This window comes from Dermacentor silvarum, chromosome 3 (assembly GCF_013339745.2).
Source record: "Dermacentor silvarum isolate Dsil-2018 chromosome 3, BIME_Dsil_1.4, whole genome shotgun sequence".
Lineage (NCBI taxonomy): Eukaryota > Metazoa > Arthropoda > Arachnida > Ixodida > Ixodidae > Dermacentor > Dermacentor silvarum.
Window position 1 is genome coordinate 126937412 of NC_051156.1, and position 72089 is coordinate 127009500.

At 46.4% G+C, this 72089-nt stretch overlaps 1 protein-coding gene across 1 annotated transcript; it reads right to left on the bottom strand.

Annotated features, from left to right (window-relative positions):
* Window positions 1-12305: 12305 nt before the first annotated feature.
* Window positions 12306-51544, bottom strand: LOC119444757 (signal peptide peptidase-like 2A). The gene is made up of 15 exons (XM_049665030.1): window positions 51442-51544; window positions 48853-48981; window positions 45835-46014; window positions 44308-44388; window positions 42807-42955; window positions 41465-41551; window positions 39826-39995; window positions 33481-33577; window positions 31725-31923; window positions 31040-31114; window positions 29897-30053; window positions 29336-29413; window positions 28468-28622; window positions 22762-22957; window positions 12306-12672 (listed from the first exon to the last, which is right to left on the bottom strand). Exons 1-15 carry the CDS (start codon window positions 51502-51504, stop codon window positions 12377-12379), a joined length of 2112 nt encoding a protein of 703 aa, XP_049520987.1. The 5' UTR covers window positions 51505-51544; the 3' UTR covers window positions 12306-12376.
* Between the last annotated feature and the right edge of the window lie 20545 nt (window positions 51545-72089).

Below are 72089 nucleotides of genomic sequence, written 5' to 3' on the forward strand. Positions count from 1 at the left end.
TTTAGGAAAACAACAACAATGCAATACATTTCCACAGAGAGCAACGCAGACAAAACACACACCATTTAATAAATTTATTGCTCTTAGCGAGAACCTAAAAAAAAATCCCAAGAAATTCACAAAAATCAACAATATTTCAATCAACCGGGTACAGCGGATGAATCCGAAAGTAAAGAAATCTTACATTGTGGGAGATGTTTCCGTTTTGGCAAATATTAGCCGACTGCTTCTGCTTCGCCCGTTTTAAGACTGTTTGCTTCGGCTTCCTTCACGCTTCGTGCTCCTGCAGTGTACGTCTCATATTCTCACCATAATATTTGAGTACGAAAGTGTCATCTGTTATTCAATTCTTGCAGCTGCTGTCCTTGCTCTTGACGCTCCTGCTGATCTATGACGTCTTCTTCGTCTTCATTACGCCGTTCTTGCGCGCGGTAAGACAAACTGTCAAGTGCACTGTAATGTTTTCATTAGATGTGTCTGCTATTAGTTATAACACACGCCTGTGTTAAATGGCGCTGAGCCGTGCCCCCACGATGGTTGCCAAAGATAGCACTGACCTTTTCATTTTCCTCACGAACTACCTGTTACCCTTCATAACAGGAAATATTTTCGCATGGTGCGATGGCTAATGTCGCCCGTGTATTCGCGAACACGACTTCTAATTGTGAGGCGTAAAAAGCCAATGATTATGCGCGACTAACTACTTCCTGAGAGTGCGTAAATTATGGTTCTGTTTTTAAATGAGTACGTGCTTGCTTGTATGACTTCGGAAAAAGTTTGTCCGTGTGCGTGGTGAAGCAAATTATGGAAACGCGAGCTTCCTTCGTATCGTACCTTAATATATCTGTGTGGTTTAGTAAAATCTTAAGAAATCTGACATTGTATCGAATACGGAATCTGCGTGATGAGTGACGCCAATGGATAAAAAAAGGTGTAGGTATATATGAGCGTATCTTGACTTAAAGCTGGTTCATTTGCCAGATAAATTCTGAAAGCTGTGACTCTTAGATTCGGCGATCACTTTAGTGTTACTCCAAGTTGATATTGCATACACGGCAGTGATGCCAGAGTAAATTGTACAGTAGCACGTTGCTTACATATTTCGGCAGTGGAAGGCAAAATGCAGCGCACGACCCTTATTTTCTGTGTTACCTGCTTGGATCCAAGCAGGTATAGTCGTTAGGCACCCTGGAAGCAGCCTTTTATTTAGAAAAATAATGCTCGCGCAGTGTATATCTTTAATGTTCTAGTACGGACTTCAACAAAAGTGGCCCAATCACTAATTTTAGTGCTCGGTATCACTCCGTACTGTGCAGCTGTTTACGGGCACGAATCGATTTTGGGTGACTGACACTTCATTGCTTCAAGAATGGGTTCAATTACAATTTAACAGCGTCATTTTAACCTGACAGCCAATGAAGATGTGAAGCAATAGAACATAATGAAAACAGGCAGACGAAGACATTTCAACAAGATCTAAAATCACAGTAGTTTACACGTTCCGAATGATCGCATTCGCAGAACCGCGAGAGCGTGATGGTCGAAGTGGCCAAGGGTTCCGGTGTCAAGGAGGTGCTGCCAATGGTCATCAAGTTCCCGAGGATTTACCGAAGCATCTACTCGAAATGCTTCCAGATGAAGTTCTCCATCTTGGGCCTCGGGGACATACTGGCACCAGGCAAGCAAACTGGGCGTGATGATAACGTATTCGAGCGCTTTGGCGACGGGTGTCAGAAGTCTAACGCATAAAAAGCAATTTCTGATCGCAGGCTATTTGCTTTCGTGTGCTCGTATTCACAGATGTTTATGTAGTTTGTATATATACATGCTCATAAATCACGGTGATTCACTTCTCACAATTAGTGAGCAATCATTGGCGAAAAGTCCGCCTGTGTTCGCCGCTTTAGAAATCCGATACTGAAGAATAGCATCAGTGTGCTGTCAGTAGATTTCTGGGCAAGATTGCGTTCTGAAATCTTTTCCCCACTATTTAAATCTCAGGTTGCTTCGATATTTCACTGCCTCCCGCAGGTATGCTGGTATCCTACTGCCACACATTCGACCTATTCGCGCTGGGCAGAAGATTTTACTTCTATATAGCGTGTGTTTGTAAGTACCACTTCGACCAGTAGGCAACTTTTCGCTGCTATCTGTTTGCGTAGCAGAAGCTGTTTTCGAGTTAGTCGGTTCATACAGCAGTGCTCGTAGCGTTAACACGACGGACACAAGGAAGATGACAGGACAAACGCTTCCTGCCGTTCGTACTGTCACCTTCCTCGAGTCTGGTGCATTCATGTCGCGGTGGATGCTTCAAATCTGATTGCATATGGGTGCTGAGGCAAGATAACTTAAGGCGTGCAACTTAAACGATGGTTTATTCTCGGAAAGGTAAACAGGGACATTGTACTGTTGTCACTTGCATGGCATGTGACCTTAGGAGGTGATAATCAAATCCAGTTGCGCTGCTTAACGTACTATACAGAAGGTGGCCAATAGGTCGCGAGGGACTCGGTAATGGAGGGCTGATGATTCGTTTTAGCCTCCCTGTGTTCCTTAACGTCCGCACAAGGCACGGAACACGAGCGTTCTTGAATTCCATCTCCATCGCAATGCCGCCGTCACACGGCTAGGGTAATTGAACCCGCGACCTCGTGCTCAGCAGCAAAACGCCATAACCTCTGAGCAATCGCAACTGTTGTCTTACACCTTTGCCTCCGGCGCTGAATCGAAAGTATTCCAGCACGGCTGCATGTCTCCGATACTTGCAATTGTCATCTGCATCAATGTCATGCTTCCATCTTGTATCGAGTCTCGTTTGCTATTAGGGAGGCAAGGAAGCCTTACCACCACTTAAACGGAGGAGGCAGTGGGAATTTATCATTTTGAGTGAGGAAGTCAGGTGTAGTGCTGTAGAGGACAGTTTGAGATAAACGTAGTCGTCTTCGGTGAATAGATGAAAATATGAGAATATATGAGAACACTTGAAGCGCTGATATGAGAACACTTGAAGAGGTAGTCATGTTCAACGCGTGCTGTTGCTGCAGCTTACGGCATGGGCATGGTGACCACGTTCATAGCGCTGGAACTGATGCGCAACGCTCAGCCGGCGCTGCTCTACCTAGTACCCTTCACGATCATTCCGACGGTGACCACGGCCTGGTTCAAGGGTCACCTCTCCGCAATCTGGAACGGAATCAAGGTGCGCGCGCCGCCTTTGATTGCCAGCGCTTTTAACATGTTCTTGATTAGGTTGTGCGAATGACTGTCGTTCAAAGCGCCTCCGACAAGCTGATAGCGACTTAAAATCGTGGCTAGTGAGAACAAAGGGCTACTTCGTGACATCAAAACTCAACTCTGAAGTGAAACGTTGCAGGAGGTAGGTTACACTGAGAAAAAAAAAGAAAATCGGCGGATATCTCGTTTATGTGGTAACTTGTGTTAAAGGGGCCCTGAACCACTTTTTATCGAAGTCGAGAAATGCATTTCAAGGTAAAGTAGACTATTTCAGGATTACTTTGCCGCAAAAAGCAATTCAGCGCGTTCGGAAGAAGCGGTATCATTGGCAATCAAATGTCCCCTACGCGGTGCTTCCGATCCTTGTTTAATGACTTGCTCTGCGAAGGCTACGGCGGAGTGGGGCCGGCCCACAACGCTCCGTCTACTGGATGTCACCGTGGCGCGCTGTTCAAGTTTGATTTTGAGTGTTCACGTGGGCGCCACAACTTCCGATTTTGGCGCCTACGACTCGCGAAACGGGGTTGTCCTCAGCGAGCCACAGTGTGTTCAGTCAGTGGATTCCTCGCGGTTTCTGAGCTACGTGGGAGACCACAGCGAGACCCGATGGCTACGACACCGGTAAGCAGGGTGGCCAAAGTTTAATTCCCGCGTGGGCTGCTGCGGTCGAGCGTGAGCAGACAGTAGTTGGCTTCTTCCGGAAGTACGCAACTATTATCGAAATACGAAAGCAGATTTTCGCTTACTTCAGCCTGTTTAAGAAACTGCGCCAATAAATATACACAGTAACAGTAGGAAGAAGCGCACTAATCCAAGCACTCTTCTTGACTGATGTCAGCTATTGGCCAATAGAAGCCACGTACGGGAATATGCTAAATTACGAAATGAAGCGTCCAGAAAAGAGTGAGGAACAGGCTTCTATTGAAAAGAGCGCGCGATACTTTTCACTTGGGCATGTGTTCAAATGCGTTTGAATTGGGCAGAGTCAATTTTCAGGGTAGGCCACGCAAATTTTTGGGGTTGGTCAAGTCAATTTTGGGAGTGGGTCACGTCGGTTTTGAACGTGGCTCAACTCAATTTTCGAACTGGGCAAAGTCAACTTTGAGGGTGGGGAAGTTAATTTTCGGAGCGGGCCAGGTCGGTTTTGAACGTGCGTCAACTTAATTTTCAAATTGGGCAAAGTAAAGTTTTTGGGTGTGGGCGACAGCGTCCGTCCGACACCGTGGCTGTTCAACCGTGAGATTTCGCAGTGCGAGCCTCAGCAGGTCTAGTGCCGGGACCGTGACATCATCACTTGGTAACGTTTGTTTTGGTACCATCGGATGTTAACGCCTGACGCTCGCCGGATTTCTCCTTTCATGGGCCTATAATGCTTTCGCATAAAAAAAAAGAAAAAAAAAGGAAAAAGTGGAAGTTATTACATGAAGCGAGGAACCCTGCATAGAGAGCTAATGTGAGTGGAGAAGCGCAGCTTCTACTGCCTGAAGTCCACGTACAATGGAATTAATCGCTCATAACGGCAGGACGGCTGTCTACAGTCATGGAGAATTGGAATGCGAACAAGTTTGGGGTAACAAGAACACGCTGTTTTGCGGCTGCTTTCTTCGCCAATATGTGTAACATCAGCATTATTTCGGCTTGCGCCCGCTTAGCATGAGGCCTATACCAACTTTTTTTTTTGGCGATCATGCCCAGGAATTAGTAATATGTTGAGTCCTCCACTATGAGGTGGCACCCGTGAGGTTTAATATTCGAAATTCCCATGATGACACAATGTAGTGACGAACATCACCATTTGCAGTCGTTCACAAAGCTGAGCAAAGCTGAACGAAAAAAAAAATAGTTGGAAGGCAAGTTGAAGTCGATGAAAGACAGTCTTCCTGGGCGAGTTGAGAGTGAGGATGGAGATAATGAAGGCTCGATGTGTACCATTTTTTGCTGGCTGCCGCATTGCCGCTCATCGAGCCGGTTTCAGGTGAAGATAGCGATAAGGTGAGGTCGTGAGGTGGCTTGTTCCGGAAGCATGGCGTATTCTGCGCTTACCAGTACGCGTGGTCGCTCAATATTACGGCCGTAACACTTTTTCTTCGTGTTTTTCCGTATTTTAGAGGGTGTCGCTACCTCTTTAAATCTGGCCAGGGCTTTTACTATAATCTGAACCAGTATAGAATATTTTTTCTTACATAAAGCGTTTTCTCAATCGCCAGTGTTCTCAGCGCCAGTGTTTTCTGCGCAGCGATGGCCATTTCTTGATGTCTACTCACAAGAATTATCTGGTTTACTTGGGTAGCTTACGACGCAACAGACAGATAATTTATGGGAAGTAAAAAAAATGAAGAGTTTCCATGCAGGGGAAGTGTTGCTGCATAGTAGCAAAGCGCCAACTTCCGGTAAAACGCAGCTTACTTCCGGTGGATTCAGTTGAGGCGCTGACGCGCTATCGAGCCATTTAAAGTATATATAGCGTTGATGTTGATTGATTTGATTTATTTCTCACAAACAAGCACACCGTATGTATGAACCCTATGATTTATTACGTGAGTTTTACTGGAGTGGCGTTTGATCACCGTCAGCTAGAGGCCCAATCGCCTTCCAACTTTGTGATCAGCTAGCACCATCATAATAATTATCATCATCATCAGCGCCATTACCATCATCATCACATACCCAATGAGCCCAGCGGCACTGCACTATCTCCGGGATTGCCCCATGAAACAGGCTAGAAACGGACGTAAGAAACAACATACCTGATGCGAAAAAGTGGTGGTAACTCGCCAAGGAAGAAATTGTCTTCAAAAATTTACCTCTTTCCGGCATCAAACATACGCACGCACGTTCATTTTAACGCGATAGCGTTAAGGGCCCCGTGTCGCCGAAAATCCGGCGTCGGCGTTAAACATCGGCGTCTGGTGGAAATAATCATGCCGAACATCATCCCGCACCACTCCCACCACACAGCCCCTCCGCGTGGCGCAAGGCGTTAGTGACGAAAAATTGAATTTCTCAAAGTAAAATCTGTCAGAAAAATCGTAAAGTACGACTTAACCACAGCCTACAGGCGTGATAGCCTCGGCTTGTAAATTGAATATACGAGAAAAAAGCCTGTTAAGCAACCAGGGATCTTTGATTGGTATCGCGTTCCACTCTTAAAGGCGAAGCTTAAGCGTCCTCCAATTCTGATGGTGTTTCGCTGTACTTTGCTTCTAGGCAACATTGAGGGGAATGTTGAAAACCGAGCCTTTCTATATTTTGGACATGCGCACGCCTCGGGGCAACAGCAAACAGTTAATCAAATAATAAATAAAGGTCCTAGGGCTTTCACATTTTGTTATAAGACGGCGTATGTCTTCCCAGCAATGCATTTGTGTTTAAAAGTGAAGCCTACCTTAAGGGGATCAGTGTAAGCTTGGTCTTTGTAAGCTGACTTTCCCATGTTGTGTGTTGCAGTGAAGCCTACTCATAAAGAAAAATGTGATGCGAACGGAGCCCGATAACGCTATCGCGTTCGAAGCTTAAGCGTCCTCGAATTTTTTTAAAATCTGAAGCATTTCTTGGCCAACATTTGCCACTTTGACATCTATCTATCTATCTATCTATCTATCTATCTATCTATCTATCTATCTATCTATCTATCTATCTATCTATCTATCTATCTATCTATCTATCTATCTATCTATCTATCTATCTATCCGCCAACATCTTGGTGCTCTCATGGTCGTATCGTTAACTTGGTATTTACCAAAATTGGCATACTGTGACGAAAGTGTATGAAGAACATAAATGATAGGTCGTGACATGAATATCTTGACAAGTGTGTCATGTAGGCGATGAAACAGCTGCCTACGTCTTGGTGCTCTCATAGTCGTTTCGTTAACTTGGTAGGTACCAAAATTCGCATAGTCATAGTCATGAGCATGACTCACCAAAAATGACAATGACTCCAGAAAAAAAGATTAACACTCAAAAACCAATGGAATCGGCTCGGATGTGGTACTAAGTGAAGGAAAAGGCTAAGGGTCAATGAATGGTTCAAGTCATGGTCATTAGCATGGCTAAGGCTTTCGCCTTAAGGTCTCCTAGGCGTTGCTAAAGGGACTCCTGAGGACTCATGACGTGAATGTCATGACATGCGTGTCATGTAAGATCCGCCTACGTCTTGGTGCTCTCATGGTCGTTTCGTTAACTTGGTAGGCTCCCCGCACACTGCTTCGCATAACTTCGATTCCAACAGGGCGTTGGATCTGCCGGATTTTTTTTTCTAATGGGTAGAGATGTTCCCCCAGCCTGGTGCTCGGTTCTCGTAGGGATTCACATCTCGAAAGAGGGCCCAATAGAGATTTCATGAGTTGTCTCTGGGCGCCTCATGTCCAACCATAGACGGCCTTGTTGAAGAGCATCCGCCGGGGCTGTGGGAGGCAAGTGCTTCCGCCGGGCACCTACCGGTAAAATAGGTGCAAGCGCGCTCCCGGCCTGGTGCTCGGCCATTATGGGACCTCAGAGCTTGGGAAGAGGTGCTTGTCCTCAACCCGAAGGCGTCCTCACCTCAATAGGTGCACTTGGGGCGCCACATGGAAAATGGCCGTCAGGGGAGCGGCCCAAACATCACTTTGTTTTTTGTGCTCACGAGGGGTTCGACGGGAATTCAGGGCGCAGGCTCCTTTCCCATGCGTATCACCCCTGAAGGAAGTCGAACGCCAGGCCGGGGTACGCTTGTGCCCACTTGAACCAGTGGGTGCCCGGCGGCGGTGAGAATCGAACCCACAACCTCCCGCAGCCGAGGCGGGCGCTCTACCACTAGGCCACGGTAGGGTGCTGTCGATCGACAATGCTCAACCTAATGAAAGTGAAAGTTGGGATCCACCTGTATTTAATAACGAAGCTGCATAGGAAACGCATGCGGGTTCCTCTGAAAGAATTTGAGCTTCGTACTTATAGAAAATTTAAGATTGTCCAAAGATCGAAACCACCATATTGTACTTTGTGAGGCAGTCAGTTATCGTCAGAGTGCATTACGCATAAAGTTGCCTACTAACTTGCCTTCGCCCTGACCTCTGCTTCTTATGCTGCTCGGTAAGAGGTTGTACAGTTGACTGGTCATTGGTGGCGGCAAAGTGAGAGAAATAAGCGTAAAAGATCTGTCACATGCCACCATTTATTGAGCCACAATTTACTAATATGCAAGCATACCAGCTATTACTGAAACGCATGGGAATCACTAAAACTGAAACGAGAAGGATAATACTCTCGATAGAATTATTTCCATGACCATAAGATGACATGCTGTGCGACGTCTCTTTGAATTGCTATGGCAATCCGCCAGTTACACTGAATGTGCCGTTAGTTTCGTCACAGCCTCTTATGGTCGATCCATTGATCGGCGTGCACTGGACGTCATATCGGCGAAAGTGAACCAGGGATCAGCCTCGCCATTAGGGATATCGACTGAGGCCTCAGAACAGGGTCTGGTAAAAAAAAAGATTGAGAAAGGAACCTTGGACAGTTTGCGAGAATAACGAAACACGTTTGGCAGCGTGAGGAACGAGAAACCAGATGAAAGCCCCACACATTACCCACAGCGCATTAGTGCTGGCTACGTCTTTTCTCTGTGCCGCTGGCACAATTGCTAACGTTAAGAAAGTGGCGTTTCGCTTACGGACAATCGATGTCAGCAGCAGTTCAAAGGATGTGGTGGCAAGATCAGCACAGCAATGTTAAGTCGTATATTCTTCCATGATGATATAAGCCTTTCCCAAAAGTTTGTGGTCCTTTATGTCGATAACTTAGTTCTAGGACTGGTCGCTGCTGTACGATTCCATTGGGGCAATCGTGATTGATCTGCCTGTATTATCCCTCATTCTTTCACTCGGGTAACAGTTGCGCGAAAACGGTCGGAAGGACGGGGGCGACAATGATACGGAGATACCGACGCCGCCGCCCGGTCCTGGTGGACGCCAAGCCACCGGCGGAAATTCAGCAGCTGACTTCACTACGGATAAAGCTGAGGGCGCCAACACAGGCACCAGGGGGCGGCAGAGGCATAGACCGAAGAGCAAAAATCCCGAGGATCAAGGTAATGGAGGACTCTAAAGGAGTACGGTGACATAACGCTGTTAAATTATTATTATTATTATTATTATTATTATTATTATTATTATTATTATTATTATTGTTATTGTTATTATTATTATTAATTGCGTCAAGTGAAGGTGCTCGACCTCGAAACATCATCACCTTGCGAGCTTCAGAACTTCATAAATAATTTACTCTACCAGCTGTCCTTGTAAACCAGTTTAATTCCCGTTTCCTAGGAAGTCTACGAGAAACGAAACCGAAGCTGCTTCGTAGAAGGCTATTACGCTAAATTATCCAGGGCAGTAATTTAAGGTAGCTACATAAAATTCAGGTTGCTATAAAATTCTCCCTCGGTTCTCTTACAACTATGAACCAGTAAGTCAACCATTCTAACGTAACGGTTTACATTTAATTCTTCCTCCCACGTCATTTTTTCTCACAGTGACTGGGCATCTCACCCAGTTACTGTCTTCTAGCGCACCCATTGCTCTGTGTGTGTTTGCTCTATAGTGGATGCATTTCCGCGTCCGCAGAGCACCAACGTCTCGGAAACAAAAATGGAAGGAATGTATGCCAGACAGCCTCTGTCAGTCACTCACTTATCCCTTCTGACTTCCGTTCCCTGAGCGCTCGTCTTAAGTGTTCATTTACTCGTTCCTGGTGCCGTTTCCTTACAAAAATAGTCATTCCTCTCTCCAGGGGACGAACCGGGCTCTTCCAAGGGCAGCAACCTGCCGGTTCACGAAGGCAGCTCGATCAATGGCGGCGACGGTCACGGAGCCACCGATAACGACGAGCTCGCGGCGTCCCCGCAAGGCACCGCGAGTCCTAGCTGCGCCGCGGGCGAAGCTGAGCGCGTGCGAGCCGGTGCGCACTCCACCGCCGTCTTCGCGTGCGACGTGTGCCCGGCCACAGACGTGGTGCCGGCTTCGCACAAGCGCGTCCCGATGCACCTGGGCTACAACACGTGGGAGGATCGCCTCTCTCGCTTCGTGCTCAGCCACCAGAGGAAGAACGGGCTGCGCCGAGACACCGCGAACACGCACGCGACCAGCCCGTCGACCGCCTAGGCGCCAGAACGGCGGGCTCTCCACGCGGGTTGGTTTAGTAGTAAAGGACGCATTTGGGGGAAAAAAAAAGCGCTCTGTTCATCATGACCGGTATTCGTACATGTAGCGAAAAAAATGTTTTAGAAAATTTAGTGCGTGCCGAAACCGCTCAAATACGCGTAAGTACTGTGAAATCTGTGACGTGACAATGACGTAACGATGGCTCAGTTGGCAAGCGCAATTCAAAAACTACTTTTGGTGAGCATACTTACACTGCCTTCTGAGTCGTATTGGCAGCGCAGTGGAATCTTCCTCGTATTTTTTTCTTGTTTTTGTGCGTGTGTGTGCTTGTTTGAAAAATTGGACGATGACTTAGAATACCAAATTGTAAAGAAATGCTATGGCGGAGTTGTACCCAAAGCGCCGCCATTAGCAATTACAGAAAATCACGGTGCTATAGATGTTAACAGTTTGGATTGTTTCTGTTGCGTATAGGACGTCTTCATCAACTGTATGTTGCATTTAGATGTATGCTTGAGTTCTTCATATATAGTAATAATTCTTAGCCGTTTTTTATCTTACACGTCATTCCTCTGTATACTTTCTTGTGGGCCAGAGAGTTATCTAGGTTAAATGAATTAAAATTTGCTTCGATTCGTGTTGACGGGGTTCAGTTTCATTTCGGAGAAGTGAACAAGAATTATTTCGCATATCCAACGCAAATGTTTGCGTTGCAAATGTGCAACGCAAACTTGTACACCGGAGTGTACAAGTTATGCCGGCAGGAAGATGACAGGGACGACGACAGCCTGACGGCGATGGCTCGCCAACTGATTTGTCGCACTCCGGCGAATAAATTTTACAAGCTGCTCCTTTACGGCTTCGTCCAACAACCAAGACTGTAAAATGCCACACAGCGTCTACGTGGCGCTGGCACACATCTTTCTGAAAAATGTGGTTATGGGACGGAGGAAAAGGTCGAGAAAACCGACAACCAAGTACATCATCACTGGTAACGGAGCCTGAAAACCGGCTGAGATGAAGAAAAACGGTCTGTAGGATGTAAAGGGTACAAACAAAAATTGTCCACGGAGTTTTGCTATGAAGGCAACCAAGAAAAGAATTATGCAGGTCCAATGTACATGTTGAGATATGTCTAAACCAATGCAGTAGTGAAGGTTTGACTCCGGCGGCGGCGGCTGCGTAAGGTGGGGGGCCGCGCGGGCCCTTTCTTCAAAGTGATCTGCGCTGGGGACAAAAGTGCGCAGAGTGCTGTTAGCTTCGTGTGGTGGTCTCGCCGCTTAGTTCGCGTTGAAGAGAGCGGCAGCACGAAGGTTCATTCGCTCGCTGGCGCTCTCGCGCTTCCTCACGACAGCGAGTGTGCGTGGCCATCCAGTGAGATGTGTTCATGTTTGCTTGTGCGCACGTGACACCATGCTTGTTAATTTAGTTAGTAAGCGAATGTTTACAAGTTTGCACGGCCTATAAAAGTACCATCTACCCACCTTAACAGTTTTCATAGAGCCGCTAGAGGCCTAGTCAGGCGAGCCTTAACGTCGCCTTTAGTGTCCTGCATCACGAGAATCATGTATTATCAAACAAATAAATAAAATAAAGGACGAACAGCGTCCTCTCACCACAGTTTATGTAGCTTAGAACTTAATAAACACAGATTTTTCCAGGATGTCGAAACCGTTCAAAGCATTGCGAACTCTCGAGTGCATTTCAGTTTGTAATCACGAATAAAAGCAGTTTTTTAGGCCAGCGTGTGGTCCTTATGTTTCTGATCACGGGTGTAGTACATGTAAGAGAAATACCACTAAAAAGAAAAAGACAAAAAATCGGTTTTCAATTGGCACCTAAATTGAGTGAAGCCTGCACAGATTTGCAATGCGTAGAACCGTCGCTATTTAGCAGTTACACGAGATGAACTGGAAAGTTAGCATAAAATTCTATATTTTCCGGGAGCTTCCGAGCATAATGGACGACCGTCTCCCGGGAGCCGGTTGCGTAGTCGTCCGCTAGGCGGGCGGGAACGGACTGGCGGTGGCCTTCGGTGGCAGGTCGGCCACTGGGACCAACTTGCCGCCCTGCGCGCAGAAGAATGGCTCCTCCCAGTGAAGCGTGGCGGCGGAGGAGCGCTTGCGCACGCCGGCGACGTCTTCGACGCCATTTGGCGGGCTGGTGGGGAGCGCGCTGGGCGATGGCATGATGAGGCGCTCGACTGCGACGAGCAGCTCGGCATCGTGGGTCGTTTCGTCGCCTTCGGCGGCCACTACTTCCTTCGCGCTCCCGCCAGCAGGGCTCTTCGTTGCACCTGCGTTGCACACCACAATTCTTAAAGGGTACCTGAAATGGTTTCGGCAATATTTGTAGACGCGGAGGGTACAGCTACAGTAAAACATTCGCACCACAATTTAAGTCAAACGTCTGATATTAAGAGAGGGACGGGTGAATAAAAGTCACCCTCTTCCCTAGCCATGATTTTTCTCCTGAGCTCGTCCACTTAGCGCTCGGGGCTAAGTTCCGCTTTCACTGGCTCTGCATCATGATGTAACGTCGTGTCGTCTACTTCCGGTGCCTCGAAGCTAGAGCGTGATGTCTCTCCGATCTCTCCGCTAGCCGCCTCGCCGCCAATCACCAGCGAAAGCTATGCAAGCAGCGTTGCGAGCATTCTGCAGTAGCTACACGAGTACGGTATTGTGGTAGTAATCCTCCTGCGGGAAGTGACGGCCGCCAACGCGGAGATCTTGGCGCCGATCGGATACCGACAGCCCGATGCGCTGCAGCTACTCGGCTCGCCTGTTGAGTGTAGTGATAAATTATTGTTGTATATTCTCTTTCTGTTACTGCTTCTATAGAAACAAGTTAACCAACTATTACGGACGCCATTTTTTCACCAGAATGTTGGAAGAATTACCGACGGCGCAGCGTTGGTAGCCAATTCAGGGAAACGATGCCGCTGTGATAGGTAACGACGTACATTTTTAAAACCTTATAATAAATTATTATGTTTTAGGCGGAGCGCTTAATGTGTCACTTAATGATCAGAAGGACCTAACCTAACGACTCGCTATGTTTGTACAAAATCTTCAAAATCGTTTCAATGTCCTTTAAGATTATGGGACAGTTATTCAAACACATTCCGCGCTTCCCATCCACTCCACCTGCTCGCTATCTCTCTCTCACACACGCACGCACACACGCACACACGCACACACGCACGCACGCACGCACGCACGCACGCACGCACTCACTCACTCAACTCACTCACTCACTCACTCACTCACTCACTCACTCACTCACCCACACACACACACACACACCACACACACACACACACACACACACACACACACACACACCCACAAACACCCACACACAACCACACACACACACACACACACACACACAACACACACACACACACACACACACACACACACACACACAACCACACACACACACACACACACACACACACACACACACACACAACACACACACACACACACACACACACACACACACACACACCGCGCGCGCGCGGGCCGCGCTCTGCTGATTATGGGACAGTTACTCAAACACATTTTCGCGCCTCCCATCCACCCACCTGCTCGCTATCTCTCTCTCTCTCTCACACACACAACACACACACACACACACACCCACACACACACACACCACGAACACACTCACACCTCACTCAGTCAACTCAGTCAATCACTCAATCACTCAATCACTCAATCACTCAATCACTTAGTGAGGATTAATTTGTGCTCAATGGTGCGTACTTGGGGGAAGAAAGAAACAGTGCTTTAGAGCAGGGCATACAGTGGACGACAACTTGATGTTTTATGTGCTGTGGTTGATGCGCGGATTGAAGAGCTGTTTATTCCGTATTTCAGCCTATAATGTTCGCGGCTATGGCATGAACGCAACATAACGTGATTGCGCAAAACACTGAACGGGCGCGCCGACCAGTGGTGCAAGCTTTCTATAGTACGTACACCTACCCGTTTATTGCATCCCTTTGTTAAATATACGGCTGGTCTAATGGTGATTATTCCGAGTCGGGCAGAATAACAGAATCTTGCAGGGAAACGACCTTCGAGTATTGACAACAAACATTTGTTATATTTCTAAACAAAGTGAAATATAAACGTTACGTGGAGACCACTAGGTAAGCAAGAAGGCTTATTTAATTAACGTTCTTGCTGGCGGGTATGACTGTGCCAATGATGATGTTTAGAAGACACAACAACAAAATTCAGCGCCCTTCCCCTGTCGAGAAAATGTGGGCAAGCGAAGCTTGTGCCAAGATGACGCTGTCGCAGGCGGCGTTCCGCTGCGTTTGCCCTAAACTCAGGATCAGCGGCTCTTCGCTGACGTTTGGCCTCAACATCGCACTCCCGCAACTCGGGGTCCGCGGCTCTTCGCTGACGTTTCGCCTGGGCTTCGGAAGCCCTCACGCTAGAATCGGCACGCTAGAAACGGACGACAAGCTTCGCTTAGCCCCATTTTCTCGACAGGGGAAGGGCTGGCGATTTTGTTTCTTTGGGTCCCACGAGTGACAAGGATAGTTCAAGGGTGCGTTACAGGTCCCCGAGCCCACAGGGCTCACACCCACAGTGCCACACCCACAGTGCCATTGAGCTTAGACCCTTTCTGCACTATCACCAGGATTGGCCCACTCTTCAGCGTGACACCACCACCACCAACACCACCGCCGAATCTTGTGAGCCTATAAAGCTTCGCTTAAAAAAAAATCCCCAGCCTATCCCCTGTCGAGAAAATGGGAGTAAGCGAACCTTGCCGTGTGTGTATCTGACCTTCGTGATGATTTTCTTTCTTTCTCTGTCTCTTTGTTTCTCTGTCTCTCTCTTTTTCTTTCTTTTTGTCCTTCTCTTTCTTCCTCTTTCTCTCTTTCTTTTTTGTCCCTGGTATGTGCCATTGAGCTTGGACCTTTTCTATCGCCAGGATTGGCCCACGTTTCAGCGTGACACCGCCGCCACCACCGCCGACACTTGTGGGCCTATAAAGCTTTGTTTAAAAATATCGGATACGACAATAATGCTGCAATGGGGCGGGGCCTGAATGGTAATATATAGCTAGACGCGCTTTCTTATGCCGTAACAATGGACAGCACAGGTTTGAGACGACAAGAAGACAGACGAGGTGAAGCGCAATTCACTTTGCTTTAAAAGGGTAGCGGTTTGGGCTCGTTGGTATGTCATTATTAGCGAGTTTTCCGTTCGTGTACTTATTTCCGGGCGCTGGCACACTAGAGCTCAGCTGGAAGTTTAGCGCTTGTCTTCGTCTGTCACGTTCTGTACTCGTCCTTTGCTTAGCGCTATAGCCCTCGCTAATTATCACTTCGTCTGTCTTCTTGTCGCTCCTAACCTGTCCTGTCCTTTTTTTTATGCCTTGAGCAGCACGTCAAGCCTAGATATCGGAAACATCTAATGCCGTTCACAACGGGATTTCCGGTGAAATGAGGAGCTCGTAAATGAGAACACAATTGTATCTGGCGCACCACGGCAATGGCAGCAATAATACCTTATCTGCGACCAACCCAAAGTGTGTGTATATACTCACACATTTTGTTGAGGTACGGTGAAGTCTAGAGCTGTAACAATATTGTTACGAAGGTGTGGATTTATTTACAGGTGATTATAGATGAGAGCACATGAAGGGAGCAGCCGAAGGCGAAAACCAGTCCGGTACGATCAACCGCCCAGTTCAAGCGCGCGCTCCACGCCACCTCTTTGTCTTCTTCTAACCTCCGCGCATTTCCGCTACATTTTCCCCGGGGGCAGACGAAGCTCGCCGAACGAGTTAAATGGGTCAGTGCTAATACTGCTTGAGGCGAGCCACATGAACAACTTGTGTCACGCGCGAACGCCGGTTATCTGCAGTCAGTTGGGCGACAACGTAGCTTACGTCACTTAGACGAGCGAGAATGATGAAGGGTCCAGAGTAGGTGGCGAGAAACTTGCGGTACAGCCCTTTTTTGCGAACTGGTGTCCACAGCCAAACATAGTCACCGGGCGAAAAGCTCACGGGAATATGCCGGGCATCGTAGATACTCTTGCTGTGGCCCTGTGAGGACAATGTCCTCAGACGTGCGAGTCGCCGTGCTTCTTCTGCACGACACAAAGTCTGAGCGATGGACAGGTCATCATGATGCTGGAAGGGTAGGAGAGTGTCCAGAAAGTTGCGTGGATTGCGTACGTAAAGCAAAAAGAACGGCGCATATGCAGTAACTTCATGCTTAGCAGTGTTGTACGCGTACGTAACGAAAGGCAAGACGGCGTCCCAGTTTTTGTGGTCAGCGTCGACATACATGGGCAGCATGTTGGTAAGGGTGCGATTCGTCCGCTCAGTGAGACCATTAGTTTGCGGGTGGTAAGGAGAGGAATGCCGATAAGAAGAACCACAAAGCCGCAGAAGTCCTTCAACAACGTCGGCAGTAAATTGCCGTCCACGATCGCTGATAACAACCCGTGGAGCGCCGTGACGTTAGATGCCGCGGTGCAGCAGGAAAGAAGAGACATCAGCTGCTGCGGCAGATGTAAGTGCCGCTGTTTCCGTGTAACGAGTTAAGTAACCCACGCACACTATAATCCACCGGTGGCCAGATGATGTCTTCGGGAGTGGTCCGAGCAAGTCAATGCCAACTTTTTCAAGAGGCGACGTCGGTGGCGTGACAGGTTGCAAATAACCTGCAGGGCCAGTCGTTGTTTGCTTGTGGCGCTGACAAACAGCACAGCTGGCGACGTACTGCTTCGTTGTTTTCCAGAGTTTCGGCCAGTAAAACCTCTGGTGGAGCCGTTGTAGTGTGCGTGCGAAGCCAAGGTGGCCGGACGTAATGTCATCGTGCATCGAACGAAGAACCGCAGGGCGCATGTTTTCTGGCACTACTAAGAGCAATGGAGGGCCGTCAGCTGAGTAATTCTTCTTGTACAGCAAACCATTAGAAATAGTAAATGGCTGCCCTGGTGAATCATGCGCAGATTCTAATAAATGTTTCAAGGCATGGTCACGATCTTGCTCGTTTTTGAAACTACTGAGGTCTGGGAAGTCGGACCAAATAGAAACTAAATAGTCGTCGAAGTCATCGTCCTCAGCGTTTGCGTACGGTGACGGGAGGCGCGAGAGGCAGTCGGCATCGGTGTGGCATCGTCCGCTCTTGTACGTAATTGAAAAGCTGTACTCTTGAAGGCGCAACGCCCAACGGGCTAATCGGCCGGACGGGTCGCGGAGCCCAGCAAGCCAGCACAGTGATTGGTGATCAGTCACTATGGTGAACTCGCGGCCGTGCAAATACGGCCGGAACTTCTGAATGGCAAATACAACATCTAGGCACTCCAATTCGGTGACGGTGTAGTTCTTCTTCGCTTTGGTAAGTGTCCGACTAGCATAAGCGACGACATGCTGCCGACCGTTGCAGATCTGAACGAGCACAGCACCAGTAGTAAAGTCAGTAAAAACTTAAGTTGCTGAAATGCAGCCTCACTGGAATCCGTCCACACGTATGGCGTGTCCTTTTGAAGAAGGGACGTCAGAGGAGAAGCAAGCTGTGCGAAATTCTTTATAAATCGGCGGAAATACGAGCAAAGGCCCAAGAAACATCGGAGGTCTTTCAACGTCTTTGGTTGCTGAAAGTTACGAACCACCGCAACCTTTTGTGGATCTGGTCGTATTACCTGGTTGTCGACCAGAAAGCCCAGTACAAGAGCTTCACGCTCACCGAAGTGACACTTTTTGGATTTGAAAATAAGGCCAGCTCGCCGTATGCAGTCAAGCACGATCGATAAGTGGTGATTATGCTCTTGAAACGTCGTGCCATAAATAATCACGTCATCTAGATAGCACATACACATTTCCCATTTGAGTCCGCAGAGCACTGTATCCATAAACCTCTCGAACGTCGCCGGAGCGTTGCACAAGCCGAAAGGCATAACGTTGAACTCAAAGAGGCCGTCGGGTGTTACGAAGGCTGTCTGTCTTCTCCTTGTCCAAGGGGTGCATGGGAATTTGCCAGTATCCTGACCGCAAGTCAACAGAAGAAAAATATGACGCGGAGTGCGGACAGTCGACGGCGTCATCTATACGTGGCAGTGGGTACACGTCTTTTTTTGTGACGGCGTTGAGACGGCGGTAGTCCACGGAAAACCGCCATTAGTTGTCCTTCTTTTTGACGAGAATCACCGGAGCTGCCCACGGACTGCATGATTCTTGTATGACTCCTTTCCGCAACATATCTTGCACCTGCTCGGCGATGATTTTCCTCTCAGAAGGCGAAACGCGGTAAGGCTTCTGACGAATTGGTGACGCTTGCCCGGTATTGATTCGATGTTGCGTACGAGACGGCGGTAGCGTATTGGTTGATTTTTGGTCTTGCGCAAAATCAAACACTGAAGCGTAACTTGCCAGCACCTCTTGAAGGAGGCGCCGCTCAGCAGAAGGCAGCGACTTGTTGATCATGCGCTCAAAGTCAAGGGAATAATCAGGGTAGGAATCAGGATGGGATTTCGCTCCGTCAGACGGCAGTTCCACGGTATGGACAGTCATCGTAGTTTCTTCGTCAAAGCTTGCCAGTTTAAGTCCTGCCGGCAGAGATATCGGTTCTGTTGAGACATTTACTGTCCACAAGTGGGTAGAGCCGTCGACGGCGAGTACGAGGCAACGAGGCACTATCACATTTTTCTTGAGCGCGTTGTTGAAATTAGGCTCGACTAAACCATAGCAGGATCCCTTACGAGGACTAGAAGAGTGTACGGGTACGAACATTGCTGTCCTGTGAGGGCACACAAACATCTTTCGACACCGAGAAAACGTCCGAGGTATCATTAATGAACTCGGTCACGGGAGTACGCACGGTGCTGCGCAGAGAAATGGCGCCACTACCACAATCCAAAGTCGCCCCACATTCACGCAAGAAATCAATACCTAAGATAACGTCATGGGTAGCGCGTGCGAGCACAGTAAGTTCAGTCGTAAACTTTTGACTACCTATGGTGATCGATACACAACAAACACCAATTGGGCGCAGCATTTCTCCACCAACACCGCGAAAGGTAGCGTTGCGGTCCCAAGCAAAAAATACTTTTTGTCCAAGACGATTTTTGAAAGCCAGACTCATTATCGAGACTGCTGCCCCGGTATCAACTAACGCTACCGTACTCACATTGTCTACATAAACACACACTTTGTTCTTTAACATCACTGCACAAGGGGGTCTGGATGAAGGTGATCGTACTGCGGCCTCGCCCCCATCGGTCGCACCAGCTAGTTTCCCAGCAGTGGCGGTGACCGAGAGCGACGACGCGTGGACGGGGATCGCCATTGTCGCGTCGGTGGCGGGGTAAGGCTGCGGTCGGACATCGGGGAGTCAGCTTGTGTCGCGCGTTCCTGTTGCCGTCGTTGAAAGGAATTGGGGAACGACCACGGCTCGACTGCGGACGTAGGAGGGGTGTAGGCATTAAATCGCGGAGCTCGCTGCTGGCGGTGAGGGCAGTACCTAGCGATGTGTCCAGGCAGACCACAGTGGTAGCAAGTGGGGGGGTCGCGATTTGTCGTCCCCGGTGAGAACGGGCTGGCTGGTTGGTTGTAGACGGGAGAAGGATCCCGAGTAGGAAATCTTTGGGGTGGAAGTGGCCTACGTCCCTGATTTCCGAGAGGGCGCATGTTCCTGCTTTCAAACCGCTCGGTATAGGTCACACGAGGTTCCGGATAACTCTGGCGAGACCATGATGTCTGTGGTGCATGAGAGTGCTGGTCAAAGGCGCATTGATGACACTCATGAGCTGGGTCGGCAACGCGAGGCAGAGCAAGCTCTTCTTTTACGACTTGCCGTATTACCGAGGAGATGTCATCAGATGGGACTGTCAAACTTACAACAGTGGTTACATTGTCTAAGCGCCCAAAGTCTGGTAAAATCCTCCGCATTTTAAGGGCTTCAAACGTCCGACAGTGCTGTCTGAGGTGGGAAGGGGTTCTGAGGTCTTCTTTCGTTATCAGAAAATTATAAACATCTTCTGCGATTCCTTTCAGGAGATGCCCCACTTTATCCTCATCAGACATTGTCGCACTCACTATTCCGCATAATTTTAAAACAGCCTCAATGTAAGTTGTGCATGTTTCGCCAGGTAATTGAGCCCTGCGTGAAAGCGACTGCTCAGCCTTCTTCTTTTTAGACATCGAGTCACCAACGTACTTCTTAAATTCGTCGACGAAATCGTCCCAGGTTGTCAACACGCTCTCATGGTTATCGAACCAGAGAAGTGTGGTCCCGGCAAGAAAGAATACCACGTTCTCGAGCTGTTTCGTAGTACTCCAGCGGTTGTGGCGACTCACTCTTTGGTAGTGCTTCAACCAGTCTTCCACGTCTTCATCCGGCTTCCCCGAAAAGGTGCTTGGATGTCGCTCCGGTGTCGCGTAGCCAGCCTGGCCTGTGTGATGGTCTTGGGGCTCACCGCCGATGGCGCCTTCTCTCGAATCTTCCATGTCCGCTGCCTGTGATGGCAAGCCAGCCAAGCGTCTGCTCCGTCGCGAAGTCGGTAGAGCTGCGTGGTCGTCCAGGGCGATGTACCCAGAACCTCCACCAAATTGTTACGAAGGTGTGGGTTTATTTACAGGTGATGATAGACGAGAACAAATGAAGGGAGCAGCCGAAGGCGAAAACCAGTCCGGTACGATCAACCGCCCAGTTCAAGCGCGCGCTCCACGCCACCTCTTTGTCTTCTTCTAACCTCGGCGCATTTCCGCTACAATATAAAGACACTTTAGGCATATATACAGGGTGTTTCAGCGAACACTTTCAAAAATTCTTAAAGGTTGCCTGTGGCAGATAGCACAATTATAGTTGATGAGCTGGTCTACTTGAAGAGGCGGACATTACTTGCAGAAAAAATTGAAATGCATAATCAAATAATTAACAGAAATTCACTAATTAAGTTTTTAACTAATTGCCTGATGGCCCATATTGCAATTTAAAAATTGTAGCCACGGAGTTCGCAAGGCGGATCCACTTGGAACGAATTCTCGGGATGACACTAGTTTCGAGATATTAATTCCAGAACTTTACGGAGAAGTGCATTGGTGTTCCAGTTAGGTTCTTAACAAAACGTCACTTCATGCATTGAAGCTCAAAATTAACTGGAAAGCCAATGCATTTCTCCGCAAAGTTCGGGAATTAATATCTCGAAACCGGTGTCATCCTGAAAATTAATTCTAAGTGGATCAGCCTCGCGAACTCCATGGCTACAATTTGTAAACTGCAATTTGGGCCATCAGGTAATTAGTTAAAAACTTAATTAGAGATTGTTAATTAGTCGATTGTGAATTTCAATTTTTTGTGCAAGTGATGTCCGCCTCTTCGAGTAGACCAGCTCATTAACTAGAATTGGGCTATCTGCCACAGGCAACCTTGAATAAATTGTATATATATGCAGTTTAGCCAGGTATTTCAAGTTAGATCGAGCCTTATCTTCTGTACCATTTCATACGCCGTGTAAGTTATGCTTCTGTGGCGGCCAGTTTCGGTATTGCAGTGACAAAAGGTAAATTTTTGTCAACGAAAGGCGGTTTTAAAGCCGCGTAAATTGCTTTTGACTCTTAAGGCGCCCTCCTCAATGCTACTATTGCAACATTAACATTAAAGTTAATTAATCAATAATATTTTTTAGCAAATTGTCTGCCATGGCTATTCGACCATCTATGTCCGCCGTGCTGCAAGAACTAATAGTGAAGAAAGCATCAGCGCATAAGTCAAATCGTATTTTTGAGAAAACCTTACTCAACTACTCTAATAAACCCTTTAACATGACTCTCTGATCTAATATTCACAATAAGCAATCAGGTTAGGTTAGAATGTGTATAACGAGGTAAGTAAAGTTCCACTCGAATTACCAATACAGATTCATAGTGCAGTGCATGCAATAATGGATGTAAACAAATAATCATGGATCCCTCCAACTTCGTTATAACGAGGTTTTAATTTATATAACTACTACTTAAATCGGTATTGCGAATTCCGCTTAAAAGGAAGATAAAGATAAATGATTAAAGCTACAATAACGGTGACGGGAAAATTTCTGGAACACCCGGCGCTTGGTAGTTCGAGAGTGTAGTCTCGTGCTCCGATATTTCCATCACGTTTCGCGCTCCTCGCGATTATAGAATCAATTCAGTCGAGGTGAATGCTATATATAATTTAAGAGTGCTGCTTCTTGGACGAGTTGGAATTGTACACTGCATGTGGTGGGGTGTGCTTTTAATGCAAGGACAGACTAAGGCGCCAAGATAAACCAACTGGAGTGCTGCCGTTTGTTTATTTGCGCATGCCTTACTCTCTACTAGTCTTAAAAGCCCGCCCCACCACAGCTCTGTAAGAACTTACTTTCAGAGGTGCGTCGAGACCTTTTCCTGCGACGGGACTTCTTGTGTCGTCCTCCGGTGCCTGTCTGGTCCGTGGGCTCGTCGGGGATGAGCTCTTCGGTCTCCGAATGGTTGGGAGTCCGGTCGCGCTCATTCGTGGGAGGAGGACGGCTGTTCTCGGGCGCCCCCGTTGCCAACAGTGGCGGCGCGCTGGGAAGCTGAGGCGGAGAACGTAAGAAGAATTAACAAGTTGCTGATCTATATAGTTGGTGCATGAACGTAACTGAGTAGGGCGGCGAACACAAAGATTTTTCCTTCGTAAGTGCTCTTCGCCATTGACCGGCAGCCTTCATTAATAATAGTACGCCAAGCATCAGGGTTGGCTGAAGTTTTCTTTTACGAACAATAGTAGCATAACGGTTTTTTTGTGAATAGGGGCCTGGATGACTACGCGAAAAGACACGCAAGCAAGAGCCCGCCCGTGTGTACATTCCTTTTGTGCTCGCCTGCCACGCAAATCTGTTTATATATTGACATTATACCTGTTTATATAAGACTAAGTGATTCACAATAGAGTTCGAATAATAAAGGAGAAAAAAGACACACACAACGTGCAGTAAAATGAAGTATATTGAAATGCCCCAATAATAAAAAATGCATCGTAGGTTCTTGCTTTATTCTTTATGAGAAATTTTGGTGAATCTCCCGTTACATGTTAGTGCTATTTCACATTGTAGTCATCAGAAATTTCTTTCAGTGCTTAATGAAATTTCTTCCGTCTACTTAATGTGTTTCAAAATGGAATTGACCGCCGTGTTCCTGGTTGGTAATTGACGTGCAAGTTTCTTTCGGCTCTTTCTGATGCTTTAGGGATTGTCTTCCGGGTATTTAATGAATTTCAAGTGGGAATTCGCCACTGTGTGTCTGGAATTATTATGGAATGTTGTGAATTTTCTTTTGCGTTTTTTTTATCTTGTGTGTTTGCAGTGATCAGACTTTACTGCCATGCTTGAATTTATTTCCGCGTATGCAACGAGGCATTCGCCACCCCACTGCTAAGAATATATTTGAATCCAGGAAACATGTTTGGGTATTTTCACTGCAATATAAAGTTGTTAGGTGCATATAAACTGTATTATAAGGATTATGTGAGGAACTAAAAAAAAAACTTTCTTGTATGGGCCTCTGGTGTGTTCAACGAGCAGTAATTAGGGGTCCTCCATATCTCACAATGTGCGACCCGCAGGTTAATAAATAATAATATATGGGGTTTTACGTACCAAAACAACCATCTGATTATGAGGCACGCCGTAGCCTGTCCGCTGTTCCGATGGATTACTGAATGCTTCGTCCCCAATGACTTGCTGTTCAACGGTACATTCGAACAAGGCGACACTATAATGAGCTTATCTCTAGAGATAAGACGTCCGATGCGGTGATTTGTTTAGCAACGCCGTGATGCCGCGACATTCAAGAAAACAAAAATGCAACAATTTATTTTGCAGATATTCGCAGGTGCCGCACGTACCAACTGGTTGCGTGTTTATTTGTGTGAACTATTCTTGAAGATCGACATGTATTTCGTTTCCACGGACCATTATGCATCATATATAGCCCCCCCCCCCCCCTCCTTTTTTTTGCGTTTGAATTCTTCCACGGAGAGAAATGTCATTCATGCTGGGAAAAAAAAAAACTAACTGAAAAGGATATTGGGGTGACACTAACTAGCCCAAACGTCTATATCCTATAGTCCTGAACTGACTAAAAACAAATGAAAAAAAAAAAAAAAAGCAAAGCACCCGTATCAGGAAGCAGAAAAAGTTCTCTACGAAAATAAGTGCTACTTTATGGTCAGGGAGTGAAACAGCGCAACAGGCGAACCATCATTGTCTGGCAAGGCGCACAAGTGCATTTGCATATGCGCGAGTTTTCCAGTTTTCCGCGACCTCCGTTCGCGACGCAATGGGCCGCCAGCTGGTGCTGTGAGGGAGCGTCAGTACTGCGAGGTGACGTTCAAAACTGTCGAATTCGTTTTGCAAGACTGAAAATTCGCATCTCAGTTTAGGTTCGCTAATAGGATCGTTTTTCTTTCATGCTGCTTCTAGTGTATGAATCATCCTCCACGAAAAATAAGTGTTTAGCAGTTCGCTTGAAGCGTGTGTCGTTATCGAATAGTGTGCGTCAGTTATGTCTAGAGTTGGGATTTGCGGTACATGTTTCGGTTTTGAAAAATATCTTGATGTTAATGTCAGTTACCTAGATGCATCTGCCAAACTGCTTGCACCTGGATTTCGGCAATTTCGCTGTCCTGAAAAGTCCCAAATTTACATTGGGTGTCCAGGAAGATTACGGATTGTCTCACTTGTCCAGGTTTTCTATAATGTTTCCAGTGAACTGATAAACGTGTTTGTACTGATTTATCCAATAAACTGCATGCAATATGGGTTTTAAATTACCTGCTGGAAATTAGTTTTAGTCTTGTCAGGCACCCCAATTGTTTCCTCAGCCAATGTGCCCATGATGTCCGAATTACTTGCGCTGCTAACTATCTATAATTCCTTCAAAATTGCAAGAACTGTGCAAATTACTACATTTATTTTATGTGCTTCAGGTGTCATACGGTGCCTGCCACAGTGGCTCATGACGGGTATGCCCCCGCTTTCAGAACGTCTCTTTGATTAAAAGGTTAAATTTATCGCCGCTAAGAAGTTTCCTTTTCGTTTCAGGCACTCAACTCACGAAATGCGGGAGGTTTGCCTTAAATCTATCCGAGTATTGCATCTTGGCACACAATACTTTGCGTCTTACGTGCACTGTAGTGTATGATGCATGTAGTACTACTATACAAGGGCGTGAAGTCTTCCAAAAGCGAACGATGGGGCTGGCTATCAAGTCCCACAATGTTGCATACGCTGAGCCCATGCAATAATCAAAATGCAGCATTTGTTTTGGTCACTTTCAAACCTTTTAGTTCCTTCCCTGCGAGCATTATATGCTCTTGACATGTGCTGACACACTTATGCTGCCTCGAGATTCATTGGTAAGTACGAATTCATACCATAGTGGGGCATTCGTTCTCCAGATAACTTCAAGAATATCTTAAAGGACAAGAGACACAGGTTTAGCGAGAAGCCGCTTGAGATGTTCCTAATCAGTTATTTCAATGGTAGACAATAAAGGAGCATGCGTTTTGGTGGCCACAGCATGATAAAGATTTTGATGTCAATAAAAACGAACGACGTAGTTTGATGCTTCACGCGCTCTCCCGGAACGTGTCCCGATTTCTTGGTGTTTTATGTACAGGTTTTGCCCAGATTTTACCAATGTTCTTGTCCAGGTTTTCCCTACTCTAGTTATGCCATGTACACTCGGAAGGCAAATTAAACGCGATTTCTTGGTTCCATTCTAGCACTGATGCCCATCACTTCATGCTTGAAGGCAAGACGATCTACACAGTTTGCTTTATCCGTAAGCGGTTGTGCTTTAGAACATATTGAAAAGTCCACTCAAGGATCCGTAAGTTGCGACAAACTGACTGAAGTCGAAACAGTGTTAAGGCGGCTTGATATGCCGCGATCAAGGGCGTAACCAAAGGGAGCAAAATGGAGGGGGGGGGGGGACAAACGCGAAATCGCCTCCCTCCCGAAAGTTGGGGTTCAAGGATACCTGGCATAAAACGACGTACGACAACGCCGGCCTGCCTAGCCCTCTCCACTCTCTCTACCAGTTAAATGCATGCCCCCCCGCCCCGAAAGAAAAAAAATTCCAACGCCAGTGAGGGCGATGAAACTGCTCACGAAGCACCACCCTGAAACTGAATTTCGCCAACTTCGCCACCACGTTGCATCAACGGATACACTCAGTGACGTTGCTTGTATGTGGATTAACTGCTGGCAGGCAGTTCCCACGATGAGTTTCGAGTTCTTGTGTACCTAACGAAGGTGACTGGTTTCCACGGCCCGACTTTTCTACAGTACTAACTTAATACAAATTTAATAAGGTGTCAGAGGTATATTTATGCGACTTTGTTTTTTTATAAACCGAATATCGAATATTACTGGCTGCTTCTTCACCACAACATGTCTCGAGTCCAGGGCCAATTGGCAAGTTCTCCATGAAAAGCACTAATGTACAGCTTTTGTTTTATTGGACTAATTACGAGAGCCAAACATTAGGCAGAGGATCACAGCCTACGAAGTTTCAGATTTCTTTGAGTAAGTAATAGCTATTTAACGAATATCTATATGAAAATGTAAGTAGCAACACCAGTGTGCACAAAATAAAGAGGTCTACCAGTAATTTCACCTGAAATCATGCCTATATTGCAGAAGTAAGAGACACTGCGCAAAGGCCGCACCAGCCAGCGCGATTGCTTTGCCATCTGGCGAGCGAGGCTCGTACCATCGCCCCTTACCGTGGCGCACTTTGCCGTTAGATGGCAGCATCTGCACATATGCTTGGTGCACATATGCTTGGTGTATATGCACAGTGGGTGTTCTCACTTGCTTGGTGTCTCGACGTGTAAGCGATGTAAGGAACTGATGAGCCAATTTCGAAATATCAACCAACAAAAATCGCCCAAAGGAGCTGCCGGATAAACAAAATGAAATAAACATTGGCCGGATCGCACAGAAAGACTTACATGCACAGAAAGACTAACAGGCTGACTGCTTTTTGATAACTTTTATTTAACGGCAGTGGAACAGTTACAACCAAGCCCTCACAGCTCTGATACTGTGAAACAAATGAAACAGGTGCAGATCAACAACCTCCCCGCGCGGTACTACTGAAAATTGAATATCGTACAATCCAAGCCATGAGACAGCCGGTCAAGCATGCTAGCCTCCAGTGATTTAATGGCTTTGCGGTGTTGCCGCTGTTCAGCTTCATAGTTTGCGGGTTTGCTTGCTCTGCTCGCTCGAGGATGCCGGTTCGACCCCGCCTGCGGCAGCCGCATTCCGTTGCGAGCGGGATGCAAAAACACTCGTGTGCCAAGCATTGGGTGCACATTACACAACCCCGGGTGGTGAAAATTAATCCAGGTTCCGTCACCAGCACGTGCCACGTAATGAGATCGTTGTTCTGGCATGTAAAACCGCTTACTTATAGTATTATTAATTTGATTTGCTGTACCGCGATGCAAAGGGGCAGCACAGAGCGCTTACGCTGACTATGAGAATTGATGCTATATGAAATCGCGGCGATCCATTAAACAGTTAAGTAGAGATGGAGCTTGGCTTTCCAAAGACAAATATGCGTCATTGATAATGATGCATGTGACTGTGATGTCCTGACTTGGATGTTTCACGGAGAAGAATTTCCCCCTTTGAAGGAGCTTTCTTTGAAAATTTGAGGAAAAAAAGGTAATTGATACCTTCATGTAATTTCGTGGAGCTTATCTCAGGACATTTGCGGAATTTGTTCACTATTACCACTACAAAGGATGAATAATCAGTTCTCGAGGAACCATTTTTTATGGCCTCTTTAGAGTATGCTACTTCAGCCACAAAACACGCTTCAAGAAAAAGTATGAAATGAGATGACAGGCACTCGAAGGGCATGGAAAAGTGACTGAACCAGTAATTAACCATCTGTTCTTGATTTTTGTTCGTTTATTTAGTTCAAACAGATAAAAAAAACGATATATAGAAGAAGAGACAAACACGGAGTACAGAATGCAAAGATTAAAGGAGCAGCAATCCGTAATGAGTGATGCATCGAGCCTCACCCGCAGACCGTTCCAAATGGCGAAGAGGTGTCCCTTGTACCAGGCTGTGACAACGGTGGGCACGATCGTGCATGGTACCAGGTAGAGCAGCGCCGGTTGAGCCATGTGCATCAGGTGCAGAGCCAGGAACGTCGCCACCATGCCCACGCCGTACGCTGCGAGACGCCGGACACTTCCTATGTCATGTCTATTCCTGACGTCGGTGCTTTTTAACTTGTGGCCAAAGGTAGAATACAGTAGAACTCGAACGTGCTCCATGTTTTGGGTCATCGAGGGTGGCAAAGATAAGGCTCGAGCTAAAATATTACTAACTACCGTATTGTAATCACGTATTGTACAGATACCCAGAGGAGCGCATCGATTTCTGTAGGGAACATCCATTCGGATAGCTGGTGGTATCAAGAGGACGTCAAAACATCTATTCTCGTGCCGGAATGAAACGCAAGGAACTTAAACAAATTAGTGCGCACATTTTCTTTCCGAAATTTTCGTTATCAACCAATGTGGTTAATTGCTGTAATGCTTCAACGCGAATGATTAATGCACTCTCTGCAAAAGTCTAAAGAATGACACCACGTTATGGATTTGAGTAGATGCGAAATACGTGCTACTGGTCACTCAGCACTCTGTACTGCGAAGCGTTTCTTGCGTGTAGCGCACATGCATCAGTCATTTAAGGGGCTCGCCGAGAAACCAATTCTACTAACCATAAACTGCTGAAATATTATCGCTTTCCCGGAACTTCCGCCAATTGTGCAAGCTGTTGTGATGATCATATTTGCGTCGACACACTGCTGATCAATGCACCGTCGGTCGATCCCCGTAAGGTGGCATAGAGAAGGTAGTTATATCTCGTACTTTCACTTACCGGCACATGAAATGTAGAAGTAAAACCGTTTTCCGAGGGACAGAAGGTCGAATGCGTGGCAATAAGAGAGTAGAAGCCCTGAAAAAAAAGGAAGACAAAAAAGTGGTCAGGCGTGTTTAATTACCAGTCACAAAATAGAGCCGAATCGAAAGTGAATCTTGAGAGTGATATTGAAGAAGTTGCAGTATTATTGTGATTGCTTTAAGCCTAAGAGTGCGATATTGGGGCAACTGCACGACGGAGAAGCGTATGACGCCTCGTTTTATAAACCTCAATGGCACAATTATCGATTTTTATATAGTGTCCGTTTCTGAGTTTACACAGTTGCATTTTATTTGCTCAATGTAGTACACAGCGTGCCGCATAAGTGTGAATGCCACCGCTATCATCGCCGATGTGTGTGGGCTCCTGTCACGATGCAGATAAAGTTAACATAGTTCTGTGATAGCAAGAATTCTGGCCTGCCTCGCTGCAGCCAACGCAAAGGAAAAGCACGCTTTCTCGAGAAACTGCGCGCAGCTTATCAGCGCCTGTTATCAAAAGATGACGGGTGCCGCTCACCGGGCGCCAGGATGTCTCCCAGGCCGAGCATGGAGTACTTGCGCGGGAAACAGGCGTGGTATTTGCCCTTGACGAGCCTCGGAAAGCGCACCACCATGGGGAGCGCCTCCTGGAGGTTGCCGCCCTTCGCCACTTCCACCATCACACTTTCGCGGTTCTGGGAGGAGAAATGCGGAAGGCACTTTTCATTACTCAGTGGATGCACTTCATAAAGAGCCGAATTTTATCGCCTGCAGCCGCACAGACATTGACCTCCGCTGCGTAGCTGGCCATAACCAGAAGCAGCTTATCAACTTGGCAGCGCTCAAAAAGACATGGAGCGAGTTACTGATTAAATTTTGGTATAAAACGAAACCTTTACAGTTTTCAGGGAATACTGAGAAGTTTGACGTAGGCTTAATTAAACATCGAGAACTGCTGGTAGCTGTCAGGTTATGTGTTAGGGCAACACTCATTAGGAAGTTGTCATATAGTGAAGCCGGCGTGACTGCCAGTCCGGGTAATTTCGTCAATGGCACAGTGAAAATCTGCCGTTTTGCACCTGTCCCACATAGTAGGGCTAAATCTCAATCGAAAGCCTTCGAATAAACGGGGCGTTTGTTCAAGTGTGGGAGGAAGGAACGCATTATGAAAGCGCAGGTTAGTATAATTTCGCTTTCTACGTTTTACGCTTGGTGTGCATCTTACAGAAAGTTACGAGAACAAGATGGGGGACAAGTCAGCATACTGTGCGCCACAATGTTCCGAAATCTTGGCTGGCGCTTTCGCCATCGGACGCACCCAATCACCGAGAGATGCCTAACCATTCTTTCAGATAAGGTGCCAACAACCGGGGTCACATTACTGGCGTTTCTTGTTTGAGTATAGCGCCGAGAGGCGTCAGTGGGCGCATTCTGCAGTGTGGTATTGCCACAATGTATAATTGGCGTTGAAATGCTTTTCACGCCCTTATAGCGCAAACAGACACTCCGTGGCACGCATTTCAAGCGCGTTTGGCTGGTTACAGTAAAATAAACGCGTCGACGCTGCAACGGCACCAGGCCGGAAAAGGCATAGCAAGTATATACATTATCAATGAATGCCTGCCTTAGTCATGTATAAGGCACACAGTGCCGAAGTGGTAGCGTCGTTCGGATTGCTTACCGCGCGAAGGAGAGGCGTGATGAAGACGAAGAACACGTCGTACACCAGCAGCAGGGAGAGCAGCAGGGCCAGCATCTGAAACAATACCGGCGGCAGCCCCCACGCGCACTCAGCTCATCTCGTAAATTTCAGAAATACTTAAATCGAAACATTACTTGAAGACTGAGCAGAAAGGAGGAATTACACAGGAGATAAACAGCAGCGAATTTGTAAGGATCATTAACATTGCACAATTAGCTATAGTTGTGGGGTTTTACGTTCGGAACCTGCACGATAGGTTGACATACGAGGGCAGCCATAGGTTGAGAGCTTCGAAATAATTTCTACTACCCGGGTCTCTCTTACGCGTGCCCTAATTTACGTAATTTACGTACGCTGGTGTTTTTGCATTCCGCATCTATCGAAATATACCACTGATTAACAGTTCACAATATAGCCGACCTATTTTTGCTGATTAGTGCTCAACAATGCTTATTTAGGACACGCTGTTGACGGCACACGCGCATGAAAGCGGTATCTCCTGAAACAGTGGGCTCCGTCAATCGTTGCTAAGCGTAGCCAAGGAGGTTTTAAAAAAAAAGTTTTTAGGACCTCCTTGGCCGTGGCCCAGTTGTAATACAGGCCCTCTCTCGTCTCTTTCTTTACAGGCGAACCTGTACTGAGATGCTGGAACGGGAATGTGCACCTTGAGGTTTGGCAGGTGTATAGACTTGAGCATGTTGATGCAGAAGGCGATGCCAAGCATATCTTGCAGGACCCATCCTACGGCGTCGTTGTGACGCAGTAGCAGCCAGGCTAGCGCCACACCGAACGAGACCACCATCAGCACCACCTCTCGTATCTCCATGGGCGCCTGGCAGCAAAACGCCAGCTGCTTGGGGACCCTGCGAATTCCGCGAAGCACTTCGCATCAGACGTGACATTCCGAAGAGATTGGCTATCGTCAATATACATGCCTTTTCACTTTTGATGGCTTGATTCATGGTGTCTTTTACTTTTTTACTCTTGTTCGATGTCGGCGCTCACAGCTATAGCAGACTGGAGCTAATATATTAAAATCTGGCTAAGGCTAACACAGCTGGCAATCAAACACACAACCTCGTCCTCCACTGAGCCATCGTGGCAAGTTCGGCCCCAGTTCCTTAAAACAAAACGTGTTTCCAGTTTATCTCCACCTGATGCAAAAACATTTCTGTCAAATCGGTTTCACGTTTCCCGAGTGCTCGAGTTTTTCGAACTTCTAATGGAAAGCTACGCAGGATAAATACAATCAGAAGGGAGCGCAAATAACGCTGCCTTGGAGTTACACTACTGTTCGTTAATGCGTGCTTCCTTCCGTTAGAAGTTACAAGTGCGAAAGCTTTACTAGTAGGGATGTTCGAATATCGAAAATTCTGAACTGAATCGAATACGAATATTCGAGAGAAATGACAACCATATATCGCATCGAACATGAAACATTTTATAATTTATAAGGAAACTGTATATCGATTGCGCGCATTTCGTTTGGTAACACATTATGGCTGATATACATTATTTGACAGATGTATGAAGTACCCTTTACAATCGGACGTCCGGGAAATTGAAGAGGTTGTAAATGAGAAACACCTGCTTTCAGTTATCGGGAGCACCACTGAAATGGCAGTAATGATACAAAGGAACAGCACATAATCAAAGGCACGTACAGTTATGCGTCCATTCACGAAAAAAAACTGCAGCATGGTTCAATGCTTTAAATGGATTCAAATAGGGTGAGACCTGCCAAAAATGACTTAAGACACCGAATTCTTATATACATGCTACCTAAAGGTTGGCCATTCTTATTAAATGACTGGAAACTATTGGTCAGAAGTTACCTGCCCCATACGTTCGCTCTGTAACTGGTGACGCTGAGCAACAATAAAGGGTCTTGTGCCGCTGAATGATTCAAAACAATTCTCACTTCTTGCGTTCTCTCTCTATGATAAGTGTTCTAATCGCTTACATATTTGAAGGAAGCCAATACTCGACAACTTCTAATAGTGAGTTCTAGTATTAAATACGAATCGAAAAGCAGAAACTATTTGATTCGTATTTGAAATTTTGAATATGCGCATGCCCTTATTTACTTTTTTCTGTCAAAACTTACACGTAAAAAACCATGCTCGCACTTTAGATGTAGCAGAAGAACGATGAAACAATAAAACAGTAGTCGTTAAAGCTAAAGGTACGGCACACACAGTTCGTACTTGCAAATTGGTGTCGAGCGCAATTTCTTAGCTCACAATTTGATTAAGAAAGGAATTGCAACTATAAGTCCCATTTACGGTCTCTTTTGGAGACAATATCTTTTGCATAATGCAGTGATGTCAACGAAACTCAGTCTGTCAGCTACAGTTGCCCGTCTCCAGTAAAAGTATTGGTGCAATGAAGCCTGTAAGAGTAGTTTGGTAATTTCATACTTGGACGTTCCAATGTTGATCCGGTTGACGAGAGGCTCCAAGCAGGCGAGTAGGGCTGCTGCCGATGCTAGGGCGAACATGATGACGATCAAGTGAACTACAAGAAAAAGGAGAGCAGGTTTTAGGGAGTAGCTGAATGCTAGACCTCTGTATGCTTAAGGAGGATTTTTCATAGCTCTAAATTTGCAGTAGACGTTTTATTTATGATTGAAACTACACTAATTTTGACTTAGTGTTGCGCACAAATGGAACTAAGGACAGGGGAAGAGCAATTGGGACAAGATCTAACTTGCAAGTAAGGTTTTTGGTCACATTTACATACATAAATATGGAAACATAAAGGAATCTAAAAGAGACAAAGCGTATATATGAGCGGAAAAATAAATAAAAGAACAGACGAACCAAGGGAGACAAAATTTCCCTTGGAAGTTGGAATGAAGATGCGCATGACAGCGACCCTTTGGCAAGTATGCGCATTGAGTTAGTGTTACTTCGTACAATTCCCACATATATAATGCAATTACTTGTTTAACAGCGATACCCACGGCACGTGTACATATTCTTCTGTTGGAAGTGCGCCTAATCGGCAGAAACTGCGCGTTGCACTGATCTAGCTTGCAATATATAATGCGATTAATGCCCTTAATCAAGAAGAGTATCTCGAAATGAAATCGACGAATGAGGCCGTAGATTGGGCAAATTGAATTCAGTGTTGCAGTAGAGGCATTATTGACCGAATCATGCAAAACAGTTTAAAAAGAAGCGCCAACAAGAATACTTCCATTAGGACGGTTACGGTGTGCAGCGAGCCGAATCAGCTGGAAAGGTATCTTCACTTTGTCTACCCTGGTTTGTAGACCTACGTATTTGGTGACTGCCTTCTGCACTTTTACCAAACTATTAATTTATTGTCGAAGGACATTATGCAACAGCTTATGATTCTCGGGCGGAATTCACTAAACGAACTTACGAACAAATTTTGGTGTAAGACAAATCTTACGAAAAAAGCGTATTCACAAAGCTAAAACTGTTCGTAAGATCGGAAAGCTTGCGATATCCGCCGCTGCAAAGCCGAACGCTGTAGTCGAAAAAATGCATGTAGGTAATGGCAGCGCAGGTGGGAACTTCAGTACTTGCGCCAATAATAAGCGTAAGTTGATTCACAAAACTTAGAAAGCCGTCGAAGCTGGCGAGTTAAGAAGAAATTTCTCCGATAGGTCGGTAGCAGTCTTACGAACGTAATTATGTCTATCTGCGCCGCTCGAGCTGACGCGGGTAAGCGTTAGAACGCGCTGTAGTGGCCGATTGGCCAGAGGCCACAACTGATAGCCGGGGATGGCGCGTGCTTATATTTTTGTGGTGCGCTCTTATTTGCCATCGGAAATTGCTTAAAACAGCTTTAGCGCATAATGGGCGTGCGCTGCTGTGGAAAGTAGTAACATTCCTTCAGTACTGCGAACTTGTGCTTATTGTCTGACGAGCTGTGTTTACGCGCACAATAGCCTGACTTCTCATACTCACGGCACTCCACGGGATAGCAGCAAATAGAAGTGAAGTGGCCGCCGACGACAACCAGCAAGTTTGCCATTTATCTATTTTGAGCTCGTCTATGATTTTTTAACCTTGTTTAAGCTTGCGCACGCTGACAGGGCTGCGCGTGATTATTTTTCCTGACGCCTTTGAGGCTATGCTTTTCCATGTGAGATGAAAGAACGACAAAGCTGCTAAGCGTCCCTAATTGTCAAAAGTTGTTGCTGGTGGACAGTTTGCTACCGTTATGCGTGTTGTTAGCCCAGGTTCTATTAAATTGCTGATTGTTTCCATTCAGCGCTAAGTCGTCACTGTAGTGTCTGTGCCGTGGTTTCCCTCAAGCTGCACCTTACTGAGTGATGGAAGGTATCTATATAGGGCGCACGGAAATCCTGTCTATGATACGAAACGGGACGTCACTGCGATGGCATATGAAAAAAAAAAATGCCGAGTAAAATCACGTACTACCATGGACATGAAAATCACGTGGACTATTAGAACAAGTGCTATATAGCTCATGAAAGGGACGAATCATTGTCGCATGAATTCTCGTGTAGCGAATCGTGTTAACGGAAAGCGTGTGGGTACTCTTTTGTGGGGATAACTTTTCAGTGGACAGCACCTGTCGGGTTGGTTTAGGCCACTCGATTCTATTGGACTGCAAAGATTAATGTGAAGATGAAGCAAACTGTAACCGGTTAGCAGGGTTACTTGAGAAAGCGGCCTGCAATCCAATACATAGAGTTTGACATGACGCCAGCCATTCATTGGTCCAAACGTGCCCTTCGGTGTAATATATACACCCAATAGGCTATCACCTCATATGGGGGTACTAATTCGCGTTTGCCAGAGACATATATTATTCACCTGATTCACATCGTGTTTATTTAGTGATGCACATAAAATGCGCATCTATGGTTGTTTAAGGGTGTATAGATAAGTCCTATGAATTTAGTGAGGCTTCAGACGTTGAACGGATTGAGTGAACGCACGCACGTTATAGGGCGGCTTACAGAGGCGGTAAGTTGTATTTTTGTTCACTCTAATTTCCGTTTGCCTTATCATTTCTACGCTTGAATTAGAACAAAAGAAATCACCGCTCAAGCACTCCGAACAGATGGTTAACCAGCGAAGCTGAAACAGTGCGGCCCCGGTGTTTATCACTGGGTTAATCCCGACGGTACATTAAAGTATTTCTCAATTATTGGTTATGTCTTTGTGTTCGGCTGCGACACGTTCGGCTGTGACGCAGAAAACGACGTCACTCACGGTATGCCCGCAGTCCGCTGTTGTTGCATTTCCCCTTGCGATTCTTCAAAATTAAATTGCTTCAAAATTAAATCTGTCCGTCACGTAAGACAATTAATGGATCATGCTCCCTTAAGCAATGATTCATACCCCCTTAAACGCGGCCTCCCCATTACGACGACAGAAGAGAAGTGAAATTCTACGCTGGAATGACAGGGACAATAGAGCCAGCTCTAGAAGACGACGAGGACGAACGCGGGAGCAGTGGCACGAGCGCGTTCACGCGGTTGCGCCGAGGGGCGCCAGCGAGCCGGCTGTGGAAGAAGACGATGACGCTCGAGCCCTTGCTGATGATAGTTCCTGCGTACAGGCGACGGACGGACGAATCGGCTAGCCATATCAGCTTCGCTGTAAATGCTTTCCTTACGCTTTCATTTCCTTCGTTTTCTGTGACCATCATATGGCTGAGGCATGGGGCCTACGGGTCCCCCCTTTTCCGCTCATTCACTTATATAAATAACAGTGACGCGTATCGCCGGAGGCACGTTCTATTCGCACGTTTGCTTTCGTTGTGTACATATGACGCTGCTAAAGGCACAAATACATTTTTGTTTCGCAAGCGCAAAACCTGCAACATGCCACAGGAAGAGCAGACGACAGAAGAAAAGTAAGAGCAGACGACAGCCATCATCGTCTTATGATTGGCTGGAAATGCTTATTCTAAAACCCAGACCAACATCTGTCCTTGGTAAAATGACGTCACTCCCGTCTTTCAGCTGCTTCGTGCGATGTTCATTCCATCTTTTTCTCCTTTCACTTAAGAAAGCCTTCGCAGGCATTTGTGAATACGGCGCAAGAGTTTTTTGCATATCTGGCGGCCGTCTTACGATGCTCCGTGGCTGCTGCGCAGTAGTTCAGTCAACATGGCTGTGTGGAAAAGTTAAAGACGGCGAAGTTGGCCTGGAATTACGGCGTTGCAAAGATGTTCAGGGGTACTTTCACGATGCCTGTACGACGCTGATTGTAGTGATCAAAATGAACCCTGTCAGCCAGATGGAAGCATTTGTGTCGCTAGAATTATGCTGTCTCAGCGTGTTCTCTACGGGTGGTGCAGATTTGGATCCCTTCGTTCCTTGCATTTGAATGAATCTATGACATTTGTGTGCATTTAGTGGTGTAAGTGCATATCGTATGGCTGGTACTGAAAGAGTGAACGAACTTCACACGAAGGCTGTGGTGCTTTTAGCGTTCGGCTGACAAATCAAGGATTGTTTCATTTATGCGGAACTGCCGTGTTTACTTTCAGCCACAGTGCATGTATCGGTAAATCATCAGATCCTTCTACTTTGCTTCAGTGTTAGTTTCGGATTCGCATGTTTTATAGAATTCAAAATCACTCCGTTATCTTCACGCTGTGTTACTTTTGGCTTCAGTTTCACTTCGTACGGCGATGCCGCATTCGAACGATTACAGAACGGTGTCTACTGCCACTTCGATACCCCCACCCACACCTTGGCCTCGTGCAGTACGGTGCTGTGCAGTATTCTGACGTGCACTTCAAAATTTATGGCAACGTTGGCACTGAGTATCGTGGTGATGTTGACTGATTAGCCTTGGTGAGAGGCCAGTTGGGCTATGGCAGACAGTTTAATTAAGGGATACAGGCCCTGACATCGCCAACCTATGATTTATTACCGGTCTCCAAAATCTATTTGTATGCCCCTTTGTGCATTTCGCCTCTGTCGGAATGCGGTCGCCTGAACCGGCAAGAACAAACTTCTGACCTGGAACGAGGCACCATCATGTTTTATCAGCTGAGGAGAAGCTAAGAAGAAGCGATGAACGCTGATACAATGTCAAAGTGTTGATAAGCAGGGAAGCTTGCAGATGTGGATGTTACATAGTTAAGTTTTCTGTCATAATTTAGGAGTATTGATAGGTACGGCTTCTTTATGCATTTCTTTTTTATGGCTGCTTTAATAGCTCTCCTATAAGCAGTGCATGATCCTATGCGAAGGGAGCGCGCAGTTTCGTCGTCGGTTGGCGCTTGACTAAGTCGTCGACAAGTAGCTGATAATAAGCCTATGCGTGGAATTAGAACCGCACCTGCAACAGCGTGCAACGCGATCACATGCCATTCCGATGAACGTACGGGTGATGGGCCCTGTGCCTTGAGGCCATACGAACCATATATTATGGAACTTATGTTTTTAATTCCTTAATTAATATCGAAATAAAGACATTTAGTAGCTTTGTTATAGGGAGGTGGTGGTGGTGATGTATACATGAGGAGTGTGCCTGGCAGACCTGGCTGCCAATTGCTCCGACAGAGCGTCTCTTTCTGCGCCATGTGTCCAGCAGTCCTGTCTCGCGCAGAAATATGAGCAGAATGCGCTACACTTTCACCGCAATTCGTTTGACGGTGGTGCGGTGAACGGGCGAGCGCGGTTGAGCTTGTCGGCGCTGTAGCAGACGCACGGACAAGGAAGCTGTCGAATAGGGGCGTGCAGTGATTTGTCGGGAGAGCATAGCCTCAACTACAGACGCGTGATGTGCAATCGCGATATCGGTCAACCGCGCTTCTTTCATTCCTTGTCGTTTAATCCGAGTTATGCTTCCTTCTCGCTCTCATACGGATTCGTAAGTTAACTGCGCTGCCACTTCAGTGGCAGGCTTATCTTAGCGTAGGACCTTTTTCGCTAAGAAATTGCGTAAGAACGGCGCAGCTTAGTGAATTCCGCCCCTGGTGTTTCAGAAGACTGGGCGCACCTTTGTCAGTTCACTGTTGCCTCTTTCGTCCCAGCGGCGGACGTAAAAAAATTCATGTAGAAAGCATCTGAGGATGACTGTCTCTCTTAATGGGCCATTATCACCGAAGCAACGTAGTGACAAAGCGCGTTGCCACCGCCGAAACCCGTCACGTAGGATGCGTGTGCTGCAGCTAGGCTCCTCTTTCGTGGTTCCCTTTGGATGCGCTGTGCGTCGGCGCCGCGATGTCCTCACGTGGTGCGTGTGAATATATATATATATATATGACGCGGGTTGAATTCTGCCTGGCACCGTGGAAGTTTTACTGAATTTTTTTTGTCATTGAAGAGTGGTTTATACCCAGTGGCACATATATTGTGACCCACGTTGACATGAAAGAGGTTCATTGTTGAACGGTATCTACCACATACCCACGGTCAGAGGCGCGTAGCGAGTAGCACATACCCTAGTGGCCAAATACCCTGTCGCAAATGCCCAGTGGTGCATAATGTCAGCGGAAGATACCCAGTCCCATGCTTCCTTGAGAGGAAAGTGGTTAGATACCGACACAGACACCGGAAAGGCGCCGCAATTGCAGCCATTGGTGCATCGTTCCACAACTGCGTTATGACACTATGATGGTACCTCGAGGATGACAGAACTCGGTAAATCTGCATGCGCAGAAGCGTTATGATTAATTCGTGAGAAGCACTTCACGAGTGCGGAGGGGATGCATTCGATGGAACGTTCTGATGTTCCTTGCCAGGCGGACTCCCCGAAGCACCGGTAGAATTAGTACATCTTGCCAGGCGGACTCACCGAGGTACCGGTAGAAGTAGTACAGCACGAGCAGCATGACGCTCATGTGGATCACGAACATGATGACCAGCTTGGGAGAGAGGGGCACCGCGAAATCCTCTTCCATCTCGCCCATGCTATCCGAGAAGTCTTGGTCAGCGGGGATGTGCACCAGGGACCCGTTAGATGCGCTAATGTAGAAGAAGAAGAAGACGAGGAGTGAGGTATGCATCTATGCGATACACGAGGGCATATTACTATACGTGTTTACTGTTTACACTTGTCTCAGCATGTGCTGCGAACTACACTTTGCATTGTAGTTAGGATTTTTATCAGAACATCTGGTGGAGAAAAACGTGCGCCAGAAGGACTCACCTCGTTTCATAGACGCGCAGGAAAAGGTAGTACTTGTAATTTCACATATTTCGCAGAATAGTTATTTAATATTTTGTAAGAGGTGCAATGCGTACAACACCTTCCTGCGTTACTATGAAATAGGAAGACTTCTTCGGCCACTTACTTCCCTTTGTTTACGCAAGGCGTTCTTGAACTGAACACTTCACCCACGAAGTTGTCTGAACAGGTATGCAGTTCATAACGTGCCTGCATTATACGTAATTTTTCACTAGCGTTGCGTGTTGATCACGTTATTATATGACCGTAAAATGGCCTCTCGTTTAAACATGTAGCAACTCGCCCCCAAAACAGGCTTAATGAATTTCTAATCCTCCACATTGGGCTGATTTCTTCATCGACTATCCTGCTGAGGCCGAGCAGGCCATTGTGTCATGTGCCTTTATTATGCCTTCTGCTTTTCAGTTCTCCCGTGGTCTTTCAGCCTGGGTTGCTGGCTATCCACTTATAGCCGTTTATATAACTTTTCACGTTTGATGGTCATAAAATGGCCACTACCACGCACACTTCTAGTTTGTTTTCTTTTCTTCGTGCGTACATTTCTTCGAACGCTACGAGAAATCGCCTTAAGCTCTGAATCTCGTTCTGTGGAAGCAGTTGTTCTATTTACTCGTGGTTTCTCTCTACATTCTTAATTTCATATCTTTAGAGCGTTAGGCGAAGGAAGCGCATTACACGCGATATTTAACTACGGCGTTTTTTATGCTTGCTGACGCAATCCTGATGAAAACCGTAATTTAAGAATGTATTAAATATAAGAGGAGCTCAACTTCCATAAGCTTGGGCGTAGTTATTTCTCGCGTTCTGTGTTTTACCACAGCCCACGCCACCAAAACACAGTGATACAGCAGTGGCAGCTTTACTGTGCTGAGCATTTATGTCTTATACGCCACTGATAGGCAGAGCCTGTAACGCCATGCTGAGGTGTAACGATCGAAGTACGTCCTTCGCATAGTTTTCGTACGCAGGTTGAGAGGATTCAGCACACGTAAAGTTGTACAAGTGACAGTAAAGTTTGTTAAATTTCAATGTCGTGGAATAATTACCACAGTCATGATCATTAATTGATACTGAACACTTCTCAGAAGCAGGGCCATTTCAATTACGTTCGAACGAGCAATTACATCTAACTGCACAGGAAACGACTTAAGAATGCAAAATGCATCCATGTCCATGCCTATATTTTTTTGGCCACAGCTTCACGTCCTCCAAGGAGAATACGCAATAAATAAATAAATATGCGCACATGTTTGCGTTTGCTTCTGAAGCCTGGTGGTGGCTTTTGACGGCGCGCCGAGATTTCTTCTTGGGCTTGGTGACCTTCGGCTGGTACCTGCGGTAAGCCACACGACAAAGTGTTAAGCGCTCGTACTTTTCAATGGCCTTCAGATTATTTCGAGCCACGGTGAAGAGATATATCCAGGCCGTTTTTCTAATATATCTGGCGTATCTAGATTACGACCACTGCTGTTGGCCGAGTGCCTGTGGCTTGGACGCATGTGACCTACAAAAGCTTCCTTGTGGATAGGCTGAAACTACTTGCTGAAAGGGTCATTCAGTGGCAGCCGCGGAGAAGTCCAAGGAAACAGCAAAAGTGTCAGCCTGTAATATCTAAGGAATCCATTGCCATAAACTAGACAATTCAGTGCTTTCGGATACTGTATATGGAACAGCTTAGATTTCGGTTCAGTCGTATCGAATCCGCTCAGTTGTATCGAACCTTCGGTGCGCACGCTTCTGTCGTATCGCTTCCAAATCCTGGCCCTACTGATTATGCAAGCCAAAATACGCGGCGAAAAAAAATGTGAATGCCAGTGTTCTCAGCGATAAAAAAACAAGAGGACTAGGGAGCGTGGAAATCTTTAAGACAAGTCATGAAATGGAGAAGAAACCGTGAAAAAAATTTCCAGCACGTCATTGGAAACTCTCTTGTTCTAGTCGCGGCTGCGCTGCGTTTGTCCCATGATTGTTTACTGCGCCTCTCTGAAGTTGTAACGGGAGGGTAGTAGGGCCTGTGCGTCGAGCCTAATATATATTGTTACCCGCACGCGTGTGTGAGAAGAACGATGACCGGTGAACGTGCTTGCGGTCCCGGGTTGGAAAAGAAGACGAGGACGACGCTGAGGTGATTAACCAGCTGGCCGCTGTTGCGCTCACCTTCGCGACCTACAATAAAGGGCCCCCTTCATCCCTAAGGGTCTTAAACGGTCTCCTTCGCACGTAACGGAGTTGTGGAGGTATATATATATAATTTATTTATTCATTTCTATACCCTACCTCACAATCGGGTAGCTGGGACATTGTGTAAAAGGGGCTACGATATGAATAAGCTCGCGAGAAACTGAAATAGACGGAACAAGTGAGAAATCCAGGAACAATGGTAAGGCACAAGGAACATGGAATTGTATTAGAAGCGCGGCTGACAAGGGATCAAACGCCTGCCCGAAAACTTCGTAACAATGAAAACAGTGCGTAAAAGTGGAAGAACGAGCAGAGACGAATGGTGCTCAACTATCGAAGCATTTCTTTTATATTTATCGGAAATTAGCCGCGCGTTGTCCAGCTGCATCAGCGAAGACGGTACTCACTGGGAGAGTTGCACCATGCCGGACCAGAAGGCGCCGCCGACGACTGTTCCCATGGCGATCATCCAGATAACGATGAAGCTCCAGTCGAACGACGTTGGCATCCAGAAGAGCTTCACCACCAGGCTCTGGTTGTTGTGGTCGTCATAGCGCTGCGCATGAAGAGGGAAGCGTGAGCATGCTCATTTGTCCAGCTCGTCTGGATGTAAGATCATCAATGGCCTATGCGTGATAGGGACACGCCGCATACTTCACTTAACTTCACTTTACCTTAAAAACCCCACGCTTCATGCCACACCGCGGTCACAACTGCTTCGCAATGTATGGAAGTTACTAAGGACGTGGTCCTTTCGTTAGCTTACTTTTTTTCCAAGAACACTGCTGTCCCCCGGTGACGTTCTCACAAAATTTGCAATGTGGTGAACTCTGTTCAATCACCCCTTCCATCCCACTTAGAAAGTTTTGCTGCGTGCTACCGCAGCACGCTGCTCATCCAATGAAACGAGCTTGGAATTTTAAATTCGCAGCTAACCACTTGGACAGCTGCACACACAGTCTACAAACAGAAGCTTCCAGGCGGCACAAGCCATGATGTACATATTTTCTTTTTTCGAGAAACAAACTGCTTGCACATTGCATGGCTAATGGACAAGACACGCAGAAGTGCATCACTATCTGTCTGAAGGGACCAGAATTCGCAACATCATTAATGCGGCGAGAGCAAAGATATAGAGAGGAGTTACATTTCGGAGTCGCCGGACGTGAGGCGTGGGTGTATTTTTTCATCACCAGGCTTGTCACTATACACGTACGTTACATGTCTGATAATCGGCGTTGTAATGAAACTCGCAGCGTTTACAGATAAGTGCAAGTTATTGGTGAGTGCTATTTGTAGTCATTGGATGTGTAGACGATCGCAGTAGTCACTCTGTATTTGTAAGGGAACCGTCAGAGGGAGTGCGACCCGTCATCCTCGGGATTTCAGTAATAAAGCACAAAAGTAAAAAAAAATAATGCTCTGACATGCTGAGTTTTAATCATTTATTGCAACATTACATCTCCATGCATGCATACAAGCATAAGCGAGAAGCACACTCCGAGCTCCGGCTCTTATTCACAGGTTTTCACACTCAACGCACAGGTTTATTAATCGTAGCAGTGTGATAAAATTTAGAAGAATACTTAACATGCGTTGTTTACTTTCTTGCTGCCTTCAATCCTATTTTCAAATGTATAGTCGAAGATTAATTTATCACTGATAACTACTTCATATTGAGTGACGCAAGTAGTATAGAAAAAAAAAAACGAACGAAAAATGAAAGAATATACAGCTGAATTCTTGGGACGATTGCGTCAAAAACAACCACTGGCCTTTCGTTTTAGCCATTCTATTCTGACTACCATCCATTTCGAATCAGCGGCAGCATGCCTATGTAGTCATAGTTCATTGAGTGCATATAATTGGAGAAGTTTCAATATTGCCGATTACGCCCAAGTGACTTACCGCAATCTTATGAGCAGTGTCGTTGGCCACAAAACCAACCATGATGTCGAGCTTCTTGATAACGGTCTTCGATTCTTCAGCCTGTGAGAGAAGATTAATAAAATTACCACGTGGTGCCCTTCCTAATTCCTGGAATCATATTAACAGCGTAATAATGGCCGATTCAGTTCATAGCTGGTTATAGTGCATTAATTGCCCAAAAAATGAAGCTCACCGAATTCACCGCAGAAGGGCAGTTAGAGCGCTAAATAAGAATGCAGTTTTCGTGGTTAGAGCTTCTGGGCCTGTAGCCTGAGTGGCTGTTGCCTGAACTGATGTTTACAGTGCTACAAGTGCTACTGTGCTGTGCAGTGATTGTATGCGGTGACAGTGATCTGCTGCATTATATCAGTTCACACTGTTTCTCTAGGGCATTGATGAGGATCATTTGCAGAGGTGCAGCCTTTATTGCATAATTGAAGCAATTTAGGAGGAAATTTTACCTCGGGAGGTTTTAAGCACATGGGAATGGAGAAACCGTTCTGTTCGGTTTACACGGCACCAAATGTGATGACGTTTGTCGGAATTAACAGAAAAAAGATAAGGTCTACCAAACGTAAAGAGGAGATGATAAAAATTGCGACATAATAAAGTTTACAACCCTCTAACCGAGCAATGAAAAACTACATCACAATTCGGTAACCCGCACAGTCGGCGATATACAAAGCGGACAGAACTGATTTATCGTACAGGGCTCCGACTTTTACAAACTGTTACAAAACTCTCATAAATATTGTAACATTTACATGTAAGGTGTAAACCCTAATCTCATAATTGTCCGTTTGAAATTCTCTAACATAATAAGTTTACAATACAGATATATGTGTTCTTTATGCAGAGTTAAGAATTTTAAACTTCGTGCTTCAATTTTTTTGATACTTATAAATTATCAGCAATTTTTGTGACAAAAATTGCGGGTTTATATTAAGATTGTACTTCATGCACTTGGCACAATTCAGTTGTTTCTCCTAAACGGAAGGTATTCTATTCAAACAGGTTCGACGGATGATAGCACCGTGTTGTAGTGTGCACTTCTTAAGCTATGACGTGGCACTTAGTCTCTAAGGGATGGGCCAGCATTCCCCACTAACCTTATTCATCAGACCCAGCTCCCTGTGATTAAGTGTCTTACATTAAAAAAGGAAAATTAGATAATGGAAACAAATTTACCAATCAGCGCGAGGCGAAGACTACATCGCAGGGGCCATTTGGCAGCCTTAAGCTTGAGGAGCCCCAGATTTGCTTCGAACAGAGAGATAAAGGTTGGACAATTGTATTTGACTTCATGAGCGATCATTTTCGGAAGAACTAAGGGCCTTTTGTCCCAAATGAAAAAAAAAATATGTCTTGTTTTTGTTTTGGAGACAGTCCGGCTTTTTCTTTAGTGTGTGTGTGTCCCTACGTATAGGACTGTGAAAATCGGAATTGGCCCCTGTAGTCTCGACCTTAAGAGCCCACGGGCTGGCGGATTCAACTTGCTTTGCGTACCGCGCGGCTGGCGTTGACGGAAACCAGGACGCCCTTAGCCTTGGCGCTTTTTGCTTGCTGGATGAGCTCGTCATTGGAGGTGTTGTCGCAGCGCTCCAACAGCACCACTTTGCCCTCGAAGCCACGCCGCTCGTAGTCACAATCCGTGTCGTTGAGCGTGTTCAGGAACGGTTGGTACTCCTGGATGTAGTAAGCGAGGACCATGAAAAAAAAAAGTTTGGCAGTATTGTTTGGCAGTAAAAGTTTGGCAGTAAAAGTTTGGCGAAGTATTGAAAGCGATAGCAAGGTTCAACGTTACATTCAAGCTCCTCGGACGGCGTTCAACAATACGCGTGGTGATATTTTGACGAGTCAAAGCACCGGAAGCCACAGCGCCCTGGCTACACTGACAACTGCTAGGCGTGGCACAACACTGTCGTGATGCACGTCAACACCGGCGTTTCAGGCGTTTCAGGGGGCGCGCTTCAAGGTTGCACGAGAGGAGAGAGAGAGAATAAACATTTATTATGTACGAGATGAGAGAGAAGAAAGAACCGTCAATGTGTTTCGTGTTTGATGTGTGCTGTCAGTTTAACAGGGTCTACCTGCTGCGACAACCAGCGACCTCCAATTCCCGTCGCCTCCCTGCCTCCGAGCTCTCCATAGCCTTTTGGAAATTGTGGAATTGAACGGGATCACCGCCCATCGCTATGCGCTCGCCCCCAGCAGGCCACCACCTCCACCACCAACCTCCTCCATGTTCGGATGAGACTCTTGCTGCTTCACCTTCTCTTCCGTTCCATGCAACATCTTATCTCTTTGTTCCCCTTTCCCCTGACGCCGCGCCGTGCTCCCTATTGGGCAGCAGAAATAAGCATCATTTTGCTTCAATAAAATCGCTACTACTACTGTCAGTTTTATTCAGACCACTGTATGCACCTCATCGCATTTGGGGCTTTGCCGACTCTCTACCTCCAAAATGCAAACACTACGGACAACACACCTACACAGAACACGTACTCTGGCACTACTAGGTAGGCTCTCTAGGCACTATCCTACCCCACGACTCCTCTCACGAATCAAGCACTCCCTGCTTGCCCCCCCCCCCCCCCCCCTCCAACAAAGCCGGGTGGCTGACTCAAGCCTCGAAGAACCAAGATAAAGGATTCCTTGCTGCGTTCATCGAATCGGCATTGGCGAATGCAGCAAGTGAGGCCCTCGTCTGCGGGTCTCTTCATTTTTCCAGAAAATTGCAATGTTTTCTCTCTCTCTCTCTCTCTCTCTCGGTGTGGTATGCGTACAACTGCAACGTAGACAAGCTAGTGTCTGTGCGCTTCACGCTCATGCCATGAACTGCCAGCTCTGGCTCCGCTGCAGAGCCAATGCTGAGCTCCGCTATAGGCTTCGTCGCTTTTGCAGCCAAACGTATACTGCCTGTCTCTCGCATCTCCGAAGACGTTCCACTCGTCCACGTGCGGGCCACACGTGTGAATCATATACTTTGATAACACAGTAGCGACAGTGGTGGCGCCAGAGGCGCGAGCGCTTTTCGAGTGGTTATTATATTGCTATCGCAATGGAACTACGCAAGCAAGCTTTTCCCCACGGCTTAAGACCTGCCATTGGAACGAGAAATCTTGTACGAAGGAACAGCGTGAATTGGGGATCACGCACTGAGAGCTAGAATGAGAGATTAGCATTGAAGAATCAGAAGGGTTTGGGTGCGAGCTAGTTGGTACGGATCATTCATTTCAAAACAGCAAAAAAAAAAAAAAAACACGGACAATCTTTGCCTTTTACCAGCTTGGAGATCATTCGCGTACCAACATTGTATCGGATGTGTTTTGATGCCAAAATTTGGAGGACGCTTAAGCTTCGCCTAAGAGTGGAACGCGATAGCATAAAAAGATCCGCGACTGCTTATCACGCTTCCCGGCAGCTGTATGTTATGTAACCGTAATGTTTACCGGGATACACTGGCGGCGAACGCAATGCACGAAGGCGAGCTTTCTGGTAGAAACGTGGCCTCTTGCGTGGCCGATCTTCTGTTACTGTTTCGCACTTTTAATACTTCAGTCTGAGAAGGTTTAGCATAAAATGCATGTGCTGCCGGTGTTTTCTTTCATGACATTTGTTTGTGGGTGGCTCATTCTCAAAATTCAGGAGAGTAACATTGTAGAAAACGTAAGACATGGTGTGAGAAACTTTACTGATTGAGGAACTTTAGTGCCGTATAGAATATACACAGAAATTTTCGCTCACGGGACGCAAACGCTGGCTACGGCACCGACACGAACCCCAGATTTCCTGCAACACAGCGCCATTAACGCTTTCGCGTTGAAACGTCAAATGGCCCATTGAGCGAGAAATCCGACGTCTGCCATCTCTACCAGCGGAAGGGCAGTTAAGTTCCCGTTGCCTGCGACGCCACGTCACACCTGCTACCACATTAGGGCGCCAGTTGTTGCGTGAGCGGATAGGCCGTCGTTGCGAGGCCCTCGCTCTCGCTCTTAGAAGCCGGCGCGCGGTCCGTATTTCTCTCTAACACCCCCACTGGGCTTAGCAGCTGCGTGAACCTACCGGCCTTGGTGGCCGCTGCTGCTTCCTCGATCTCTTGTCGCGCAGGACGTCGGTGGCATGCGGCGTTGGCAACGCAGGCTCCTGCTGCTTGCTGGCTCGGGCAACACGTTCTGCTATGGTACATTACTCGCAGGGCAAGACTCGGAGGACCTCTCAGCGGCGTTCAATTGGACATTAATGCTTTGTCATTCACAAGTCATAAGAAGTGCATAGGGGTCTTCAGATTTTTTTTTGGTTAATAGGCCTGCTTGTGGAGCTTTGTGTGTCGCATGTGAGCTACTAAGACCCGCTTTATAATTGCGACGTCTGCAGACCAGGAACAGAAGCGTAAGCTATGCACTGTTAAGCAAACAGTAAAGCTTTCGCGCAAGACCACTGGTTTTATGCGTGACCGTTCATCTCTCTCGACACTGAATTCTTTCTGTCTACATTAGCGGCGTCGTGTGAAGTTCCACTCACGGCGTCTTCTTCCTTCTTGGGAAGGTCCTTGATGGCAGGCACGAAGACGGCACAGAAGAACACCGGGCTCGAATTCTCCGCCTTGAGCAGGATCACCGCGTTGTCGAGGCGGTTGCTGGCTCCGACAGGCTGCGGAAATTACAATACCAAGACTGGGCTATGTGGCTCTAGCATAGCGAAATATCCACGGCCTCTCATTTTCTGCGATCGTGAGGGTTAAGTTCATGTGAGTTAACGTGCAAAGAGGGTTATGTCCTGTTCTTCGGAAATTCTAAGCCATCTTATCGGCACGTGTGGCGTGAATTCCTGGAAACCACTGGGATATAATGACGCCTACCATAAATAGAGGCAAGCAAGAGATGCCTATAGGCGGAAACACACAAGAAATAAGAACGATCGAACCGCTGTTATCCACGAAAGGCGAAAAGTCTCGCAAAAGTCGTTATAGAAAGTTGTCGCATTTCTATTTATTTTTTGTTGCCTTCATCTGGTTTTGTGTTGCGATGCGATGAAATGTCAGCATGACACTAGCAAGTAAAACTGACTTTTGACAAACATAGATCTATGTATCGTAACTACGGCCGCTATACCTGAGACTGAATTCGGATTCTATGTCATTTTATGTCATTTAATGTAATTTGCATGAATCCAAATTTATTTATGAAGTGGTCTGTCATATAATAAACCTAACTCTTTTACAATACATGTGCGCGAAGAAGCGCGAGCCAAGAGTTATGCGAAGCAGGCTGCCAATTGTGTTATTCTATTCGCTGCCCTAACGTCTCGAAACTAGCACAATTTTTATATCTCACCGCATCCAAATCAGTGTAAGTGTTACATTTCAATTTTTCAGATGTGTTGGTTCTAGGCGAATCACCTTACCCGAGTCGTTACGGAATATACGAGTTACGTACAGAGCCGCCTGGCGAATAAAATAAGTCTCAGTGACGTGTAGCAGCACAGGAGCCGTAATAAATATGCTTGTGTAGAGTTGAAATGGCTTTCAACATCCAAGCAAGGCATGCGTGTGGCATGACAAAAATTGTGCATGATACGAAAGGCTATAGTGATTTGGTTCGTGCGCCCATCGACAGTATAAATATATAATATATTATTTGGAGGCATTGTGGAGTGTGCCTTTTTCCTCCCACGTGTGTTATAGCCGCCACCTTTCGGGCCATGGGTGATGTCACAGCCAATAGGTGATGGGTTTCATGGGTGATGTCACAGTCAATTTGAACAATTTGGCAGTTATTGTGAAGGGCAGCCTCATTTTGAAGGGGACGAAATGCGAGAACGCCTGTGTAATGGGTGCACGTTAAAGAACCCCAGGGGGTGGAGATTAATCCGGAGTTCCTCCCCCACAACGGCGTGTCTCAATCAAATCGTGGTTTTGAAACGTAAAATACAAAAATTTTAATTTTAGTTATTGTAAAGAAATATTGTTATACTGTTATCTATTTATTTATGAGTACATTAATCGGGTAACGTTCTAAGCACGGCAAGAATCCAAAGTTTAGACATTTCTAGCCCGAAGCAACAGCGATAAATGGACTCATGGAAACATGGCATTCCAGATTTGCGTTCATCGCCTGTACATTGTTTTGGCATATGTTCAGTGGCCTCAGTAGACAGTTTTTGGCCCGGAAAAATAGCAGAGGACGCAAATGATTACGAGGAACACACATGCCTCGTCAAGGCACACTGGAGAAGCTAGATAGGCGTGATTGGTTGCGAACGTTTCAAAGCATCTCGAGCATAAGTATGGAGATTGCTACGTCACCTGCAGCAATGTACCGGCGTGAAGCGAGTTTACGACTGCGACGCTTCAACAGTAGAACGAGAGCACTTATTGCTGCTTGACACATGCTCCGGATAATAACTGCACCTGACACGAAAACTCTTCTAGAGCACTTTCCAGTGATAAGTAATTCAGTTGGCCAAGCACTACCTAGGGTCGCTTGCAAACTTCTAAAGTTCAATGTCTTGTGTCTCGTCGGATGCCGTACAGTTCGAAGAATCGATACGCCCCGGTTTAAATAACCATGCTGGTGTAATAGTAGATCCTGTCCTTATTCGATATATAAGTGAGGCTTCCTCTCGGCGAAATCTCTTGGTTACGCAAGGCATATGTGGTGGAAACCAAAGTGACCCAAACTGATTTCGAATGTCAGATTTTTAACTTGGTTACTCTTTGAGGCATTGAATCTGGGAGGATGATAGAGCGCTGCGTATGCAAGAGCAGCAGCTTTGTCATTGCCAGCTAATACTAATGTGGGATACTTTCTGTGGTCTTGCAAGAAATTCCTTGTTTAAAGGGGCGCTCTGCTGGAGAACCTGAAATAAAAGGACCTTCTGCATGCGTGCCTGCAACAACTTGGGCTCCCCGAAGGATCAGTTATAGCCCGCAAGGAAACTTCACGTCTCCTTATCGCATTCTTAAGAGAGACTGGTTTGAGTGATATTGTAATAGACGCTCGGGAGGAGCAACTGCAGGCCTTGATCACCAGGCTAAACCCGCTTGTTGCTACACCCACCACCACCAGCAGCTACTAATGCGACCTATTGTCAGTCGTTGTTAAAACTCACGTGAACAGCCATTCCGGCGAGGAAGATTTGAATCGTCGCTGCGATGAAGGAGCCGGGCTTCATCTCTCTTCGATTTGGGATGGTCACGCTACCAGCCAGCGCAAAATGGAACCTAACCTCTTCTTTTGGATCGCTGGCGCGTTCTCACTGCACGCAGTTTTTGCACGAGAAAGACGTCAACATCTTCTTCGGCTCGGCACAAGCGATATGATATCAGCTAAATTCATCATTGCTTTTGACTGCGCAGTTGCATTTCTATTTGCCACACAGTTTACCACACCCTATGGGAATATCCCAATCCTTCCACTCATTCTTTATATCCTCTTCCCTTCGACTTCCCATTATTCCTCCTGGGAAGTCGCATTGTCCAACCCGGATCTCTAAAGCCCTACGCCGGGTTATCTGGTGGGCGCAAGACATCGGACGGCTAACCGTGGTCCTGGACTCAGGATTTCTCCCTCAGAGAACTTCCGTGCCAACCTCATTTCAATAAAAATATCTCTTTATCTCTCTCTCTAGTGAAGAGAGGCTGGTCATTTCATGCGATAATCGAACAACGGCCGCTTGCCTTACGCAGAGATGACAGTTACGTGTGGAAAAACAGACAGAGAGAGATAAAAATAAATTTTATTCATCACAAATCACATGTCATGGCGTCGTAATGACGTATTGTAGGCAATGAAGGGGTCAAGCAGTCTCAACGTCACATTCAAGCTAGCCACGCACTGAAGGTTGGTTCGGTTCAGCGGGCCAGTGATTCCTTTAGTTGTGAACAAGATAAACATAAGTTGAGATCAGAGGGAAACCGAATGCTAAAGAGTCATTTTCAGAAAAAGATTAAGTGTGCCACATCAGTAGCGAGAGCACTGAAAATATGGAGATTGTGGAAAGAACTTGAGAGAGAGAGAGAGATTCAACTTTTATTGATGCCAGCAATCGCGGGAGCGGACGCCGCGTCCCTCCACCTAGCAGACGGCTGAGATCCCCTGGGCCTGAGCGGCTACCTCGGCTAGCTGGACGGCGCAGACCTGGTCTCACCGGTCTGAGCTGAGCAGCAGGGTGTCCCGCTGCTGCCGGTCTCGAATTCTGCGGCCCTCGAAAGGAGCCGCCTTCGAACATGTCCATAGAATATGCGTCAGATCCGCCCTACCCTTACCTAATTTGCATTGATCATTGTATTGCCCTGGTTAGAATCTGCTGCAGGCCACCGGGGAAGGGTACACGTTTTTTTTTTTTGCAGGAGGCTCCAGGGCTCCTCCAGGACTCCTGTATCTTGGTGAGCTCGGGATGAGCTGGTGGTATACGGAGCCCTTCCCAGCCGATAGTAATCGGTTATTTCTTTGTAGCTGACAATCCGGTCTCCTCTCGTTCCCGGCTGGGCGGGCTCACTTGCTCGGCGAGTACGCCCTCGAGCTACGTTGTGAGCCACCTCGTTGCCGGCGAGAGAGAAGTGCGCGAACGCCCAAATAATTTGATTCGTCCCGCGATGACGGTCGCTGTTAATATTTAGGATCTTGAGCACCTCTGGCGAGATGCCTCTTTTCGCGATAATATGAACTGCGATCTTTGAGTCGCTTACGATAATTCTAGCTCTGGTGGAGGCCACTGCTAATGATATGGCGGCTTCCTCCGCAGCTTCGGGGTTGTCTATTTTGACGGTACTGCTCACGAGGGGTTCTTCGTGCGCGTCTACCGCGAAGACGGACATTCCATTGTGTTCTTTGTATTCAGCGGCCTGGTTTTGATGGTATTTGCACTCAATGTGGCGTTCCTTGGCCTCTCGTCACTTCTACTGGTGTTCCGGGTGCATGTTCTTGGGTTGTGGAGGAATTTTAAATTCCTTCCTCGTCCCTAGTGGAATGCTTAGTTTCGTGCCGTGCTGCGCTTCGTCGTGAAAGTTGAGTTTCCGTAGATTGTGTCGCCCCGTGGGGCTCTGTGTGAGTCTTTCGTATTGGGCGGTGGTGTGCGCCTCGATTAGTTAGTCAAGCGTGTTGTGTAGCACCTACTTTAATAGTTTGTCATTGGACGTTGTGACTAAGGACGCCAATTGCCTGCTTCAACGCTCGTGCGATGACCCATTCCATCTCGTTATTTTCTGCCGCGCGAAATATAAGATACGGTGCTGCCTGTACATAGACGACGCGGTTGATGACGAAGGCCTGCACTGAATGAATTAGGCCGACCACCCTCATGTCATAGTGTCGATTGGCAATGCGTTTGAATAGACTTATTGTTTGCTGTGCGCTGATCTCTAGCGCATTGATGGTACCGAGGTCTCTGCTTCCGCAGGCAACCGTGAATCCTAGGACTTTGATCTGGTCTACAATAGGACATCAGGTCCCCCGTTCGCCTTGAGGCTATTGTTCAGTGTTCCTCCGTATTGTTTCCTGGTCCTAAGGTACACCAGCAGGAAGTTTATACTTTTGCGAGGAGCAACTGAGCCCCTTCTCCGCCGCTTATCGTTCGACGGCCTCCGTGGCCTGCTGGAGGGTTTCCTCGATATGGCCCTCGCTGCCGCCTGTCACCCACAACGTTATGTCGTTGGCATACAGGCTGTGGCTTAATGCCGCGGATCTTGCTGAGGATTTTCGGCAGGCTGATCGAGTTGAAAAAATAATAATAAAAGTATACACATGCTGCTGAAAACAACGCAGCCCAATAGAACGTAATCGCGGCAAAATGTATAGAAAGCATGTAATGTCATACTGAAGCAATTAAAAAAAATCAGGAATAGGAGAACTGAAAATATCCGTGCGAGCTACTAAAATGTTTAAAGAAAAAGCAAAAGAAAGCATATTAGCGTATACGAGAGATGCCCTCTAAATTTGCAGATGTGGTCATACGTTGACATTTTTTCACACGTAGTGGAAGAAATTTGCATTTGGTCCCAGTAGTGCGCACATGCACACAGATGGGAAACGCTTTCTGCGGAAGCTAAACTATTCAGTCGAAAAAAAAAAGGTTTTAGAATAGATAAGGCATTCAAGGTTGTTAATGTCCAGAACTTTTGGACATTGTCTCTTCCACTATCTGTTCCACGGTGTTTAACTTCACCGCAGTGCGGCCGTGCAGGCACTTCGGACTGCGAGGAGTGCGAGGTAACCGAGATTACAAAACACGTCTAGTGCGTCTGCCCGTAATGTGGTGCGCAATGACAACCTCTGGTACAACATTTGTTCATGGTTCTTCTTCTTCTTCTTTCTGGGGTTTTTACGTGCCAAAACCAGTTCTGATTATGAGGCACGCCGTAGTGGAGGGCTCCCCATTAATTTTGACCACCTGGGGTTCTTTAACGTGCACTACAACGCAAGCACGCGGGCGTTTTTGCATTTCGCCTCCATCGAAATGCGGCCGCCGCGGCTGGGATTCGATCCCGTTCATGGTTACCGATAAGCCTTTGTCTGAAAAGGTCCTATTGCGACTCTGGCCACACCCTTTTTTTCAGCGTGATGTTCTAAAGGCTCTCATCGAATTCTTGCATTCTTGCATGAAATCCGTCTAGATTTGAGGCTTTAAGGAGCCTTTGAAGAGTCTGTGAAGAGTTGACGCACCACACTCTTCATCCTTATTAACACCTTCCTCTGTCTCTCTTTGTGAATTCAAACGGCATCGTGACTTTGTGAATTCATCATTTAAAACAGTGTACTGTTTGATAAATAAATAAATACGAAAACACCATTAAAATTGTCCGACGGCAGCATCCGAGCACATGAGGTCTTACTAGTACAGAATTCAGATATTGAAACCACTATGCTATTGACACTTTTTCTATTTTTTCTTCTTTATTGCCGACCTTGACATTTAATGTTACGGTTCACAGGCCAAAAAAACATGTCAGCCACACTTTGGCTAGCACGTATTTAAAACTTTCGGAACGGGGCCAAATTATCAAGTACAGAAATCCACTCAGGTGGATCGGAGAGCGCCCGATACACTTCTCTCAGACTTACCACAATTTCAATGAAGTGTTCATGAACAGGACGAAAAACTGGGTCTGCATGCACAAATTCCATTCTCGTTTTCCACAAGGCGGGGAGGCCCAGGACCATAACTCAATCGTAGGGTATATCATCTGATGTATTTACCGGCAAGAATTGTATGGGTCAAATAGGTCAAGGGGTAACTGTTTGTTTAATGTGCACTGAAGTGCATCCCAGTGAAAAATCTGGTCCCAACAGTCTAAGAATACACGTTCTATTGTTTTGCGTTTCTTGCACAAAAAAGAATTGGTTGTCCTGGGTAAGAGCATGGCTTTATCGTTAAGCAATGTGTTAACAGAGAGTATGTTGGTGTGTAATTGAAAGAAGAACGTTTTAGCTTAGAGTGATGCTGGCATTTTCTTTAGTCTATTTAGCACATCTTATCCTGGGCCTCCACCATGTGGTAAACGGTAAAAAGGCACTGGAACCATGTTTTAAACAAGGTAATTATGGAGTATCTTCTTGTTAAAGCCGCAGAAAACCGCACGTTCAAAAACCTGTACGAGAGCACCGCTTCGCCCAGATACCCAGTTACTGCTTCGCACATGTCAGCACATGACGTCGCTATGAAACGTCACGAACACATGCATTGTAAATCGGTATAGAACACCCCTACACGAATGGTGGATTTGATTATCCATAGTTGTCTTTGGCCGGCACATTGTACGTTTAACCTGAAACAGTATACAGTGTGCCACCTACCAATAGCGTCCTGACATGCTTTGTTGTTGTTCTTCGCGTGTTATATACGGCCACATTGGTTCTATTACGCAACAGTTTTTCAACCTCAGGAATCCTGCGAAATTGTTTATTATAAAGGCGCCTCGCGTTATTTTTTTCAAGCGGCAGGCAGATGGTTATCTGCTCAATGGGCAAATAAATGTTTTGAGAGGAGATGCATGCATGAAACTCTCGCAGGTAAGCGAGCACTTTGAGAAGCTTGGCGCGTTTCGATTTGGCCTTACCGAGACGTAGTTAGAACGCAGGCGAGAGCTTCCGCGGACAATGAACGCGCGGACAACGCAAGCAACCAGAGAATTGCATCTGCAAGAAGTAGTAGTGATTTTATTGAAGAAGAAAATGACGCTTATTTCTGCTGCCCAACAGGGAGCACGGCGCAGCGTCAGGGGAAGGGGAAAAAGGAGATAAAGATGTTGAAAGGAAGGGAAGAGAAGGAGAAGCAGCAAGAGTCTCATCCGATCATGGAGGAGGCTGGTGATAGAGGCGGTGGCCTGCTGGGGGCGAGCGTTTAGCGATAGGCGGTGATTCCGTTCAATTCCACAAACTCGAAAAGGCTATGGAGAGCTCGGAGGTGGGGAGGCGATTGGAACAGGAGGTCGCTGGTTGTCGCAGCAGGTAGACCCTGTTGCCTGTAGGCAGTGATGACCCTTGAGCGGTCCTGTGCCAACAACAGGGAGAAACTTCTGAAGAGGACGCGTTGGAACGAAGGCGAGCGTGTCCGTGAGCAATATATGTAAAAAAAAGGAAACACTACAGCAACATTTCTTTTATTTACAAGTACATGATTGGTAGTGAAAGTGACCTTTCTTGAACGATCATCATAATGTAAGTGGTATTTTTTGCAGGTGAATATCTTTTAAGATACGGCAGTCTTGGTTTCAGGGGTACAGTAAAGGCTTCATAAGTAACGATTACAAAGAATGCTACGCACTATATGACAATTCCCCACTGGGGAGTTTCTGCCGCAATCTTCTCAGAAGACCACTTGAATTTCAACAACTCTTAGCTAACAGAGTCGGGAGGGTATGCACTTTTATTGACCTGTGTATTTAGGCTCTTAGTCCTAACGCCTATGCGGCGTTATAGCAGAATTTCGGTCATGAATCATGGGAGGTAACTCTCTGCCCGGTCGTATTGCGGTGAAGCTAGACAGATATCTGAAGGGGCAGTGTCCGAAATTCTTAGACACTGTCCCGGTTCCTTTAATACCTTTAGTACATTTAATACCTCATCTACGGGGTGATCACCTTTAAGTGTCACATAATTTTTAAATATCGTCTGTTGCAGATGAAATAAGTAATTTTCTTAAGCTAGGTTTTTCAGAGAGGCGGACATTACTTACACGAGATACCGAAACACATATTCTGCTAATTAGCGAAAATTCGGTAATAACCTTCTTAATTATTTACTTTACGCCACATATCGCAAATCAATATTGACAGTGAGCTTGCAAGGTGCTTCCGCTTGGCATGAATTTCCAGAATGACACCAATTTGGAAATATGCGGAATCAAACTCGCCGTAAAAATGCACTGTTGCTAACTTACTTTCTTAGCTCGTGTATGCAATGAAGATCACTAGTAACTGTAACGCCCTTGAATTTCGTCCCACACTCCAGGAAATAAGACCTAAAAACTGGTGCAACCCGGGAAATTTATTTCAAGAGAACACGTCTTGCAAACACACCAGCTACATTTCGTAAATTCTAATATGTGCCGTAAGGTAGCTAATTAGGACCTTAATTACTGAATTTTCTTCAGTTGCATGAATACGGGTTTCAATTTCTCGTGGTAGTAATGTCAGCCTATTCGGATACTCCAGCTCAAGGAAAACAATTATGCTATCTGCCAATGAAGATTTTTGAAAATTCTGTAGAATTTAAAAACGATCACCACGTATACAATCACTGCTAAAATGCAGCAGGAAAGTTAAGAGCAAGTGCCGTAAATACGCATTTTATTAGTAGGGCGTTCCCTCTCAATGTTGCTCAGTGATAGTTGTAGAAATTTGGACGGCCTTTGAAACCACAATTTTAATGATGCTGCCCGTTCAGTTAAGCTAATGCATTGCGGTGAAGTTCAACAGATGGTCGCAGGGGCAATGGCCAAAATTCCTGTGTATGGCAAAAGTGGACGAGATCAGCTCAGCAACAGTTTCGCAGCCGTCTTGGGCTGAGCAGGTTTGACTACACTTGGAGGCCCTGCAAACAAAGCGGGGTAGTGGCACGATGGCAGGGTTTTACAAAAGGAACAGACTATAATGAGATGGGCCCTTCAGTATAACCATAACGCTATAGTTAAATTCTGAGGTTTTACATGCCAAAACCACGATTTGATTATGAGGCAAGCCGTAGTGGGGACTTAAGGTTAATTATTTCCACTTGGGGTTCTTTAACATGTACCCAACGCATAGTACACGGGTGTTTTTGCATTGCGCCCCCATCTAATGGCGGCCGCCACGGCCATATAACACTACAGTGAGACTATAGTCACGGGGCAACTGCAACCGATGCTGATCCTGTGTAACCTGGTTTTATGGAGTCGCGCAATAGATTTGGGTTCATGATTATGACGTCCTGGGTTCTAATCGCGTGTCAGCCATTTTTTTACTGTGCTGACTAATTATTTTTCTCGTTTGACTTCAGCAGTGCTTGATATTTTCTCCTATGCTTGTCCAGCACGCCTGACACGGTGGTCTCCTGCCAAATGAAGCGAACTGACCCGTGGCGTAGCCCAAAGGAAGGTCGCTTTAGCGGCCGCAGACCAATGAATAATGACGCGTTGTTACGTCGCTACTGCGCGCCGCAGCAAGACGGGCACCCCTACCACTGTATAACGAAACTCAGTGCACATGACATGCGATGCAATAAAATAGAGCCCCCTCACTTTAGCAAGTATACGGCGAGGAGGCATGTCATAATATTATGACGGGCCCCCTTATTGTAGTGAGTGCCTTTTGAAAAAAGGAATGTAAACTGGCCGGGATGTTGCAGTAACCTGCGACGTTACCCCACACGAGTTCCTTGAACATAAATTTGCTTTCTTGTGGCCGTTGTCTGCATTTTACTAGTGGACAAGAGCCGCTTGCGAAAATCATTTTCGCACTTGCCTTGAAGCACCAATTTCAAAAGCGAAGCGAGCCGCAACATTATAAAGCGAGAGACAATGAAGCCAGATAACGCATAGAGGAAGTTATTTGTTATGTGTAATCGGAATATATAAGCAATATTGTAAGGGGAAATGAAATTTGAAGAAAAGATAACTTGATGCACGTGGAAGCCGTGCTCACATTTGCGGCATAAGGCATGCGACGTTTTACCTATCACGAGGGCCATAATCCCGTCAACTTTCTTGGGTTATATCGACGTTTTGGACGAGAACTATAAACGGGCAAAAATTGGCAGGTCCTGAAAAGGGCGTCGGTAAAAGCATTAACCAACTATCCCAGCCACACGTAGTGAAACTTTCTTAGATGTTTGCGTACGTATACAAGATTAGCCCTGGGAGTGTTAGCAAGGGCTGCTTACGTACAGCAGAAGCGACGGATGTGGAACATCAATCAATGCGATAGCAAGTATATGAACACTCTACGCGCATTTCTGCCGTGGTCGTGATGTGGTCACGGACGTCGCTGTGAGGTTCCGTATAAATTCCAAACACGGTAACATCGTCGCCGCGCACCGTACGTTGTATGTGCTAGTGAAAGCTCGCGGGGGTCAGCCGACGATTGCGGCTCAATCTCGCGCGCGCGAAGAACAAAGGCGGGGCGGAAGCGCGATTTTCGGTCGTGCGTGAGGCACAACGGGGGGGGGGGGGGGGGGTGCGTATACTCCAATGGCGCCGCGCGGGCGCCGTATCTTGAAAGCGATCTGCAACGTGGAAAAAGTGCGCGCCTGCGCGGGCCTCATCTTCACAGCGATCTGCCATCTGGACAATGTGCAACTAGTGCCTGTAGCTTCGTATGCGCTGTGCTTTCGACGTTTAGTTCGCGTTGAAGCGAGACGGCACGAACGCCAATTCGCTCGCTGCTGCAGCCGCGCCTCCTCACTCCAGTGTTTTTATAGCGAATTTCCGCGGTCATCGAGCGAGATGTGTTCATGCTTACCCGAGCACGCGTTACACCGTGCTTGTTAATCTAATTAGTAAGCGAATGTTTTCTAGTTTACATGGCCGATAAAAATACTATCCTTATTTCGTACAGTTTTCTACTAATTTGTTATCGCAATCGACTCCTTGCTGGTGAAACTGCGGCATTTCTTAAACCACAGACATCACTTAGTGCACGAACTAAAATGACTACTTGATGGCGTTGTTGGTGCATAGTTGGTAGAGTGAGGCTCAAAAACACACACAACTCGAAAGAAAAGAAATGGACAGGGGACAGGCGCTACCGCAAACTGTTTATTCTACAACGCTGTCATGAAACGCATGACGGCATAAAGTTGAAGCTTCAGGAATAGGGGCTTCTACTAGAATTTGGCACAAATGATTTCCCATCCAGGATTCGCTCCAGTTTTTATACATTCATTGCAGCTTTTGTAGGGGACAAGTGTCCTGCTCATATATTGCATACACGTAAGGCAAAAATGAGGATTGTGCCTTTGGAAAAGCTTAACGTTAGGATAGTAAAACTAACCACCGCTGTTTTTTGCATCGAGTTAGTGTTGAAGATGTCGTGCCACCACATCGGTTTTTGCATTGTCAAAACTGCTCGCTGCTTATCCGTTAAATTTTCACCCTCAGTGATCTTGGGCGGTTGCGGAAACCAAATTTTGTACCGAAATTTATGTCCAGATTTCTGCTCGATGAACGGGACCGCCAATTTTATTCAATTGGATCCTTGAAACTTTCCTCGCAGTGGCCGAATCAAACGTTACAGTTTTTGACACAGGCAATGCGCACCTCTGCAAGCAATCCATTTGGAAATGCTGAATAATATCTGCTACAAGCGATGTCAAAAGACGTCTGTTTCAAGTAAGTAAAGAACAAACGGCGTATGTCGTTCTCCTAGTTGCTTTCTGGATAATGCAAATTATTGGTCCAGTTTGTTGGTGTTGTTTATTAGCGTGTTATTCCATCCAGAAATGAACGAAATATGTAAAAGGACAAACACAGCCGCTTGCGTATATACTTTCACGTCCTTCGTCGAGCTTTCTACAAAATAGTACGATAATTCGCGAAATTTCTTTGGATGCAGTAAGAAGGTTTCTTACATATAAAGTTTGGCACACAAAATTAAATTTCACGCGTTTTTTTGGCAGTTATCATTTTATAACTAAGCTAAGCCCACCAACAGGGCCGAAAGTGGTTACGTCTCCAGCATGCGCCTAGGCGGGAAACAGACTGCTCGTGGGCCCGTCCCCACCCGGAAGACCACGGCGACAACCATTCCTTCCCTGATTGCCGAGCACGAGGTGGGATGGCTGCCCGTCCTTCCCTATGCAGCCCTGCAGATGACGCCACATGGGGCGCTTGTTGCCCGCCGCGCCTATTACACACGCGGCCAGGCACTGCACGCTTTCCTCGGTGCCCGCTTCGGTGGTAGTAGGTGCAGTGCCGGCAAGAGGTTCGTGCATCCCGGATTCAGGCGCCGGCACGATTGTGGATGCCTCCAGCTCGATATCAGGGAAGCCACGGTGACGGAACGCGACGGTGGCGCGGTCGAAGCCACCGGCGGCGTTGCGACCGCAGCCGTACTTGAGTGGTTCACCTTCCTGACCTGGAAGGGTTCCGTTCTTGGAGGGGCCCGCTTCGCCCCCTGGGTTACGCGATACAGAAAATTGTTGTTGGTGAGACACGTTATGCAGCACCTTTGAAATAATAAAAAAATTTAATGCTCGGGCAGTTATTGGATTCTGCGCCACTTGAAGCTATTAGCTACAGCTGCCTCAAGAAATCTTTGTTCCATCCTCTAAAAAGAAGCTTAGATGCCTTTCTTGAGGCAAAGTGAACATGATCACTGCGCTGATGACGAGGCAGTTTGCGTGCTTGCTCCTTCCACATGGACAAGTCGTAAGGTTGGGACACAGAACAGTGAAAACGCTGCTCTGAATTTCATGTGGCGAGCACAAGCTTTGGGCTCTGCCACTGGCATTCTGGACTGAGGACATCGCCTGGAAGACCTGGAAGTACACCCTCCGAAAAAAAGAATTTCTTCCACAAAAAATAGTTTTTTTTCTCTCTTCTATTTCTCCCGCTTTCGAGTTCTCCCGTTATTTAATCTACGTTGAGGCCAGTTGCACCCTTTCGATCGCCTCTCGATTACTTATTCACCTTGGTCTTGCGATTTCTCCGACTTCGGCTTGCTCTTCCGGTGCTTCTCGGTGCCATTCTCGGTGCCTTCCCCGTTGTCCGGAATCAGTTCAGTCGTCGAGCTGGCAGCCACGACACCGCGGCTTCCGGGACTCGAGCGTGGTGTCGGGTTCTTCGACTCGTCGTTCGCCTGGTGCCTCGAGTAGCTCTCCGGCAACTGAAGGAACGCATGAAGGTTGTGTCCCAAAAAATTAAGCGGCAGTGCTTTACTTTGATCGCATTTTTATATACATACAAAAGAAATTGCGTAGCTTGCACTAGTGGCGCAAGGCTAAAGAAACAGCGGAGATGATCGGCACCTAGCACTACAAAGTCATCCCCAGCATTTTTCCCGGAATTTTTAATTATTGATCGATTACCTATTATGGCTATCGATTGGCTATCGCAAGGTATTGGTGACGTATTTGGGCTAGGATAAGCACTACCAAGTCATCCCCAGCATTCCTTCCGAAAGTTATTGATTATTGATCGATTATCGATTAGCTATTAATTTGCTATTGATTGGCTATCGATGAATGACTCAGCTTAGGTAGTTCCTACAAACCTTAGCTAGACTTAGCCAGGCTCAGCTAAGCTTGACTTAGACTCAGTGGGCTTCGCAAAGCTAGGCCGAGTTTTCGGTAGGCTTAAACAGCTCCACTATTAAAAAAATTACGGGCTCCTCATGCGTTTGAGTGAGAGATATGTGAAAGCGTAAGTAATGCCCCCATTGGTGTTTTTAGATGCGACTGGTTTGCGTATTACACTGTTTGTCCTTATAATAGTGTGCACTATGTGTACTGATTGTGGTTCACCCCCAAGATCCCTATTGAGAGACCACCGATCAGAGCGTAGGCTACCCGCCAAAGAGCCCTCGGAACTGCACTCCAGTACACGCAAAGAGACATTATTGACATATACGCAATGATTACGTTACTGTCGTGTACACTCGCGAGGACTTGGCGCACGTTATTCTACATGCCAACACTTCGCGACTGCGCAGTGCGTTGCTCAGGCGTTTCGGCAGCGTCCGCCTTCATAGCGCTTCGGCACTGCGACGGCGTCCACCAGCTTCGCGAGCACAACACTCGCGAAAACTAAAGGCTGCGATACCAACGAAAAAAGAAAAACAACAACAATGTTCCCTGGGTGATTAGTGACGCAAGATTCATGAAGATAAACATTATGCATTGCCAGATGCTACTTTGCGGTGAAAGTTCTAATTTTCCTGTTTTATGTTTTTCTTGAAAAAGAGAGACTAAATTTGTACTCCACTTTGGCGTAGCAGAAAGCTACAGACAAAATCTTTTGTAATTTTGGGTGGGTTCAGGTAAGAAAATATAGCCTGGATATTCAATAAAATAAGCTAAATTTCTAAACTAAACAATAAACCAAATTTTCTTGTAGAATCGTCACAGTTAGCTGAATTTTTTCCTTTCACATAAAACTTCTAGCTTCATGCGCATTTTCAGCCATTTTTAGACATCTGACTTGCCATGTGCAGTGTGCCAGCTCTTCGAGTGGTCGGTTAATTCAGGCCTCACTCCGCAATCTGCAAGCCTCCTGGTTAGCTCAGGGCCGCAGATCGAACCAGGACGATCTGCGGTCTTCGGAAGGTTTGATCTTCAAACCATGGCGCACTTTTCTTCCACTACAGGGCTTTGTTTCTGAAGAACTTCTATGGGTTTGTAGGTTGATTGTACAGACGGGTGGGTGCCGATTTGTACGCGCTACAGAATAAGATTAACCGATTAGAACTACATCGTTCAAAAATGTACTTGATTAGAATATCCAATTACTCTCTAACGAAATAATTCAATAATTGCTAAAACCTAATTCTTACTTTTAGGTTACTTTCATTCCAAATTCTGTTACATTTCACAAAGTAAATAAAAAGAGCGGACCTCTGGCTGTCAGTGAGGCTTCTGCAGCCATTCCCACATTGTTTATGTTCGCTTTTCAAGATTGCGTTACAGAATGCTCGTCAGTTATCTTCTGTATCCGGATGTTTATGTTCGCTTTTCAAGATTGCGTTACAGAATGCTCGTCAGTTATCTTCTGTATCCGGATTTCTTGTGAACACATCAGACAGCGACACTGCGAATTCGCTCAATGGGCTCGCTAGAGGGAGGGGCGGTGTTCTAACGTATGAATGTCTCATAACGTGTGAACACGGGACAGAAAAATGAGCGATGAAAGGTGGCGAACTATCAAACGACAATGGTAAAAGCGAAGTCTAAGCTTCATGAAAACGAGCTTTTTCATATAGTGGCGTCCGTGCCCCATAGAAATGGAATACCATCACGAGATGCAGAATGCGATGTTGATAATACAGGCTGCGCGACCTGCCGTACTGAGCGCCGGATTTGCCTGTATGAACATGTGCATCGGAGAGGCTGCTGCGTGGCGCAGCTTGGCGTGACGGCAGGCGCTGTCGTATACTATAGGTAACACCAGATTAGAATGTTCAAAGTTGCGTCGCATGTTACAACTTGTGACTTCAATAATGTAACTGGTTACATGTAATTGGTTATTGCTAAATTAATTGAATTACAGTCACCGTTACCGAATAAAGAGTAGATTTGAATAATAAAAGAAATCTTTAAAACATTTATTTCATTACTAGTAAATAATTACATGTAATTCGTTATGTACAAGTCTGGGTGGGTGACGACTTTTTACTTCCATGAAAGTTCCTCCACCTTTAGGGTTTCCCCGCGGAACCGATTTCTTGTAAAATATAAATGACAGGATAAGGTACACTCTAATAATAAAGGCGTAAAGCGTCTTTCTGATAGTTATAAGGATTAAAAGCACATATTTATGCGTCAAGCAGAGTGCAGATTCTAACTGTTTGACACCAAAGCTGAAAGCCATATTCATGTGGCTGTAAGTTTCGAGTTAAGGCACGCTAATAGAGTTCACTTTGTGATACAGAAACTCAAATAAACAGCGGCCCTGCAATGTTGCGGACGACTCGACAACGAACACGCTCTTCGATGTCGCACAAGCAGAGTGCACTGGTTAATGTGTTCAAAAAGCTGCGTTTCACCCGCTGGGTTATTTAATTCTAAAAGTTCAACTCGCTCCCTGCGACCTTTAGTTGAAAAACGCTGTATACGTCCAAGTATTTTACGTCTAAGTATTTCGTGTTAGTGCGGCTGGTGGACAGGTGAAAAGCTTTTACATGCACCAGTTTGATACAAAACACGCTTTAACTATACAAGTGGTCAACGTTATCTTTTGTTTCGTGGTGCCAACTATCAACGTAAGGCAGGGTTAACATGTTCTACTGGGAACAGGATGGCTGCCACTTGTAGAAAGACACTAGCTCAATCTACGAGCTGTTGATTTCCAGGTGGCTAGAAGTATTGTTTCACTAAAGAAAAATGAATGCCAGTTGAGCTTTTTCTTTTTAAATATTGGTCACCAATGTCATTGAAACCGCGGCAGATGCCGAATGGTTTCTGATCGTCAAGCAAGAAAAGTTATATTGGTTTGTATTTCCAACCACTAAATTCAGTGGCTTGTCAAAAATAATTTTGCTAATTAAAATTGATAGTGAACAGTTGCCAATTCTACAGTCCAGGCGTGTCTCGTCCAGGCGTGTCTCGTTCTGTCTTATATGTCCCCAGCAAGAAATGATCATCATGCACTGTCATGACGACGATGGAGAACCGCAGACTGCATCAAAGATGTCCAACTGCGTTCAGTCTACGTGAGGCGATCATCACATTATGACTGTAATACAGTGAAATGTAGAATTTCAAATTCAGATAAGATGGCTCCGCAGCTGCATTAAATAGATGTGCCCCCCATTCTTCTCCATGATTCTTTGTGCCCAATTATACTGTGGTGTTTGTGTCATCGGTTTTGCAGTTGAACGAACATGTTCCCAGAAAGCGTCCTGTACGCGCTGGCTAACTGCACCATCAGATCGTGATTGAAGCCAAACTCATTCTTAAAGCAAAGCATACTTTGCAACTTTCTCACACTTTGCAGGTGCTAGTTAGCTGCTGTCTTTGTACGATGGTTTCCCGAATGGCCAGAGCTCAAACTGCTCTCAGTAGCCACGTGGTATTGGTGGTTTCGGTTGGCTTGAGGATGCTGATGCTGATAATGATCATGACGATGATTTATAGGCATCCCCCTTGAAAAGGGGTGTTGGCAAATAGTCACCTAGCTTTCTTGAGTTAACCAGCTATGCATACACGCATTGTAGCATTTTTTTGTATACATATCCGTAATCATTTTTTCCCTTCCTCAAAACTTATTTACCTTATACCGATGCTTGTAACAAATCCAGTCACCTCTTCCCCGTTTTTTTACCAATATATATACTCTAAATGTATCTTGCTTATCTAAGGTTCGGTTGACCACAGCACCACTTTCAGAGCGCCACTTTCTGTGCCTTTTCTGTACGCATTGCGACTGCTATCTTGAACAATAGGCCGGTCACTGAGATGGTGTGAACTATGCCGCGAGCTCCAACACAAACGTAATAGGGCCGGAACATGTACTGAGTGCAGCGGAGAGACATGCTCGGAAGAAGTGTCGATCACAGCAAAGCGTGGTTTAGAAAGAGAGCGCATGCTCGATGCTAAGCGCGAAGAGGAGCAGCGTCGATGCGCTCAAAAGGATGGCTTGCAACGCGAGTGTAATCTCGCGGTGTGCACTTGCTGTATACGCAAGCCTAGGAGCTTGTGTGTATGTGTGTGTGCACGATGGCTTCCAACTTGCTCGTGAACGCGATTGCAGGTGACGTCAATACGCAGTGACGGGACAGCATCGAAACAAGCCCGTGTCAATTACGGCTGCAAACAGGTACTTTGAAAACATCTTAATGCCGGCAGAGTTCGGTCCGGTGTGTAGTTTGCGCGAAAGAGACTGCTTTATGTCGCACGTGTTTGCGATGTTGGAGCGTCACAACTTTGCGCTGAGCGAGAAATTTCACGGTGAAAACGTGCGTTCTATGCTTGAAAACGTGTGGTGTATGCTTGCAAATGGTCGGCAAACAAGGCCTTGCAAACACCAAGGACAGCTGCATCTACATCGATTCCCACAATGCGTGAGGGGCGCATTTTCTCCAGTTTTCCGCAACGGGTATCTGGTATCTGGCCTCTTTCGGGAAACACAAAATTGCATGACAGGAGCGGCTGAGCTCAGCTTCCCTGGTATCTGTGCACTGAGATCTCAATTTAGAATACAGTTACCCGAACACACGAACAGACTCTGTCGACTGAAATAAGATAATTCATTCCAAAACACGTAATGATTGATTTGCGTTAAAAGTAAAGTTGGGCTCCGGCCCACGCTGTGAAGGTGGTTGGCCAGGGAAGCTGTGGTATCACCTGATCCGATAGACCAATGTGACGTAGCCTTGAACTGGGTCTTGCCGAACCTGAGCAGGACGCCGTTGTGCATATTGACGTTGCTGTTGCTTTGCCAGTTATCGTATTCCCACTGCTCTTCAGGCCAAAGTGCCTCGAGCAGTCAATCGTTCGCGCGGCAATATTGCGTGAATTCGCGGGATTCTTTCACGCTCGGAAAAACACTTTTATATAGCACGTATTGAGCAACAGAAAGCTGTATCGGGAATGTTTCATGTTGCTCCACAATTTTGTCATTGACACATTTCATCTAACATAATATTTCAGAAGTTGAATAATTATAATATTATTATTACTAATTATGTAATTAGGTGGAATCTGGGTATTTTTAATGTTTGGCTAAAGTTACGTGGGAATACCGTGTGTCAGAGCTAACGTTCGCCAAGCTGCTCAACGAAGCAAGAAAGAAAAAAAAAGAACATGGTTCGAGGTACCGTTATTAGAAATACGGTGTTTGGTCGGCAGAGGTCTGAAGACCGAGCACCGTAGGTCTGGAAATCTTATGTTGGACCGTGTTCTTTAAACATTTTAAAAAATTTCAACAGCTTGGATAACGTTAGCTCGGACGCCCTATACAGAAATAGAGACCCATAGGATACACACGTCGCAAAAGCATTAGCCTTTTGTTTCAGAACTCCGATATGATTGATAACAACTATTCCCTACCAAACACAGGATGCATCGCATTACGTGCATGCCAACTGCAGTTGAGTCTGCCTGATTTTTTTTAAACGAGTCCCGTATACTTAGCAGCCACTCTGTCGTCTCACAATGCAAGTAAACTTTAGCTGTCGCGATATACACGACGTACGAAACCAAAGTCGGAACGCCACGGAGTATACCTTGACTCCGTTCCATATGGCGAAGAGGTGTCCCTTGAACCAAGCTGTGGTCACTGTGGGGATGATCGTGAAAGGCACGAGGTAGAGGAGCGCCGGCTGCGCGTTGTGCATCAGCTCCAGTGCGGCGAAGGTGGCCACCATGCCCAAGCCGTACGCTACACAAATAGGACAAGCGCGAAATCAATTTAGGGGCACCGTGTTCGATAACGCTCTTGCTCTCCTCTGGCCAACAGACCTTACTGTGGCACCGCGTGCCGCAATATTACTGCAATGTCTGCCTTGATGGCAGCTCACGTGCCATTGTTGACTTGCTGCTTTCTAATGGTCACTAAAACGGCTCAGGGCTATACGCGTGCATAACAAGTTTCATGGTAAAGCGCGCGGCGGAGGGCACTTCGGGCCAAGTAAACTTCCAGTAAAATAGCCTAACGCTGTTTTCTCGGGACCTGGATGTTCCGGTATAAAAGTGAGCGAGGACTTACCTTTCGGGCAAAAACAAAAGAAAACAGAACCTTGCAATAGATCTGTCAGAGGAAGGCCTTAAGACGAAGCTTTAGCTCGGGGCCCCCTATCAAAAGGCACGATAAAGGCGAAATCGTTTTTATCGGCAACCACTGCACCAAATTTGATGAGGTTTGTTGCAGTTAAAAGAAAACTTAAAATCTAATGACTATTGGTTGCGAAATTTCCATTTAGGACATTAATTGATTAATAAGAATTGACAAAAATCGCAAATTTTGAGTAAACGGCACTGCAAAGATTACAACTCCGTATCTCAGCAATGAAAAGCGATGTATGATCATAATTCTGTCAGTTGCACCTAATTGGACATCAAAAGTAAACCAAATTTACATATTATACATGGCTCTCGAATAGACTACTAATTTGGAGTAGAACGTTCGCAAAACCTTCATAAACAATGTAACAAAGTCATGTAAGATATTGATACATGGATATTGCGTGTTTCTTGTCGACCATGCGCGCAGGTGCCCCGACGAAGACGACGAACTGCTTCTGGCTCTCGAACTGTCGGCTGAACTGGCCAGCGCTGCAGTTATCCTTTCTAAATATACTTTGTAAGTAGTCTACAGTTCTTAATCCTTCGTTCGCGTAACATTTTGGTGGAGGTGCCGGGCATGACCTGTAGCGTCGAGCTCGCGGTGAACGATATGTGTGACGTCCTCATGTAAGGGTGGTGAAGTGGTAAGGTCGACGCAAGACGACGTCGCAGCCGTGTTAGAGAGCCGGGAGAACTGTGGAATGACGCGGCGGCGTTTGGCGAGCTCAAAGCGGTGGCATTCCTTGACAATGACATCTATGGTGGAGACATTGTTGAAGACCAACAAGTTGAACGCGTCGTCCGCGATCCTTTCGAGTATGTGCCCGACTTTGTCAACCTCGGTCATTTTCTCGTCGACTTTCCGGCAACGAACGAGCACGTTTTGTCTGTACGAGACATATGATTCAGTAGAAGTCTGAACTCGGGTAGCAAGCTCTTTTCTAACAGCCAGCTGCCGACCGGTTGGATTTCGAAAGAGGTCGCTGAGGTTCTCCTTGAAAGCATCCCAGCTAGAGATCTCGTCCTCGTGTGTCGTGAACCAGACGCGAGGAATTCCGCCCAAGTAGAATAGGACATTCGCTAGCATATAATGGTAGAGTCCCAGCGGTTGTTTCGGCTAACACGCTGAGACAGTCTGAGCCAGTCCTCAACGTCGACATCATCTTGGCCGGAGAATATGGGAGGATCGCGGGGATTGGTAACCGTGAAGTAAGTTGTTGTCGGGGTCGCACGAGTAGAAGCAGACGAGGTGTCACCGGGAGCCATGGTGGAAAGCAGGATGGTGCGGCCGCTGCGGAGCTCCGTGGCGAGGACGGGGAACGGCACTCTCCACCAAAATGTTGCGTGAACGAAGGATTAGGAACTGGAGACTATTTACAAAGTATATTTACAAAGGATAACTGCCCCGCTGGCCAGTTCAGCCGACAGATCGAGAGCCAGCAGTAGCTCGTCTTTTTCGTCGCGACACCCGCGCGTATCGTCCACAAGAAACACGCAATATGCATGTATCATTATCCCCGACGGGGATAAAAAAATTATGGGGTTTAATGTGCCAAAACCACTATCTGATTATGAGGCACGCCGTAGTGAGGGACTCCGGAAAACTTCGACCACCTGGGGTTCTTTAATGTGCACCTAAATCTAAATACGCGGGTGTTTTCGCATTTCGCCCCCGGCGGGGATAATGATAATGATAAAGTGACATATCACATGTGTCCGCTTTGGGTGCTCTAATGGATGAAATTTACAGAAATGCGATACCTGTTCTAGGTATACAGAGCTACAAATTTCTAAACTCTCTGCTTTTTGTTTTCAAGATTACCAATTTTTAAAACTCCATTAACATTCAGGCCCTAAGCCGAAATTCTGCTTTCAGCAGTCACTAGAATGAAACTTTCGCAAGCGCAGCAAATTTCATTGAAATCGGCACAGTGGTTATCTCAGAAAAGCGTTTCTGCGTTTTATATGTATTTGAATAGGCCGGATCGGAGTTGGGTCCTGAGATATAGCTTCCTCTCAAGCCCTTAACTTTACGTACTTAAAAATACTGTTAGTATTCTTTCAGGCTATTACACGAAGTGGGCTGCAATGCGAGTAAGCACGTTGTCACTACAAACACGACCATATTACCTGCAAACAGCTGAATTGACTACTGCGAGAAATCCTTTGCTATTCCAAAATTGGTTTTGCGGGCTATAATCCTCCGCGAAACCTATGAAATAGTGGCACTAGTAAGCTATCACCTTCTCTGTAAATGACCAATGCCTTGTAATATATTCTCATTTTAACGATTCGTTAATCATGTCGGTGTATACTTATTAATCTGAAGCTCACCATGAACGGGCACAAACTCTGTGTAGAGTCAGCCTCTGTGCAGTGCAGCCGTGTGGGATGAGGTGACAGGTGCTACTTAAATAATAGTAACTGCCCTACACATGTGTCTTTTCGATTCAATTTGTTCATTGCATTTAATTAAAGTAACATGTGTAGATCATCTCTCTTTCGAGCATTAGTGTAGGTATATATTCGGTGGCCCTTCCGTACGCCTTGTTTTATTGACTTATTCTTTCAAACCCAGAAACTGTGCAGCACAGTATTTGCGGGATTGTACTTGAAGACTATAGGTGCGGTGTTGAAGGTAGGAAATTTGCAGGTGCAAGTTGGAATCAGCTAGCACGAGGCTGGGGTAATCGGAGATCGCAGGGAGAGGCCCTCATCCTGCAGTGGACATAAATATAGGCTCATGATGATGATGATGATGATGAGTTGAGACTAAACGCGATATATTTGTGGCAAGCCTTCTGTCGTTTGCACGACCACGGCAAGCAAGCCCTCATGATGCCATTA

Excerpts from the sequence above, each read along its gene's own strand:
- LOC119444757 (XM_049665030.1), bottom strand. The coding sequence starts at position 51,504 with ATGAAGCCCGGCTCCTTCATCGCAGCGACGATTCAAATCTTCCTCGCC. Across the intron at positions 31,924-33,480 it reads ATCAACATTGGAACGTCCAA|GGTCCCCAAGCAGCTGGCGT; the intron begins GTATGAAATTAC and ends CGGAATTCGCAG. Across the intron at positions 12,673-22,761 it reads GTCTCGACGCACCTCTGAAA|GTGCAACGAAGAGCCCTGCT; the intron begins GTAAGTTCTTAC and ends TGTGCAACGCAG.